This window comes from Lithobates pipiens, unplaced genomic scaffold, assembly GCF_037356315.1.
Source record: "Lithobates pipiens isolate NorthernLeopardFrog02 unplaced genomic scaffold, aLitPip1_a1.2 Scaffold_18, whole genome shotgun sequence".
Classification (NCBI taxonomy): domain Eukaryota; kingdom Metazoa; phylum Chordata; class Amphibia; order Anura; family Ranidae; genus Lithobates; species Lithobates pipiens.
Genome location: NW_027507758.1, coordinates 474,516,045 through 474,588,133, shown reverse-complemented (window position 1 = coordinate 474,588,133; position 72,089 = coordinate 474,516,045). Strand labels below are relative to the sequence as shown.

General features: G+C 44.1%; 1 protein-coding gene and 1 long non-coding RNA gene across 2 annotated transcripts; one reads left to right on the top strand and one right to left on the bottom strand.

Moving 5' to 3' along the window:
* Positions 1-21,769: 21,769 nt before the first annotated feature.
* On the top strand, positions 21,770-44,208 carry GPR35 (G protein-coupled receptor 35). The gene is made up of 4 exons (XM_077488341.1): positions 21,770-22,184; positions 28,674-28,735; positions 38,490-40,892; positions 41,574-44,208. Exons 1-3 carry the CDS (start codon positions 22,174-22,176, stop codon positions 39,431-39,433), a joined length of 1,017 nt encoding a protein of 338 aa, XP_077344467.1. The 5' UTR covers positions 21,770-22,173; the 3' UTR covers positions 39,434-40,892; positions 41,574-44,208.
* LOC143988636 (uncharacterized) lies at positions 43,896-45,627 on the bottom strand. The gene is made up of 2 exons (XR_013276889.1): positions 45,428-45,627; positions 43,896-43,988 (listed from the first exon to the last, which is right to left on the bottom strand). It is a non-coding gene; the product is annotated as an uncharacterized LOC143988636 (long non-coding RNA).
* Between the last annotated feature and the right edge of the window lie 26,462 nt (positions 45,628-72,089).

The window sequence follows — 72,089 nt, the reverse complement described above, 5'->3', positions numbered from 1 at the left end:
ACTGTACCCAAATGAAATTTTTATCATTTTTTTTCCCACAAATAGAGCTTTCTTTTGGTGGTATTTAATTACACTCGGAGTTTGATTTTTTGCTAAACAAACAAAAAAAGATGCAAAAAAATAAAAATAAATCATGTTTAATAGTTTGTTATAAAATTTTGCAAACAGGTCATTTTTCTCCTTCATTGAAGTGCGCTGATGAGGTGGCACTGATAGGCTGCACTGGTGGGCACTGATAGGCACAGATAAGGTAGTACAGATGGGCACAGATAAGATGGCACGGATGGGTGGCACGAATGGGTGGCATGGATGGGTGTCACTAAGGCACTGATAGGTACCACTGATAGATGGGACTGATGGGCACTGATGGGTGGCTCTGATAGGTGGCACTGCTGGGCACTGATGGGCGGCACTGATGGGCACTGGTAGATGACACTGATGGGCACGGATATGTGGCACTGGGGTGCAGCACCGTTGTTGAAGCAGATTGTGGGCACTGCTGGGTGGCACTGTGGGCACTGCTGGGTGGCACTGTGGGCACTGCTGGGTGGCACTGATGGGGGGCACTTATTTATTGATGAGGACTTATGTCCCGATCACGGCCACCGGTGATCGGCTCTTTTTTTTTCTCCTCGCACTGTCAGCGCGAGGAGGAATAATAGCCGATTACCGACTCCGTTGTATCACATGATCAGCTGTCATTGGCTGACAGCTGATCACGTGGTAAGGGGTCGGGATCGACGCCTTGCTCGGATCCGTGATCAGGAGAGTCTCATAGACACGCCGATCACAGAGCGCTCCCCGCGCGCCCCTCAGGGGGCGCGCAGGCCGCTCGTGCACGGGACGACGTCAATAGACGTCGTCCCGGCAAAGGAGGTCCGCGCTGTAGCCGTCATTTGGCTATAGCGCGGATCTCAACTGGTTAAAGTGACCTTCCACCCAAAAGTGGAACTTCTGATCATTTGTCTCCTCCCCCGGATGCCTGTCATTGACAAGTATCCTGTCCCTGCTTCCGGGAGCAGCGGCCGTTGAGGTCAACACCCGGCTACCTCCTCCTCCTTCCCATGCCACCGGGCTTATAGGAGAGAGGAGCGGAGCCTCACGCATGCGCAGCAGGGTTCCCGGTGCAAAGCCGTAAGGCTACACTGCTGGGTTCCCTTACCCACAATGGCGGTGGTAGCACCCGACAGCTGATGGAAACATCAGCTGCGGTGCCGACATCGCTGGACTCCAGGACAGGTAAGTGTCATTTTATTAACAGCAAGCAGCTTCAGTATGTGTAGCTGCTGGCTTTTAATTTTTTCAGTGGTGGGCGGACCTCCGCTTTAAAGCAGAGCTCCACCCAAAAGGTGAAACTCTGCTTGTCTGCCTCCTTCTCCCTCTGCTGCCACATTTGGCACGTTGTGGGGTGGAGCAGATACCTGGTTTTGACAGGTACCCACTCCCACTTCCAGCCGAGTTAGGCAAAAGTTTGGCACCCTCCTCCTTCCCCCACAGCTGGCCCAACGAGTAAGTGCAGCACGCATTACGTATGCGCAGTAGAGTATCGGATCTGAAGCCGCAAGGGTTCACTGCCGAGTTCTCTTAGTGGAGATGGCAACGGCAGCACCTGATAGCTGCTGACTTTTATTTTTTTCTGCAGAAGCATAGAGCTTCTCTTCTTTAACAGGGTGCTAGAACATTTCAGAATGAAGAAGTGAAGATCATTCTACAGGCATACCCCGCTTTTAAGTATGCAATGGGGTTTGTTTACTAAAGCTGGAAAGTGCAAAATCAAGCTCACTTCTGCATAGAAACCAATGAGCTTCTAACCCCAGCTTGTTCAATTAAGCTTTGGTAATAAGACCTGGAAGCTCATTGGTTTCTATGCAGAAGTGAGCCTGATTTTGCACTTTACAGCTTTAGTAAATAAATCCCATTGTGTACTTAAAAGTGGGGTATGCCTGTATACAGCTGACTCTTTTAGACAATACTAAGCCTCCTCTGTAGTGGTGATAGAGAACATAGATGTAGCACTGACCCCCGAAGGAGCTGCTGGTTTTATTTGGGCTTACCATTATCTCACCTGCTTGCTTTTCCGTCTTGGGGATCCCGTGGTAAATGGCCCAAAGAATGTTGAAATTGACACTGAATCCTCTTTTGGGTTAATTATTTAGAAAAAACAAAGTCTCTTAATGGAGGGTAGAGGGTTAGGGGTGAGTTCAGGCACTTAAATTGCAAGGTGAAAGTATTAAGAGAATCCAGAGAATAAAACTGTTCCACAACTGGATTCAACAACCCCCAGATAGACCTCTCTCACTAGGCCTAGCAGCCAGTGGGATGCTCGGTAAAGTCTCTGCCACAGACTTGTGAGATACACTTGAGCATTACTGAGGGATGTGGATAAATTTAAAGAACTGACATATGGTACCAGTTTCTCAGTCGATCCGGCGATACCGTATGAGTGTTGATCCAGGTTGCGTCCTTCAACTAAGCTTTCAGGCTCCTTCAGAGAAGCCAGCCTTGCGCACGGTCTTCTCCTGAAAGAGTCCTCCCCTGGGGTTCTTCAGTTGCTGGGCCTCTCCCTTCTGATGAGACAGCTCAGTAGGCCCCGAAATTCGCTCGGGCCTATCGCTTCAGTTGTGTCGCCTCGGGCCAGCCAGCTCCGAGACACAGGATGCATTGTTCCGCACCCCAGGCCAGGAGGGCCATGGGGCTGGGTCAGGAGGATTACCAGAACCAAACAGACAGTAATCCCCCGCCAATGTGGCGTCGGTATCTTAAATACCACCCCAGAATGCACAGCAGGAAAACACTCCCACTGGTCTGGTTCTGAGTGATAAGTGGCATTCAATGCATCCAGCTAGACTGTGTTTCTACTCTTGCCGGCGGTGACAGTGACACCTGTGGTCAAGGAGAACCCAGTACAACCCAGCTGGGCTGGTACTGAAACCAGAAATTTAGAGAAATAATCCCGAAGCCCAACTGTGGCTTCAGGCAACTTAACTTTACAAAAACAATAGCGCCTGCTCATCAGGAGCCAGCTCTACATGGAGAATGTTTTATGGGGCTTTCAGTGTTGCATTGTGAGCTCCCTACGGACAGGCACTCACTGGATTTCTTGTAGGAGCAACAAGTATTTTTTGCACTACTTATTAAACATACAGTATGTAACATTATGCTTGTACTGGTATACTTAGCAGACCAAAAAGGGCAAATAAGAGAGCTCACTGTTAGAGTTTACATACACTTTGGGGTTGATTTACTAAAACTGAAGCATGCAAAATCTGGTGCAGCTCTGCATAGAAGCCAATCAGCTTCCAGGTTTTTTTTTTTTTTTTTTTTTTTTTTTTTGCCAAAGCTTAACGGACTGAGAGGCAAATTAGTGTAGCGCCCCCATAAAGTGGCCGCACTGCTTCCGGTATGTGGGCGGGCAGAATTCCTGCAACTGGGGGGGGGGGGTGCCACTTCTAGTTTTGACTGTCCTATCATCCTGCACCAGAATCCTTCCTCACTGTGCTATATATTTTCTGCTGTACCATTGGCATGGTTATATCTTCTTAGTCCTCTCCATAAAATGATCAGAAATTTGTGCTTAAAGTAGAACTATAGGCAACATTTTTTTATTTTTTTCATTTTGGATAGAATAAGGGAGGGTTCTAGCCCCTGTCAGTTCATTTTTTACCATCCCTGTCCCATTGCAGAGAATTCCCTTCACTTCCTGCCCCATAGCCAAACAGGAAGTGAGGGGAAATCCATGCAAATTAAAGGGAATCCATCCCCCCCCCCAGGTCCTCAGAACTATTGTCCCCACTCAAAAATTTCAGGGTGGGTCTTAAACAGCAAGGGGAGTGACCTTGACAGGAAGGGGTGGGTCGTATTTAAATTAGGGGTGCATCAGTTTAGTCTTAGCCTAGGGCAGCACAAAACCTAAATACACTGCTGCCCACCTCACAACAAAATCACTGCTGACAGCTCAGTGTGGGATCGGAGCGGCCTCAGAAAAGGTAGGTATACCGATTTTCTTCTTTACAGTGGTAGATAGGTTAATCTTAGAACGTGGATACCTGTAGATTTACAGATTTTAGTGTAATGCCGTGTACACACGATCGGACTATCCGGTGGACTAGGTGCGGCGGACAAACCGCCGGACTTTTGAAATAAACGGACTTGCCCACACACTGAGGAAAGTCCATTCATTTTGAACACGGCTCCAGGTAGACAGGACTAGCGAAGGAAGTCAATGTCTCCGCCTTCGGCAGCGAGATTGAGACCTCGCTGGCCCCGTCACCTGGTATGGATTTAAAGGGAAAGCCCTACACCGAAAAAATTGCGTGGGGGTCCCCCCAAGGTCTATATCAGACCCTTATCCGAGCACGCAGCCCGGATGGTCAGGAAAGGGGGTGGGAATGAGCAAGCACCCCCCCTCCTGAGCTGTACCATGCCGCGTGCCCTCAACATGGGGGGGTGCCTTGGGGAAGGGGGGCCGTGCTGCCCCCCCACCCCAAAGCACCTAGTCCCCATGTTGATGAGGACAAGGGCCTCTTACCGACAACCCTGGCCATTGGTTGTCTGGGTCTGTGGGTAGGGGGCTTATTGGAATCCGGGAGCCCCCTTTAATAAGGGGGCCCTCAGATACCAGCCCCCCCACCCTAAGTGAATGAGTATGGGCTACATTGTACCCTTACCCATTCACCTGGTGAAAAAAGTGTAAATAAAACACAACACAAGGTTTTAAAATTATTTATTGCACAGCTCCGGTGGTCTTCCATCTTGGAGGGTCTTCTCGCTGGACTTCTCCGCTATATTTTGCTAGCTCTTTTACTGGCAGAGGAGCCCGGCTTTCTTCTTCTTCCTCGTCGCCGCCGCGGCCCGGGGGTCTTCTTTTTCCGACTTTGAGGGTCTTGTCCCCCTCTCCAGGGGTCTTGTCCCCCTCTTTGGTTCTTCTTGCTGGGCCTCCGCTTTCTTCTCTCAGCTCTTTTAGTAGCGGTGGCTCAGTCTTCTGTTGCCGCCGCCTCTTCTTCCGACTTCGGGGGTCTTGTCCCCCTCTTCGGTTCTTCTTGCCGGGCCTCCGCTTTCTTCTTCCAGCTCTTTTACTAGCGGTGACCCAGTCTTCTGTCGCCGCCTTCTCTTCTTCTTCATCGTCGGGGAAGAAGAAAAAAGCCGGGTTCCTCTGCTAGTAAAAGTGCTAGCAGAATAGCAGAGAAGTCTGGCAAGAAGACCCCCCAAGACGGAAGACCACCGGAGCTGTGCAATAAATAATTTTAAAACCTTGTGTTGTGTTTTATTTACACTTTTTTTTTTCACCAGGTGAATGGGTAGGGGTACAATGGGTGGGGGGCCGGTATCCGATAAGCCCCCGCCCGCAGACCCCAACAACCAACTGCCAGGGTTGTCGGGAAGAGGCCCTTGTCCTCACAAGGTGCTTTGGGGTGGGGGGGCTGCACCCCCCCATGTTGAGGGCACGCGGCCTGGTATGGCTCAGGAGGGGGGGCGCTCGCTCGTCCCCACCCTTTTTCCTGACCGCTCAGGCTGCGTTCTCGCATAAGGGTCTGATATGGACCTTGGGGGGACCCCACGCCGTTTTATCAGTGTAGGGCTTCCCCTTTAAGTCCATACCAGGTGACAGGGCCAGCGAGGTGTCAATCTCGCCAATGGAGGCGGTGACATTGACCTCCTGCGCTAGTCCCCTCTACCTGTAGGCGCGTTCAAAATGAACAGACTTTTCTTCATGTGCGGGCAAGTCCGTTCATTTCAAAAGTGCACACAGACGGCCAGATTGTCAGCCCACTGCTGAGTCCGGCAGACAATTTTGAGTCAATACTTCTTTCTAAGTCCGCTGGACTTTTGGGGAGAAAAAGTCCGCCGGAGCCCACACATGGGCGGATTGTTCGCCAGATAGTCCGATCATGTGTACGGGGCATTAGGGTGAACTTTGAATTGAACAAGCTGAAGTTAGAAGCTTATTGGCTACCATGCACAGCTGCAGCAGATTTTGCACTCTCCAGTTTTAGTAAATAAACCCCTTAGACCCCTTTTACACTGAAGGCAGTTTTCAAGAATTTTAGGGCTAGAAATAGTAAATGTAAAGCACCTGAAAACTGCCTCCCATGCTGCCTGAATGTAAAAGCTTGAGTACTTTCACACCGGGCCATGCACTTGCAGGAAGTTACAAAAAGTCTTGCAAGCAGTATCTTTCAGGGCGGTTTGGGAGCGCTGTATACAGCGCTCCTAAACTGTGCCTGCCCATTGGAATGCAGGGGAAGCGCTTCCAAAGAGCCTCGGAAGCACCACAACACGGGGGGGTTTAACCCTTTCTTCAGCCGCTAGTGTGGGTTAAATGTGGCCCGCTAGCGGCCGAAAAAAAAGCAACGCTTTACCGCTGACGCGGCCATGGCTACAGAGTGAAAGAAGCATTAAAGTGATATTAAAGTCAAGTTTTTTCATTTCGTTTTTTTTTATAACAAACATGTTATACTTACCTGCTCCGTACAGTAGTTTTGCACAGAGCAGCCCCGATCTTCTTCTTCTCTGGTCCCCCACTGGCGCTCCTGGCTCCACCCTCCTGTTAAGTGCTCCCATAGCAAACAGCTTGCTGTGGGGGCACCCAAGCAGGCTCGCTCCTGAACCACTGCTCTGCATGTCCATTCAGACAACATGGTGCCATGGCTCGGCCCCGTCCCCTCTCTCTTTCCAGTGGCTCACTGGCTGATTGGCCAATGGCTCCCACTGCTGTCTCAGCCAATGAAGAGGGAGAGTCCCTGTAGAGCCAAGTCTCTCGTGCAGAACGTTGGATCGCGATGGGGCTCAGGTAAGTCTTCAGGGGAGTGGGGGGCCTGCTGCACACAGAAGGGTTTTCACCTTCATGCATTCTTCATGAAGGTAAAAAAACCTTGAGCTTTTAGGACCACTTTAACTACTAAGCAGGTCGGCAGTGCTTCCAGTATCTGAATGTGTGTTTTTCAGGTCCCACTTGACTGTTAAGTATTATATTTATTGTGTTTCTTTAGTATCTGGCTGTTGCATAACTCCCACCATTTTGAGATGGGAACGAGGGACACCTACTAGCATGTATGTAGGCATAGGGCACGCCCCCTGCCACACCCCCTTAAAGGAGTATTAACCCCCCCAAAAAAGTTAACTAAATCCACAAGGGCTTATTTTTACCACTACTATTCCTTTATATTGGCTTTTAAAATGTACAAATGCAGCGATTTAGAAATGGGAGGAAAGGTTTAGCACTGGGAAACACTTTTTGAAAGATAACAAGTGCATTTTATATACAACTATATAGATCAGACCAAAATGAGGGACAAATGAGGGGGAAAGAGGGACAGAGGGACGTTGTTCCAAATCAGGGACAGTCCCTCCAAATCAGGAACAGTTGGGAGGTATGCTTATGTTCTGATACCAGTATATGATGCTGTGCATACAGTAACACGTTGCAGGTGTCTTTAACAGATTGTGCAATATATAACATTACAGTCACTACAGTATATGAAACATATGTTTCTCGGTTATCTGAAAACCTTCAGAGCAGCATACATGCTTCACATACCATTGCACTGATTTCTGACACGTTTCTAGTGATAGTAACATCATATCTTGAAAACTCTTTCTGTCAATAGTTACATAGTTATAGTGATATACATTACCATAAAGTATAACTAAAGCAAAACGTTAACTTTAGTTTTAGATATAGTAGAGAGGGAATACAACATCTGTGAGATTTTTATTAGTCTGTGGCCCCGTTGGAGAGATTCACCCTCTCTATCTGTCCTCTTTACAGTTATTAGCAAGAAGTAAAAGAAAATCCCAAATTTTGGGTTGTCACTAAAAAAAGGAATACAGGTGGAGTTCACTTATGGAGACACTAGTTTTGGTGACCCTGGTGACAACCAGTAAATCTCTAACTTTGCAGAGAATACCTCTCATTTTCTATTTTGACTGTAAAACAAGAGGTGAAGGGAAATCTACCCAATGGGGGCACGGATGGTAAAACATCTCACCCTCTCTTAGCCCTTGTACACACGGTCGGAGAATGTGTCCTATCGGACCGCGTTGTCGGATAATCCGACTGTGTGTGGTATGCATCGGACTGATTCCGTCGGAATATCCGTCGGACCCAATTTTCCAACTTGTTGGAAATATTTCCCGACCAACTGGGCCGATCGGACATACTCCGATCATGTGTAGAAAATTTTAATCAGACCAAGTGCCACGCATGCTCAAATCAAATTCCTACATCAAAGCTATTGGCTACTAGCCTGAATGTAGTCCCATCGTAACGAAATTACGTCATCACGTTCTGAAAGATCGGATTTTTCGACAACTTTGTCCGACCGTGTGTATGCAACAGTTTCGGACAAGATCCGACGGACAAGATCCAACGGACAAAATCCGACGGATTTGGTTGTCGAAATCTCCAACCGTGTGTACAGGGACTAACACTACCCAAAGTGAAAAAAAAAGTTATGCCTTTAGTTCTGCTTTAAATCTAAACAATATGCAAATATAAAAGACACACATTTTAGAACGCAGCACTGTAATCATTAACTACTTCAATACAGGGCACTTATACACCTTCCTGCCCAGGACAATTTTGAGCTTTCAGCGTTGTCGCATTTTGAATGAAAATTGCTACACTGTACCCAAACTAAATTTTTATCATTTTGTTCCCACAAATAGAGCTTTCTTTTGGTGGCATTTGATCACCTCTGGGATTTTTATTTTTTGCTGGTTTTGTTTCTGTTTATAAAATTTTGTAAATATGTTTTCTCTTTCACAGATGGGCACTGATAAGGTGGCACCAATGAGCTGGCACCGACGATGGGCACTGATATGCGGCACTGATATGCAGCACTGATGGGCATTGCCAGGCAGCACTGATGGGCACTCATGGGTGGCACAGGTGGGCACTGATGGGCACTGAAAGGTGACACTGATGGGCACTGAAAGGATGAAAAGATGGGTACTTATGGGTGGCACTGCTAGGCACTGATGGCCCTTGATACGTGGCACTGTTAGGCACTGATACACGGCACTGATATGAGGCACTGATGGGCATCCCTGGTGGCACTGGCAGTGGTAGACATTGTCAGTGGTCACCGATTAAGCATTGATTGGCAGCTGCCTGGGCACAGATGTGCATTTTCCTGGGGGTCTAGGGGGGTGCATACCTAGTGGTCCAGTGTGGTGGCATTCCTGGTGGTCCTGGGCAGCTTTATGGTGGTCCTGGGCGGGATCCAAGGGGGGGCTGCGCTGATAAACAATCAGCACAAACCCCCCCTGTAAGGAGAGCCACCAAGCGGCTCTCCTCTACTCACGTCTGTCAAATGTGAGTGAGGAAAAGCCAGTCATCGGCTCTTCCTATTTACAACGTGATCAGCCATGATTGGACATGGCTGATCACATGGTAAAGAGTCTCTGTCAGAGACTCTTTACCTAGATCGGTGTTGCGAGGTGTCAGACTGATACCCCGCAACAACGATCGTCACGATGCGCGCCCTCAGGGGCGCGCAATGGCTTAATATCCTGAGGATGTCATATGATGCCCAGTCAGGATATTGAAACCACTTTGCCGCCATCATTCTGCTATATGGCGGGCGGAAAGTGGTTAATACATGCAAAAAATGATTAAATGTAAGCAATGCAAGTACCTGGATTGTAACCAATTTCAGCTTCTTGTTGTCCCTGTAGAGCAGGGCTAGAGTTTGAGAGGCAGTTCAAGGAGCCAGTCAATTTATGTGCTGACTTGAGGCATACTGATAGAAGGAGAAAGCAGAGTGACAGAGAGATTAACTCATCATTGTGTTTGCTTTTTGCACTGTCCGGTCATAGGCTAAGGAGGGTCCAGGATGACCTGGGATCAAAGGAGGGGGTTTGAAAGATGCTGGCCATCAGACTGAGGACATTTAGCACATTTAGTGGCAAAAATAACTCTGCAGTGTATATATTTGGAATATATATACACTGAGCAAAATTATAAACGCAACACTTTTGTGTTTGCCCCTATTTTTCATGAGCTGTACTTAAAGATCTACAACTTTTTCTATGTACACAAAAGGCCTATTTCTCTCAAATATTGTTTACAAATCTGTCTAAATCTATGTTAGTGAGCACTTCTCCTTTGCCGAGATAATCCATCCACCTCACAGGTGTGGCATATCAAGATGCTGAATAGACAGCAAGATTATTGCAAAGGTGTGCCTTAGACTGGTAACAATAAAAGGACACTCTAAAATGTGCAGTTTTACTGTATTGAGGGGGGTCGGAAAACCAGTCAGTATCTGGTGTGAGCCACCATTTTCCTCACGCAGTGCAGCACATCTCCTTCGCATAGAGTTGATCAGGTTGTTGATTGTGGCCTGTGGAATGTTGGTCCATTCCTCTTCAATGGCTGTGCGAAGTTGCTGGATATTGGCAGGAACTGGAACACAATGTCGTATACGCCGATCCAGAGCATCCCAAACATGCTCAATGGGTGACATGTCTGGTGAGTATGCTGGCCATGCAAGAACTGGAATGTTTTCAGCTTCCAGGAATGCACCTGAGTTTGTTGTCCATAGCATACGCCTGCCCATACTATAACCCCACCGCCACCATGGGCCACTCAATCCACAACGTTGGCATCAGCAAACTAGGGCTGTGGAAATTAAAGATTAATTCCTCGATTAATTATTTTGATTAATCAAAATTCTTTTGATCGGTACTCACCTCTCCACCGGCTTTCGGGTCTTCGGGGAGTTCCGACGGAGATTCGGTGATGTCACAGGCATCGACGTCACTGGACTCCTCCCCCCTTCCCCAAGTGTCTCCATCTTCTAATGAAGGGAAGGGGGGAGGAGTCCAGTGACATTGAAGTTCTGATTGAACATCACGCGTACGAGGGAGGAGCTACGCATGGCATCACCCGCTGCTGCCCTATGGAACTAAACACGATTGTCGGCTTTACATGCTGTGTTGTTATCATCTTTATGTGAGTAGTTTGTGTTTGAACACAAAAATTTAATCTTATACTTAAGCGGTGAGCACTTAGATCTTTTCTTTCTACCCATGACCTGGCATCCTTGCTGAAATCTAAGAAGACGTGAGAGAAGTTTATGGTCCGTGTTCTTTTGATACCCGCTTGCATGACCACCTGTTTGCACAGGGGTCCATGCCATAAGGTGAGAGTGATTAGTTAGACCGGAGGTGGAGGGATTGTCACGCTACTGTGGAAAAAAAAATTACTTACGTCAGTGCTACAGTTTGAATTTGAAACGAATTTGTGTGAACTGTGAAGTTAAGTCATGGATTGTGGAAACTAACTAGTGTCGGGTGATTGTATATAGTGTATACCACATTTACCACTGACTAATGCAGAGTTGCAATGCAGGGAGATCAGCTAAAAGTAGTTGGATCTATATGTGCATTATAATTAATTGAAATTAGTCAATTAATCGATTAAAATCTATTAATTGAACATGAAAATTTTAATCAGTAAAAGCACTAGCAAACCACTCACCCACACAACGCCATACACACTGTCTGCCATCTGACCTGAACAGTGAAAACCAGGATTCATCCATGAAGAGAACACCTCTCCAAAGTGCCAGACACCATTAAATGTGAACATTTGCCCACTCAAGTCAGTTATGCCAATGAAATGCAGTCAGGCCTAGATCCCTATGAGGACGACGAGCATGGTGATGAGCTTCTGTGAGACGGTTTCTCACAGTTTGTGCAGAAATTCTTTGGTTATGCAAACCAACTGTTGCAGCAGCTTGTCCAGTTGGCTGTACTTAGATGATCTTGGAGGTGAAGATGCTGGATGTGGAGGTCCTGGGCTGGTGTGGTTACACACAGACATGTGCATTCGTTTTCATCCGAATTTCGGGTATTATCGTTATTGTTTTAACAAATGATAATGAACGTGCAGAATCTGAAAACCGAAAGATCCAACATAAACAAATGCTTTATTTTCACTTTCATTGTGACAACAGTTCGATATAGATAGGAGATTTGACATGACACTGACAATAGCACCTGTGTCCATCGAACCTGTGGTCTAATGTGCCTAACCTTAACTCTATTAGTCCAAGATTATTCTACATAGAGAGAAAATATTTGACATGAAGAAAAGATTCGGCATAGAGAGAAAAGATTCAACATTATAGGGACAATAGCAAAAAAGGTCGAATGTGCCTAACCTAACTCTATGAGTCCAAGATTATTCGACATAGATAGAAAAGATTTGACATGAAGATTTGACGAAGCAGGCACCGCAAGTGGACATTTATGGTCAAATGCTCCGCCCATAGGCTACAGAAGAATTCTAATGTTGACTAGTAATAATAATTAATAAATATAATTATTACTAGTGTCATACAACATTAGAATTCTACTATAGCTTGTAGGCGGAACATTCGACCGGAAATGTACGATTGCGGCGTCGTACAGTTTAGCTGCTCCGTTGAATCTTCTTAGAACATTCGACAGACAACATAAGCCTTCAATGACAAGTTCGACCTTAATTATTTCGGATTTTTGGACGAATGCATTTTTTAACTAAACAAAATAAATAAAAACCAATTTCGGGAGTAACTAAATAAATTTTTTGGACGAAAACTAAATTCCGAAACAAAATATTTCAATGTGCACATGTCTAGTTACACATGGTCTGTGGTTGTGAGGCCGGTTGGATGTACTGCCAAATTCTCTGAAATGCCTTTGGAGACAGCTGATGGTAGAGAAATGAACATTCAATTCAAGGCCACAGCTCTGGTGGACATTCCTGCCGTCAGCATGCCAATTGCACGCTCCCTCTAAACTTGCGACATCTGTGGCATTGTGCTGTGTGATAAAACTGCACATTTTAGAGTGGCCTTTTATTGTGGCCAGCCTAAGGCACACCTTTGCAATAATCATGCTGCATCTTGATATGTCACACCTGTGAGGTGGATGGATTATCTTGGCAAAGGAGAAGTGCTCACTAACATAGATTTATACAGATTTGTTAATATTTGAGAGAGATAGGCCTTTTGTGTACGTAGAAGAAGTCGTAGATCTTTAAGTTCAGCTCATGATAAATAGGGGCAAACATAAAAGTGTTGCATTTATAATTTTGCTCTGTGTGTGTGTGTGTGTGTGTGTGTGTGTGTGTGTGTGTATATATTATAATATATATATATATATATATTGTAACATTGGGGTGTTTAGCTCAATTGGTAGATGCATTTTTTAGTCCACATCAGGCAGGCGTTGATGGTTAAGGGCCTGGTAGCCCACGTTTATTATAAGAAAAACAAAATATTAGTCCATCCAGTAATCCCACGCAGGGGTCCAAGCTTAAATTAAATACAGAAAAATCCAAACGAAAATGCTAGCCCACCTGGCTACTCTTCAGCAGTAGTGCTGCTATAGGTACTTGCCCCTCAAACGAGCTGCTTGGATACACACAGCCTTAGGCTCCTTGGACGCACACAGCTTCAAGCCCTTTAACACACAGTTTTGGACTCCTTGGACGCACACAGCTTCAACCCTTCAACGCACACAGCTTCAAGCTACTCCACTCCACCATCCCTCACACTCTACTCCCAACAGCCCCTTCGTTATATGGGCTGTGTGCAGCTGGGCACACACCCTGCTCGTTATCACCAAGACCTGGACACAGGGTTGGAGATCCCTCTTTCCTCCAATTTCACAGGGACAGAGCCTCGCTCTGTCACAATATATATATATATATATATATATATATATATATATATATATATATATACACAGGGCAGGACTTGAGCTGGATTCACACTTATGCATTTTTTGTGCTTTTTGCATTTTACTGCAGTCCATTTAACATGGTTTCCTATGAAACACGTTCTTTAGTGCAAATCTGCAAAATGCAAAAAGCACAAAAAATGCATAGGTATGAAGCCAGCCTTAGGGTGGTGGGGGCCCCTGGGCTTGAGTCACTTTCGGGCCCTACCTTCTATAAATTACCATATTTATCGGTGTATAACACGTGCCGGCGTATAACATGCACCCCAAGTTTAGGAGGGAATTTTAAGGAAACATTTTTTAGAAGGGAAGTTTAAGGGAAAACTTACATTTCAATGCCCATTAATGCAGCCTTATCAGTGTCCATCTGCAGCCTTGCCCATCCATCTGCAGCCTTGTTCAGTGTCATTGCAGCCTTGTCAGTGTCATTTGTAGCCTTGTCCAGTGTAGCCTTGTCATTTGCAGCCTTGTCATTGCAGTCTTGAAGTTTAAAAATGGCGCCGCCAAGATACAGAGTCCTGTGTATCTTGGCAACTCTCGGGTCTTCTCGGCGGTGTAATGATATATTCGGTGACCCATCGCAGTTTGCTACGGAAGTGACGTTCTGTCGCTGCCATCTTGGTACATACTCGTCCACAATAAGGATACACTAAGAAGGGGTAAAGTTGACATGTTGTTACATCCACCGGAGTTTTGCATTTTACATGTATTTATAACAGTAAAGTCAGTTTATATAGTGAAACACAGGACTTAGAACTCCGTCTGACTACTTAGATCTTGAATTTTAAAAGCAGTGGCAACCCTGCTCATCTCACAGGTTTGCTAAACGTAAAGAAGTTTGCTGCTTTTAAAATTCAACATCTAAGTAGTCAGGCGGAGTTTCACTATATACTAACTTTAATGTTATAAATACGTCTAAAATGCGAAACTCCGGTGGGTTTAACGATATGTCTGCTTTACACCCTCTTATGCCGCGTACACACGATCAAACAATCCGGTGGAAAAGTCCAGCGGGCTCAAGTCCGCCGGACAATCCGCCCGTGTGTAGGCTCCGGTGGACTTTTTTTTATCCAAAAGTCTGGCGGACTAAGATTGGAGTTGTGCACACCAATCTGTCCGCCAGACTAGCATTTCGGTGGACAGTACGACCGTGTGTGTGCCAGTCCGCCGTACTTTTCAAATGGACGGACTTTTCCCGCCCGGAGAAAAGTCCACTCATTTTGAGCGCATCTCCAGGTAGCCAGGAACCAGCGAAGGAGGCGTCTCTGGCCCCGTCACCTGGTATGGACTTAAAGGGGAATCCCTACGCCGAAAAAATGGCGTTGGGGTCCCCCCCAGGTCCATATCAGACCCTTATCCGAGCACACTACCCGGCCGGCCAGGAAAGGGGGTGGGACGAGCGAGCGCCCCCCCCCCCCCCCGAGCCGTACCAGGCTGCGTGCCCTCAACATGGGGGGTGCCTTGGGGAAGGGGGGGCGTGCGCCCCCCCCACCCCAAAGCGCCTTTTCCCCATGTTGATGAGGACAAGGGCCTCTTCCCGACAACCCTGGGCGTTGGTTGTCGGGGTCTGTGGGCGGGGGCTTATCGGAATCCATGAGCCCCCTTTAATCAGAGAGCCCCCGGATCCCGGCCCCCCACCCAATGTCAATGAGTATGGGGTACAATGTACCCTTACCCATTCACCTGTGAAAAAAATGTAAAAAAAAAAAAACACAACACACAAGGGTTAAAATAGTTTATTGCACAGCTCCGGGGTCTTCTTCCGTCTTCGGGGGTCTTCTCGCCGGACTTCTCCGCTATCTTCTGCTAGCTCTTTTACCAGTGGAGGAGCCTGGCTTTCTTCTTCATTACCGCCGCCGTTCCGGGGGTCTTCTTCTGACTTCGGGAGTCTTGTCCCCCTCTTGGGGTCTTCTTGCCGGGCCCTCCGCTTTCTTCTTCCAGCTCTTTTACTAGCGGTGGCCCGGTCTTTCTGTCGCCGCCGCCACCTCTTCTTCTGACTTCGGGGGTCTTGTCCCCCTCTTCGGGGGTCTTGTACCCCTCTTCGGTTCCTCTTGCCAGGCCTCCGCTTTCTTCTTCCAGAGGATGCCTGGACTGTGACATCATAATGGGCGGGGACATCATCCTGTGATGTCCCTATATAAGTCTCCGCATGCCGCGTGTCCTGTCATAGTGACCAGAAACAGCGACGAAGCAACATCTCCAGAAGAGAAGAACAGAAGACGGCGACAGCAGACCGGGCCACCACTTGTAAAAGAGCTAGAAGAAGGCGCGGTGGCCCGGCAAGAAGAACCGAAAAGGGGGACAAGACCCCCGAAGTCAGAAGAAGAGGGCGGCGGCGAAGAAGAAAGCTGGGCTCCTCTGATAGTAAAAGAGCTAGCAGAAGATAGCGGAGGAGTCCGGCGAGAAGACCCCTGAAGATGGAAGAAGACCCCTGGAGCTGTGCAATAAACTATTTTAACCCTTGTGTGTTGTGTTTTTTTTTTTTTTTACATTTTTTTCATAGGTGAATGGGTAGGGGTACATTGTACCCCATACTCATTCACATAGGGTGGGGGGCCGGGATCCGGGGGCCCCCCTTCCCTAAGGCACCCCCCATGTCGAGGGCACGCAGCCTGGTACGGCTCAGGAGGGGGGGGGGGGGCGCTCGCTTGCCCCCACCCCCTTTCCTGGCCGGCCGGGTAGCATGCTCGGATAAGGGTCTGATATTGACCTGGGGGGACCCCTACGCCGTTTTTTCGGCGTAGGGATTCCCCTTTAAGTCCATACCAGGTGATGCCTCCTTCGCTGGTCCCGGCTACCTGGAGACGCGCTCAAAATGAGCGGACTTTTCTCCGGGCGGGAAAAGTCCATTCATTTCAAAAGTACGGCGGATAGTCCGGCGGACTTAGTCTGCCACAAAAGTACCGTGTGTGGGCAGGTAGCTCGTTCGGAAAATCCGCCAGATAGTCTGATACGTGTGTACACGGCATTAGTGTATCCTTACTGTGGAGGTGTGGGGGGTGTAGCAAAATGGTGGCGACGGAACGTCACTTCCGTAGCAAACTGCGATGGGTCGCCGAATATATCGTTAAGGTGGCTCTCAGGTCCTCTCGCAGTCCCGAGCGGAGCCGAGAGTAGCCAAGTATACTCGGCTCACAGTCACGCCCAGTCCCTGTGTTATGTCCATCATAGAGCGGGACTGGGCGTGAGTAGAGCGGAGCCCAGTACACTCGGCTATGTATCTTCGCGAGGCCCATGGGCTTGAGCCCAGTCAAGCCCAATGGTAAATCCGGCACTGCAGATATATATATATATATATATATATATATATATATATATATATATATATATATATATATAAATATAATGTATATGTATGTGTGTGTATAAATATATATAATTTCACCTTGGTTTTTTTTGTCTGCAGTTCTGCTTTAACCACTTGTTGACCGGCTCACGCAGATATACGTTGGAAAAGTGGCACGGGTGTGCAAAACTATGTACCCATACGTCGATGCGTCATCCGTGCCGCAGGATCGTGTCCACGGGGCCCGCGGACTCAATATCGCTGGTAGCCCGCGATTGTGGCACAGAGAGGCAGAACGGGGAGGCATTTCCCTCTTCTGCCTAGCAAAATGACAGGGATCTACTGCTCCCAGTGATCTCTGTCATGTTCTAGTGAGCCCCCCCCCCCCCCCCCTACAGTTAGAACATGCTGAGGGAACACAATTAACCCCTTGATCGCCCATTAATGTTTAATCCTCTCCCTGTCGGTGACATTTACACAGTAATCAATACATTTTTATAGCACTGATCGCTGTATAAATGCCAATGGTCCCAAAATAGTGTCAAAAGTGTCCGATCTGTCCACCGCAATGTCGCAGTCATGATAAAAATCACACATCACTGCCATTATTAATAAAAAAAAAAAAAATGCCATAAAGCTATGCTCTATTTTGTAGATGCGATAACTTTCGTGCAAACCAATCAATATACGCTTACTGCGATATTTTTTTTTTTTTTACCAAAAATATGTAGAAGAATACATATTGACCTAAATAAACTGAGGAAGAATTTTTTTTATATATATTTTTGAGGGTATTTATTATAGCAAAAAGTAAAAAATATTGCTTTTTTTTTAAAAATTGTCACTTTTTTGTTTATAGCGCAAAAAATAAACACAGGGGTGATCAAATACCACCAAAAGAAAGCTCTATTTTTGGAAAAAAAGGACGTAAATTTTGTTTGGGTACAATGTCACACGACTGCGCAATTGTCAGTTAAAGTGACGCAGTGCCGTATCGCAAAAAAAGGCCTGGTCAGAAAGGGGTTAAATCCTTCTGGGGAGGAAGTGGTTAATTGTAAGTCAATAGCGAGAATGTGTTTGAAAGCATGTAATGACAATATTTAAGGGGTACTTCCACTTTACTTGCTTCAAACTCTCCTTATAATAGCACAGAGGAGACACATTCTTCAATATTCCCTCATGAGTGGATTGGATAAATCTTAGATTACCATCTAAGTAACCATTTAGTTATAATATGTAAAGAAATAGGAAATAGAAATGAGACTTTGCATGAAACATTTCATTGTGGGTAGTGATAATATGTATGAATAAATGAACTAAATTGATATCATTAACTCCTAAGGGTAGTCCATGATTTTTAAAGCATAAATAAATTAAATATAATACAGATTTAATCATAGAAGAATGATATCATCTTTATAATAAAAATAATAAATTTGATGCAAACAAATCTAAGGACACGATTAATATAATTGTTACAAACAAATACAAAAATCAATACATTTGTAAATCATAAAACACATGATACAAATACAGACAAAGAAAAATAATGTTGTTGAAATTCATGATTAAAACAAGCTTGGCTGGGCGCCCTTAGTTTAAAACCCGACACGTTTCTTGACTTCCTGCCAGTTATCAGGGGTGAGATGTACGTACTTACTAAACAGTCAAAATAAAGTAACTATTAGGATATGAAACCGTCTAATAAAAAAGAAGAAATATCAGAGACAACTGCCTACTAAAAAGTACTTACAGAGTAACTCGTAACTTATGCCCAATTCTAGCAATGGGATTAAATGGTGGCCTGGAACAAACTGTCTCCCTGGGGTTGAAGCAGAGTGACACCCCCCCCCCCCCAAAAAAAAAAAATCAGAGAAAGGGCCAGGGGAGCCGAAAGCCATGGACCAACCCAGATAGTCACGCCACCTATCCAATAAATGTTGTGTGTGCACATATTGACCAAATCTGTAAAAAATAAATAAATATTGAAATAAAAAACAGCGACTATCAAAAATGACTTAAAGGTCAAAAAATATGCGTTTCAAAGTTAAAGGTTATATGAAAAAATGAGTAAAGTGTCTGTAAGATATGTGAGATTAAAGCTGTAAACACACCCACGGATGAACTTATTCATATAACCTTTATCTTTGAAACACATTTCATTTTTTGACCTTTCAGTGATTTTTGATATTCATTGTTTTTTATTTCAATATTTTTTACAGATTTGGTCAATATGTGCACACACAACATTTATTGGATAGGTGGCGTGACTATCTGGGTTGGTCCATGGTTTTCGGCTCCCCTGGCCCTTTCTCTATTTTTTATTTTTTATTTTTATTTTTTTTAATTGGGGACGGATACAAAAAATGGGAATTCTTCACAGCAGCATACCTCTCAACTTTTGCAGTTGAAAATGAGAGACACTTCATGGGGCAGCGACCTGCGGAATGCTACGTGCATCTTGGTGAAAAGTGGGTGTGGTTAAAAGGTGGGTGTCGTTAAATTATGATGGTCAGGATGGGAAATCTGGTACTCTCTGGTTTGCTTCATCTGCTACCCCTTTGAGCTGTAGGGGCAGCGTCTGGGGATGTAAATTTTCTGCGATGCTTTACTTCACCGCCGTGGCATGAATTATACCCCATGTCGAATGCAACTCATTCATGTGAATGGTGCTGCTCTGTACGTGCCCCACAACTGAGTGCATGGCATGCTAGTGTGGGGTTGAAGGGGCTGGATGGAGAAGAGGTGAGCTGGTTGCGCTGCAAGGGGATTGGAGCCCAGGATTGGGACAGGGGGATTAGTGGATCCCAGTGCCGGAACTCTTTCCAGTACTGAGCCCTGGGATTTAGCCTGGATCTGCAGGACGCCAAAGTTTTATTTAAATCTCTGGATGGTCCTGCCCACTTTACTTAGCTGCTTCCTGCCGTGTGTACACATATATGTGGCCTCACTGAAGCAGGTCTTTTCCAGTGAGGCTGCATATATGTGTACATGTGTTTGTGCTAGGAGCAAGCTGCACAGCACACTCCAAGCATAGGGACTGGGCTCCCACCAACAGCCCTTGGTCCCATACTAATGATCGGGAACTGGAAGGCCCAGTTCCTGATCACCTGATTACTGTGATAGCCTCTGATTGGCTATCACAGTGATCAGTCAATGTACAGCCCACCTCTGTGTTTTTTCTCCTCTTAAATGGAGATAAACATACATTTTATTTTTTTCTCCTGCTAGAGGAGAAAAATGTAAACAAAAACATTTGTTTATATAAAAAAAAAAATAATAGAAAAATTAAATAGGTAGATTATGGTTTATCTAAGTTAGTGGCAGGGTTAGAGTTAGTGCCAAGGTCAAGGCCAAGGGTCGAGTTTAAAGGTCAAGATCAGTGTATTTTAAGTAAGTCAATTTCTTTTTTTTAAATTAGTATCAATGTCACGTAGTATAAGTGTCAGTGGGAGTTATTTACTAAAACTGGTGCATGCAAATTCTAGGGCAGCTCTGCATAGAAACCAATCGGCTTCCAGTTTTATTGACAAAGCTTAATTGAACAAGCCGAAGTTAGAAGTGGATTGGCTACCATGCACATGTTTTAGTAAATCTCCCCTAGTATGTTTTAGGTAGGATTGAAAAAAGCAAAGCAAAACACATACTATTTTTTAGTGGCCCTACTATGTGTACAAACAACAAATAATTTGTTTATGTGTTATCGCTGCGGTCATCAGGAGCAAGAAAATTCATTTTTGGGTATTTCTTTGGTGGTAGGTTATGGTAATAGTAAGAAATGTACAACTAAATAAAAATGATATTTTCTATTTTGTGACAATTTTCCTGTGATAATAAAAATAAAATAGGAGCTTTCCATTACCGTTTACCAGCCAATGAAAGCCCACTTTCTCCTGAAAGAAACAGAGTATACCGTAATTCGCCTAAATACACTAAGTAGTTGCGGTGATACGCACAGTTTTACTAACACATATCAAAGTTGAAAAACTGTTTTCAGACTTTAGGATTTGTTTTACCCTCATCATAAAGAGGTTATTATTTTTTTTTTTTTTCATTTTGGCTATAGTAAGGGAGAGTTTAAATATCTCAGTTCGTTTTTTTTCGCAATCTGTTTCCCATTGGAGAGATTTGCCTTCAATACCTGTCTCATAGCCAGGTGAGAGGAAATCCCTTCAAAGTGAGGCAAACCAGAGGTGTCACCAGGGACACCAGAACTAGTGTCCCCTTTGATTGAAGATTTCCCCTTAGGGAAGGTAAATATCTCTAATAGAGGCACAGGCAGCAATACAATCTACAGGCATTCTAATCCTTCTCTATGCTATCCAAAAATGAAAAAAAAACAAAAAAATTGTCTTTAGTTACACTTTAAAAGAGAAGTGTTTTATTGCTGTGCATGTCCCCGGAGGAGAGATTACCCCACTTCCTGCCCTGGTGACCACGAGCAAGTAAGTGGAAACACAAACAGCAATGAAAACCTTACAGAGGTGTTATCCCTTCCCCACTCCAGCCAAAGCAAAACTAGGTTTGGCTACAGATCTGTTTTAACAGATTTTTTGGAACATTTGCAGATCAGCTGGACTGGCACGAACACAACCTCTTTAACGACTCATCTAAAAATATTGCTCAGCCTCCGAGAAAAATGTATAGACACACCCAGAGCTCCACATTACAGTCTAAAGTACAATCTCTGCTTTGAATACCCCTGTGGAAAGTTTCTTAGTATGTAAAGATTTAACTTAATGCATGTCTGTCCTTATGTAGAGTTATTATAGCAGGAACCACGGGAATGTCCCTTTTTATGCAATACGTAGAAGACGCATGATTTTCATGTGTTTCTGATTCATGCGTGTAAGAATAAAGGAAGTGTGTATAGAAGGGAAGAATTGGGCAATAGAGAGCAGCTTTCACTTTAGTGACACCTACACACAACTTGCAGTGTACAGGAGGTCTCTTCATGAGTAGTCAGTGGAAGGACTTACAAAGCTGTTTGGAGAGGGGGAAGCAGAAGGCTGGAGGAGGAATGTTGTGTATTAATCCTGTGTAATCATGAAGTCTCTGCGCTGGTTTCAATATTTTTTTTTCTAGGAAGAATCGAATTGCTCAGCTGTGTGTACAGAATCTTCCCCGACTGTTACTGAGTATACACAGAAGAAATGGAGCCAAGGTAAGTCGTTCAGCTTTTACGTCTTGGTGTTTGATTTACTAAAGCTGAATGTTCCTTCATCGGCTGCAAATCTTTGGAACGCTGTAAGATTTCTCCTTGATTGTATTGGCAAATAATGTCCTTTGCAATGTTTACCATTTTGTGCTCAAAGCTCATCCGGGACCATAAGCATGTCGATTTACGAAGGGGTCTATTTATCTGTAAGATTTAATCAGAAAAAATATGAGAATTTTGGGTGAAAGTTATGTGATATTTGGGTGAAAACAATGATAAATAGACCTCTAAATGCTGTGGCTGATCATTCCCAGCTCCAAGCTTCGACTTCAGGCACTAGTGGAACTTGTAAATTTTATGCTGCTTTTTTAACCACTTGCTTACTGGGCACTTAAACCCCCCTCCTGCCCAAACCAATTTTTAGCTTTCGGCTCTGACACATTTTGAATGACAATTGCGCGGTCATGCAACACTGTAACCAAATTCATTTTTTATCATTTTTTTCCCCCCAAATAGAGCTTTCTTTTTGTGGTATTTAATCACAGCTGGAGTTTTTATTTTTTGCTAAACAAACCAAAAAAATTGACAATTTAAAAATATTGATAGTTTCAAGAAGAGAAAAAATAGCCGATCACCGGCTGTGTTGACATCACATGATCAGCTGTCATTGGCTGACAGCTGATCACGTAGTAAGGGGTCAGGATCAACCCTTTACTTCGATATGTGATCCAGCGAGTCTCATAGACTCGCTGATCACAGAGCGTGCCGCGCGTCCTGGCAATGCAGGTCCGCATTGTAGCCGTCATTCGGCTATAGCGCGGATCCCTAGTGGTTAAAAAAAGGTATATATTTTTTAAAGGTGTAACTTTATTGTACACAAACAACAGGTACATACAAACATAAGTAATGATAGTGGAGCGAACAGTGCTCAATCATCAATATGTTGCATCTACAATATATCCAGTCAACATATATATATCAACGTAGATGTTCCAATTTTACATCCGTAGCTCGAGTGAGGAAAAATAAAACAAACATAACCCTGACATTAGGTTCAAGAAAAGGAAAAATAAGAAAGGATATGGTCTAAATTGACATCCCTATCCTATGAATCAAGTAGTAGGCAGCATTGTACGATCTGAGTTGACCCAGGAGTCACAGATTTTTATTAAACTTCCAGGGGCATCTACTGGCCTCATATGTCAATTTGTATAATGGAAGAAGTGCTTGGTTAATGCTTGGTTAATGATGGTAAGCCAGAAAGTTATAGTGGATGAGGACGGTGACTCCCCTTGTCTCATATGTCAATTTGTATAATGGAAGTGCTTGGTTAGTGATGGTAAGCCGGAAAGCTATATTGGGTGACTTCCAGTGGATAGTTATGGATTTCTTTGCATAAAAAAAAGACTGCGTAAACAAGTTTCTACACTTTTGGATGGATATTCATTGTCAATGTAGCCCAGTAGGCATCTCAAGGGGTTGCAGACATTGGATATTAGGGTGATTGAACTAATAAAAGCAGTGACTTCTGACCAAAATTTCCTATTCGGTGGACATTCCCACATCATATGGTAAAATGTGCCATCTTATGCTGGGTTTTTTTTATATTCTTTTGAAAATTTCAGGTTTATAAATGTGTCAATAGAATAAAAAAAAAATCGTCATCTCAGAATTAATGCCCAGAAGGACATTTTATTATGGTCCTTGATGCTAAACTATGGCCCACCTACACATAACATGGGCTCTGGGGTGCTTTAGCCATGCAGTATTCGAAAAATCAATGATGTTGGCGGACAACAATTAAAATTCATCATTAAAGCCGGCCATACATGTAACAAAATTTGGATGGTTCAGCGGGGACTGCCGAAATTTCTAGTTTACAAACTATTTATTAAAGTATATAAAATACATAATATATTTCTTGTTAAAAAAATACATAATATCATGACAATATACAAAAGAAGATATACAGTATGTCATAAGTACAGATTTAAATCATAAAACAAACAGCAATCTAGAAGCATACAGAGAATACTCAGAGCATCTAAATCGGTAAATACTGTATTGAGAGTCAGAAATGTGCCTAATGGCACTGATTCTTTAAAGTGGTTGTAAACCCTTACAAACCACTTTGACCTACAGGTAAGCCTAGATTAAGGCTTACCTGTATGTCCAAGAAATATGTCCTAAACCTATACGGTTTAGGAGATATTTACCCGAAGACAGCCACCGCTGTCTATGGCCCATGCGCCGTAGACAGCGGCGCGCAGGCACACTGGGTAGGCGGCAGATCACAGCGATATGCCACGAGTGTCGGCTCCCATGTGCATGTGCGGGAGTGACGTAATCGCGGCTCTGGCCAATCACAGCGCCGGAGCAGCGAGACCCGGAAGTCGCTCCAGGATACATGGCAGTGGCGAAGAGGAAGACGGAGGACCGCTTCAGGGGCTTCGTTCTCAGGTAAGTTATTTATAATGAGCTAGTATGCTATGCATACTAGCTCATTATGTCTTTGCCTTACAGGGCGTGTTTTTTATGTTTTATTTTTTTTGCCTTTACTTCCTCTTTAACCTATGATAATATAAGCAAGTACTGGGACTGGCCAAATGAATGGGGACAGTAGTTTGTACAGAGGTCGATCTACCAGCCAACTTCCGTACAACCAGCCTGTTGTATAAATACTGGTTGATCAGCACCGCAGGCTATAGCCAGCAGCACTGGTCAGCGTATTTTGACAACAGGGAAGACTCCCCGCAGTCAGAATACAATAGCTAAGCGGGACTGATTCCCTCATCCACCTCAAATGTGTGGCTGGGGGAACCAGGTCAGATGGTCAAATAAAAAACAAAATGAATTATCAAAAAAAAAAAAAGAATTATGTATGAGCTGCTTATGGATACTCAACCTGTGGCACTCCAGCTGCTGCAGTGCTACAAGTCCCATCATGCCTCTGCCTTTGAGAGTCATGCTTGTAACTGCTAGCCTTGCAGTGCTTCATGGGACTTGTAGTTCTGCAACAGCTGGAGGGCCACATTTTGAGCACCCATAATCAAATAGGTTAAAGATATTACAGTCTGGCTGTGCAATTTACAAAGTTGATGAATCGTACAATCAAAATATTAGATAAAAAAATGGGTTTAGCAAAATGTCTGACAGTTGCCTGTTTTTTACTATCTCTGAAAATATGAAACCAAATACTTAAGGCTGAAACTCAGAGCAGGAAACCACTAGTTTTTTCTTCACAAACCTTATTCTTTTAGGGCTCAGGCACACTGAGCTTACAAAAACACCACTTTCACAGGCATTGACTTTTTTTTTTTCTGCCTGCAAATACACTTTCTATGTAAGCCTGGGGTTGATTTACTAAAACTGGAGCGTGCAAAATCTAGTGCAGCTGTGAAACCAATCAGATGTGAAAACCAATCAGCTTCCAGTTTTTTTTCAAAGATAAAGTTGAATCTTGAGACTCGAACCCTTAATGGGCAGGCTAAATGTAACAAGTTGAACGATCGATCAACTTGCGAACAAGCAGCCTGCCGGATTCCCTTGCGATTATCGCTAGCGGTTGCTATAGCCACTAGCAATAATCACTGTCTTCTCCCGACGGGGACAGCTTCCCCCGCCAGCCTCCATTGGGAGCAAACAATTGCTCGGCAGGAGTGATTCCCCTGTCAGCACTGTCTGTGTTGATGAGGGAATCGTGCAAATTTATTTTCTGCAACCCGCCGTTGCAGGAAAGAAATTTGCACCGTGTAGCCTTAGGCCTCATGCACACTGGATGTTAAAATAACATTATAAAAACGCTAGTAGTTTTACAGTGAGTTTTTTGCAATAAAGTTTTTTTGCATTTATTAGCGGTTTTTACAGTTTTTTTAAAACATTTTTTCAATGGATCAAAAACATCAGAAAACATTGGTGAGCCACGTTTTTGGGCGTTTATCTGCGTTTTTTGAGGTTAGAGCATTTTTACAGCTGAAAACCTCCTCTCAGAACCCACTAGTTTTTGGGGCTTTTTTACAGTCAAAAAACACCCCAGCCAAAAACTGCTGATAACAGCCTATGTGTGCATGAAAACCTAGGAAAACATGATGGGGAGTTTATTGACTGTAGAAAAAAAACAATCTGAAGCCAAAAACACCTGCTGTAAAAATGTCCAAAAAAGTCCAGTGTGTATGAGGCCTATTGCCACGTACACACGGTCGGATTTTCTGACGGTAAATATTCGATGGGAGCTTGTTGTCGGAAATCCCAACCATGTGTAGTCATTTTCCATCGGAATTTCCGACACACACAAAATTTGAGATCTGGATCTCAAATTTTCCGACAACAAAATTAGTTGTTGGAAATTCTGCTCGTACGTACACAATTCCGATGCACAAAGTTCCATGCATGCTTGGAATCAAGCAAAAGAGCCGCACTGGCTATTGAACTTAAATTTTCTCGGTTTGTCATACGTCACCGCGTTCTTGACATTCCGAATTTCCGACAACATTGTGTGATCGTGTGTATGCAAGACAAGTTTGAGCCAACATTTGTCTGAAAAAAATCCCATGGATTTTGTTGTCAGAATGTGCGATCGTGTGTACGCGGCATTTTTTTTTAAGCTGCTTCTCTCCTTCCAGGAGAAAAGACGTTCAGAGGATCTGAGCAAACACTGAGTGTGCATTACGTCTAAAATGTTAAATTTATATGCTCATATACAGGGCTTTTTTTCGCAGAGAATAGGTGCAGGAACCCCCCCCCCCCCCCCTTCTGAGTTCTACCTTGTCTCTGCGACCTAGCCACCCTTCACTGACACTGTCCCCCTACCCACCTCCCAGTACTGCCCCAAGTATCATTTTGTGGTGCTAAATAATTTGCATGGAATTTGTTCTTGCCTAATAATCAGAAAAGCAGTAAAATAGATCCCCTGGAGCCAGCAACAATAGATGCCAATAGACCCCACCCCAGCAACAATAGATCCCTCACACAACAAATGAATCCCCCAGCACCAATGTGCCCCACCCCAGCAACAATTGACCCCCACCCCAAGAACAATTGACCCCATCCCAGCAACAATAGGTCCCCCAAGCAACAATAGAACCCACCCCAGCAACAAAAGTTCTGCTAGACAACAATAGACCTTGCCCCCACAAACACACAATGGACCACCAACAACAAAATACCACCCCCAGAACAAAAGATTCACGCCAGCAACACTGGGCCCCCAGCAGCAACAACAGATCTCCCAGTGACCAGCATCAATAGACCCTCCAGCAGCCTGTAACAATAGATCCCTACCAGCAACAGAAGACCCCCTGCAGCAACAATAGATCCCTCACGCAAAAACAGATACCCACCAGTGACAATAAATCTACTAGCAGCCAGCATCAATAGACCGTCCAGCACACCCCGGAACCCCTTGCTATTACATACATTCAGTGCTGGAGGAGCCGGAACTGCATTCTGGCTGAAAAAAAGCCCCGCTCATATATACTCATATACTATATACTCATTGTAATTCAAAAACTGACATGTGAGGGATTCTGCACTCACTTTTTTTTACCATACAGCAGACAATAAGCTAATGCACAGTTGAAATACAGATATAGAAACTGTTTTACTTGACTGTGGATTCATAATTCTACCCTGCTAATCTTGTAATCAGGAAACCCCTATCAGACAGACTGGTTTCACTTCCTATGGTCGGCTATACAGGAATTACAAAAAGATCATAGTAAGACAAATTCCAATGCTAGAAATAATAACTGGCTTAAAATGTGTTCTGGAACTACCGCCTAGAATTTTGCTTTAACTAATCGCCCATATATCCGATATCTGAGAACTGGACCATAAAATAATCGCTGTGCAAATGCTCGTGAGGTTTACAAGCGTAATAGTAGAGGGGGAGATTTACTAAAACTGGTGCACACATAATCTGGTACAGCTGTGCATAGTAACCATTCAGCTTCTGGGTTTTAGCCCTCGTTCACACTGAACGTGGCTTGGAAATCGTGCGACTTCTTCTAAACTTGCAAGATTTCAAAGCTGCATTTCAGTCCAACTTCAGGGGTGACATGAAAGACATCTGTGCCGGTTCATGCACAGATGTCTATTGAAGTCGCCCCAAAGTCACCAAAAATAGTGCAGGAATTACTTTTGGAAATCGGTGCAGCGCCGCAAAGTCGCCACCGCAACCTTTTGGGATGGTGCCATTGCTGGAAATAGGCTGCAATTTGACATGGGATTTGACCTGTCGAATCGCATGTCAAATTGCGCCGATGTGAACTGGGGGGCTTATTGTCAAAGCTTAATTGAACAAGCTGACATTAGAAGCTGATTTGTTACTATGCATAGCTGCACCAGATTCGGTGCGCTCCAGTTTTAGTAAATCCCCCCCACAATGTCAATCAGACCTCACAGAGTTCCCTTCAAGTGAGACATCAATCTTAGTAAATCAGAACCTCACTGACTTATACTGATTGAGACAATTTCTTTCATGCTCATGTTTTATAGAAACCGCTCTGTCACTCAGTTCATGGCTGTGACCTCTTCTATGGTGATCCCCGCAACCACTGGTAAGCACTCATATGTCTCTTTACTATATGATTTAAAGAAATGGTAATATTAGAATAAAAACAGCAGTAGACATGAATAGCAATAACTGAATCCCAGAAAAGTCATTGCATTTTATTTCTAGAATAACAGGTTTTAAGATTCACTTCTTTTTCAGTCACAAACATTATCAGAAGTCAATCGCTGGAATTCATAAAGACTGGTGCAGACAGATTTTGCAAAAGTCTCTCGTGCATTCTAAAAGTGGTGCAGAATGCACCAAATTCATGTACCTGTCCAGAACTTGTACTTAAAGTGGAGGGCCACCCTAAAAAAAAAATAGCATTAATATTCTTTAGAAAAAAAACATTTGAAATTTTTATTTTTTAATTTACCAGAAACCCCTGTTGCTAGGCAGTCTTCGTAATCTGCCTCTTCCTACTCCGCGGTGATCTTCTTCGCGTTGTATCTGGGGAAGGTGGCACGGTGTGTTCTGGGAACTGTGTGTGTCCCAGAACACTTGCACATGCGCAGTAGGAAACAGGCAGTGAAGCTGCAAGGCTCCACTGCCTGTTTCCCTTAGTGAGGATGGCGGCGCTGGGACACAATATGAGGGACGTATCGGCCTCGGGGGGGGGGGGGGGCGACATCGCGGGAGCCCTGGACAGGTAAGTGTCCTTATTAAAAGTCAGCAGCTACAGTGTTTGTAGCTGCTGACTTTTAGTAAAAAGGGATTTTTTCTGCTGGAACACCGCTTTAAATTTGGTGCATGCTGCAGCACTTTTAGGCTACATGCTCATAAACGGGCGTTTTTTTTTTTTAACAACCAATAAACTCCCCTATATGTTATCCTATGTGTCCATGCACACATGGACGTTTTTGGAGGTTCATCAGCAGTGGAGTTCATGGGCTATAAAATCGCATTCAGGAGTCGTTTTTCTGACCACAAAAAACGGCAAACCCTGATAAGCACTCAAAGACGTGGCTCACCAGTGTTTTTAACGTTTTTGATCCACTGAAAACAAAAAATTATTATAAAAAAAAAACGCAAAAAAAAAAGCTAAGATTGAAAAATGCTAAAAATGCTAATAAATGCTATTGCAAAAATGTTAAAAAATGTTGAAGGACTCACTGCAAAGCTACTGGGGTTTTTATAAAATTATTTTAACATCCAGTGTGCATGGAGCCTGAAAAACGTTAAACGCGCATAAATGTCGATAAATGCTCAAAAACGTGGCTCACCAGCGTTTTTTAACATGTTTGAGCCATTGAAAGAAAAAAAAATATATAAAAAAAGCCAAAAAAACGATAACTGCGGAAAAATGCTAAAAACGCTATTGCAAAAACTTTTAAAAACAATGAAAGACTCACTGCAAAGCTACTTATAACATTATTTTAACGTCCAGTGTTCATGTAGCCTAAGGCCTCATGCACACTGGACGTTTTTGGACATTTTTACAACTGCTGTTTTGGGCTTCAGATGTTTTTTTTTCTACAATCAATAAACTCCCCATCACGTTATCCCATGTGTCCATGCACACATAGGCTGTTATCAGCAGTTTTAGGCTGGGGGGCGATTTTTGGCTTTAAAAAATCCCCAAAACTAGTCGGTTCTGAGATGAGTTTTTCAGCTGTAATAATGCTCTAACGTCCAAAAACACTGATAAACAGATAAGCGCTCAGCACAACGTTTTTTTTATGTTTTTGATCCATTAAAAAAAATGCTAAAAAAAGCTAATTCTGAAAAACGCTATTGCAAAAATGTTAAGCGTTGAAAAACTAACTGCAAAGCTACTGCCGTTTTAATAGCGTTTTTTTTAAATACTTCAGCCCCGGGAGGATTTACTGGCCAATCCTTTTTTGCGATACGGCACTGCGTTGCTTTAATTGACAATTGTGTGGCCGGACATTAAACAAAATTGATGTCCTTTTTTTCCCACAAATAGAGCTTTCTTTTGGTGGTATTTGACTGCGGTTTTATTTTTTGCGCTATAAACCAAAAAGGAGCAACATTTTTGAAAAAACAAAACAATATTTTTTACTTTTTGCTATAATAAATATCCCCAAAAAAATATAAAAAAAACGAATTTATTCCTCATTTTAGGCCAATATGTATTTTTCTACATATTTTTGGTAAAAAAAAAATCGCATCAAGTGTATATTGATTGGTTTGCGCAAAAGTTATTACGTCTATAAAATAGGGGATAGATTAATGGCATTTTTATTATTCATTTATTTTTACTAGTAATGGCGGCGATCTTTTTTATCGTGGCTGCGACATGGACAGGTGGACAGATCGGACATTTTTGACACTATTTTGGGACCATTGTCATTTATACAGCGATCAGTGCTATAAAAATGCACTGATTACTGTGTAAATGTCACTAGCAGGGAAGGGGTTAAACACTAGGGGGCAATCAAGGGGGAGGGGCTCACTTGAACATGACAGAGATCACTGCTCCCGTTTATTGGGAGTAGTAGGTCTCTGTCATGTTGCTAGGCAGAACAAGGAAATGCCTTTTTTTACATAGGCATCACCCCGTTCTGCCTCTCCGTGCCACGATCGCGGACCACCAGCGAACATTGAGTCCGCGGCAGACTCTATATCCGCCGGTGGCCTACGATCGTGGTATGGAGAGGCAGAAAGGAGAGATGCCCGCTAGCCGCCGATGATAGAGTGACCTACGGGTACGTCATTTTGCGCACCCGGCCTCATGCACACTGGATGTTAACCATTTGCTGACTGGTTCACACGATATATGTCGGCACAGAGGCCTTAAAAAGCACACAAGGCACTTTCCCAAAATCTGTCTGCACCAGTTTCTGTACACCAAAGGAGAGTTGGTCTTTCATTATCTTCTGCTAAGATATTTTTTAGGCTAGGTTCCTACTATAGTGGTACATAATATTGTGATCCGTGTGCACTTCCCACACTGCATTCCAGTCTCATTGCCTTTGCGATCTGATGCAGGTGTCAATACAAAGTTAGCAACACCCCAACACGCAGTGGGTTTGCTTGCACTGGATCACATGGTACAAACTGACAGAGGGTTCAAAAAAGGGGCATGCATGTCTTTGGTGCAATGTGATTTAAAATGAATAGGCTCAAATCACACCGCATTGAATCTCATGGGAGTTGCATAGGAAGGGAAAAGGCAAGGGAATTCTTGTAGCCTGCTTGCTTCCAAAGCCGAATGGTTTAGTCTTACAATTTGATTACTGGATTATGAAATTTGAATATGATACAGCATTCCCCACACAGTTTGGGGACCACAGACCTCATTATTATCACAATCTCCATTTGCTATATTCTGGCTTAGGTCATGTTGAAAGGATTTGTTTTGGCCTCCCTGCCTTTGTGGCTTTGCAACACCACCTTGGTTTTCCTTTAGCAAAATGTCAAAGGCTCCTCTAAAAGCTTTGATGTAACCCAGAAGCAGGGCCGTCTTAATAGCATCATGGGCCCCTTTTAACTAATTAATGAATGAATGAATTAATTTAATTAAGGCACCTACTTTCAAGAATGAAAGTATAAATAGTTGATGGAATTAAACATATATTTATTAGTACTTTCAATGAAATCAATTTTTTTAAACATTTGGAAAATATGCCATAAATCAATGGCTAATCAATATAAAGGGCACAGTACAGGGTGGATCAGGAGGGCACAGACTAGGCTTTAGGAGGTTTCCAGAATGCTGCTTGGGACAGTCATTCCTGGACAGCTTAGAAAAAAACATGATTGTCCCAGCAAATTCAGGACAGTTGGCAAGTATGATGTAGTGAAAGATTATTATGGGGCCCCCATGCACCTAGGGGCACTTAAGCCCCTAAACACTTAAAGCGGAGGTCCACCCTAAAGTGGACCTTCTGCTCATTGGATTCCTCCCCCCCTCCGGCGCCACAATTGGCACCTTTCAGGGGGGAGGGGGGTGCAGGTACCTGTACAGTACAGGTATCTGCACCCACTTCCGGGATAGCTCTCTGCGGAAAGGGGCGTAGATTACGCCCCTTTCCGAAAGTCCCCCACTGCCTGCTGGGAAACGAACAGATCCCAGAGGCAGCGGGTCCATCCTTATTGCGCAGAGCGACTCGCGCATGCGCAGTAGGGAACCGGGAAATGAAGCCGAAAGGCTCCACTTCCTGATTCCCATACCCAAGATGGCGGCGGCAGCACCCGAGAGACGATCGAGAGATCGGCTTCGGGTGCCGACATCGCGGGCGCGCTGGACAGGTAAGTGTCACTATTTTAAAAGTCAGCAGCTGCAGTATTTGTAGCTGCTGGCTTTAAAAAAAAAAAAAAAAAAAAAAACATGGACTCCCGGCGGACTCCCGCTTTAAGCCTAGTACACATGGGCCGAAAGTCCGGCAGCATTGGCAGGTTCAATAGAAACCATTAGGCCCGTGTGTACTGCAGCCGGTCAGACAGAAGTCGGCTGGTTCCTGTTGATGGGGTATGACTGAAAAAGGTCTACCGACCGGCTCCCGATTAGCCAGAGTGTTCTGATGGGAGGGCCATCCCGCTGTCAGAACACAATAGAACAGCAGGGACGATCGCTGTACTGACATTGTATAGTTGGTACAGTGGCTCCCCTGGAGCTGTTAGGTTTTTTTTTGCTCAGCCCTGCTAGGTTGAACAAAAAAAACTATTAGTCTGTATTAGGCTTTAGGCTTAGTGTAGGAAGCAAAGTCGCCTATAAATAGATTTTGTGACCCAGAAGCATTGCTACCCCAACTGGACAGTGGGGAAAGTAAAAAAAACAAAAAACAAAAAAAAAACACTGCGCTGTCAAAATGTTAAGAAGCAGCTAACACCCAAAATGGATACCTTGTTCAAAACAGTGGAAAACAAAATACGTAAAGTGTAGCGCTAGAAAGGAAATATTGTGCATAGATCTATAGATAAATATCACACATACACAGAAAAATGTCATACCACTTCCGTATAACCGTGTACTTATATGTGTCCAAACATATATATAAATAAAAAAATAAATGTGAAAAGTTATAAATATGAAAAGTCCTTTTAAAGGAAGAAAATTCAAGTCCCACATGTGTAGTTGAATGTCAGATGAACCGTCCAATCCTAAAGATACAACATGCAGACATCCGTGTACCGATACCACCACCTTAGTAGATGCGGGCTTACCAGATCATTGTTACCCAAAAGAATATATATTCCAAGGGTCATGCACGCTTTTATGGTAACAGCCGGTAAATAGAACTCCCAAGTACTGGATTCCCAAACTCAAGGGGAAAATGTCTTCCAGACACAAATGGATATTAACAGGTTCTCTCCAATTACATGAAAGGCCAAACTCCAAATGGTAAACATATAGGATGGAAAGATAAGGCCATATAGCGTAATTCCGTATGTAAAATAAATTTATTAAAAGGGTAACAAACTTATATTTAAGTCGTTTTTCAAGCACTTTCAATATAAAAATGGCGGCAGTGGAGTCCTCCCGAGGAAAAGTGTGCATGACTCTTGGAATATATATTCTTTTGGGTAACAATCATCTGGTAAGCCCGCATCTACTAAGGTGGTGGTATCGGTACACGGGTGTCTGCATGTTGTATCTTTAAGATTAGACGGTTCATCTGACATTCAACTGCACATGTGGGACTTGAATTTTCTTCCTTTAAAAGGACTTTTCATATTTCTAACTTTTCACATTTATTATTTTTTAATTTATATATATGTTTGGACACATAAGTACACTGTTATAGGAAGTGGTATGACATTTTTTGCTGCTAATTAATGTAACACATGTGATATGAATCACATGAGTTTATGCAGTTTTGCACGTATGTGTGATATTTATCTATACACAATATTTCCTTTCTAGCACCACACTTACCACACGTAATTTTTTTTTTCCAGTGGGGAAAGTCACCCTAGACATCTGTAAGCACCTTAAAATGATCAGTTCTTCCTACCATTATAACCACTAGGATTTACTTTGGGTACAATGTACTAAATTTACTGTGGTGCATTGGCAAGAAGGAGCATGCGCCAGCTAAAAGAACCAGTGGAACCCATTACTGATGGGATTATTCCTTGTACAGTATAAAGCAACCAATGCAAAGGTAGGTAATTCTGAACGGCCTTCTTACCCGTTTTGGAGACTTTAGTGGACTGATCTGCCGGATAGCCTTGATGTTTTGTTGTTAACATGTGGTTATAGTCTATTTTATTCTTGATATATTCATGGACAGGAAAAAAAATAGCAAAAAGGTTTTTGCTGACTGTTTTCTAACTGGCATAATATAATGTTATAGCAAAGTTCTTTATGACTATGATTTTATGGTTTACCCTTGCCCTTTCGTGTTTGCCTTCTAGTTTCTGGAGCTACTTTAACATTTACCCTTTATATGTAAACCTGGGTGTCCTTAGTTTTAGGCATGTTTCAGAAAGACAAATCAATTTTGATTTTTTCAAATATTAACAGAGCATCTTTAGCTTTAAGAACGCAAAAAATTTTATTGTGAACTTCCTGGGACTGAGCCAGTGAAACTCCTCCAGAGTTGTTAGATGCACTCTGATGTCTCATAAAAGCTCACTAAGTCATATCTTATTAAATGAACCAGTAAAACAGATGTTAGCAGTTCTGCAAAGAAGGATTTGTTCACAGCATTTAGGATTAACTAGTTGCTAAATGTCTCTGAAGTTCAAATTACACAGAAATATCAAATATATAGTCTTAACTTCATACCAGGAAAACAAAAATGAAGGTAAATTGGCATTAATGTATTCAGCTGACGTTGGCAAACTGGGCAAGAAAATGTCAACTTGTGTACTGGCTGACAAGCTTAAAGTGGTTGTAAACGATGAAGGCATACCTCCCAACATTTTGAGATGGGAATGAGGGACACCTTCTAACAAATGTATGTAGGCATAGAACACGACCCCTGACACACACCCTTAAAGGAGAATTAACCAAAAAAAGGTTAATCAATTCCACAAGGACTTTTTTTTACCACTACTATTCCTTTATATTGGCTTTTAAATTTACAAATGTAGCAATTTAGAAATTGAATGAAAGGTTTAGCATTGGGAAACAATTTTGAAAGATAAAAAGTGCATTTCAGATACAACTATATGGATCAGACCAAAATAAGGACAAAAGAGGAACAGAGGGACATTGCTCCAAATCAGGGACAGTTCCTCCAAAATCAGGGACAGTTGGGAGCTATGGGTGGAGGTTCTTTGCATTCATGCATTGTATGCATTAAGTCTAATACACATGGGCCAAATGCCAGACAACATTGTCTGGTTCAATGGAAAACCAGCAGCCAACTGGAGTGTTGTGGCAGAACACAATAGCTCAGTGGGGGAGATCTCTGTACTAACGTTGGATAGTTAGTACAGCGACTCCGACCTGAGCTGTCCGTGAGTGTACTAGGCTTTAAGGTAAAAAAACCTTCAGTGTGCAGCTCCCCCCCCAATACTTACCTGAGCCGGATCACAATCCAGCGATGTGCACATCAGCAGAGGCTCTCCCAGGTCTCTCTCTACTCATTGGTTGAGACACAGCAGCAGGAGCCAATGGCAGTGGGAGCCACAGCCAGCTAGGAGGGAGTTGGGAGGCAGGACTGAGCCATGTTGTGCGTGTCCTAATATCACACAGAGCTGGCTTGAGAACGAGCAAGCACGAGTGCCCCCAGAGCAAGCAGCCAGTGGAGGGCGGAATGGGACTGCACTGTGCAAAACCATTGCACAGAGCAGGTAAGTATGATGCGTTTATTATTTTACAGGAAAAAAAATTATCCTTTAGAAATAAATCTATATTTAAGCTTTTTTTACCTGACCAAGACTTTGTAAATTAAGGTCACGTTATAATTTACACACTTTTGCCACAAAAAACAGCCAAACAGGGGCATGCTTATTTTCTGGTTCAACAATGCAGCTTCCTATGTCAGCTCTCCACCTACAGTACACCCTGCTTAATGTTTAGTAAATTAACATCATCACCTCTGTCCATTGAGCAGGGAGCTGATCCAGGAAATACTAACAGTAAAACTTGGTTCACACTGGAGCGTTTTGACATGCGATTTGACATGTCAAATCGGTGTCAGTGGCACCGTCCTAATTGGATGGCGCTGCACCGATTTCAAAAAGTCTTTTCTGTACTACTTTTTGTGATTTCAGGCTGTGGTTTACATTGACATCTATGCAGAAACTCACACAGATGTCTCTGAAATCGTGGCTGAAATCGGGACTGACATGCGGGAATGAAATCGTGCGAGGTCAGCTGAACTGACACGGCTTCATTCCCGCAGCTCAGTGTGAACCTGGGCCAAACCAGGAAACAGCAGAGTGATCCACCAAACTACCTGAGAATTGCAAATCCATTAGTAGGTTAAAAGGTAAATTCAGCCTATGTCTAGACCAGCCTTTTTCAAACAGGGTGCCTTCTGGGTTCTTCAATGGTGCCTTGGAAAAATGCTTAAAAATTACTTCAAATGACCCAAAAACTGTGCATCAGCCAGCAGATGGATCAAGATTGCTCTTTACAGGCATGCCCCACTTTTAAGTACACAATGGGGTTTATTTACTAAAGCTGGAAAGTGCAAAATCAGGCTCACTTCTGCATAGAAACCAATGAGCTTCTAACCCCAACTTGTTCAATTAAGCTTTGGTAATAAAACCTGGAAGCTCATTGGTTTCTATGCAGAATTGAGCCTGATTTTGCACTTTCCAGCTTTAGTAAATAAACCCCATTGTGTACTTAAAAGTGGGGTATGCTTGTATTACATAAAGCCAATGTTTTTTTTTTTTTGTGCAAATTACAACCTTGGGAATTGGGCAGAACTCTTGATGTCATTGATTGATAAGGAGAAAATCGGGCACATGCCTTGTTTGACCCCTCCCCGCTCTGTCGGCGCTGGGGTCACCTTACCTGTGTGGCAGAGAGGACATGAGGAATACTAGTCAGTACTAGTTAGTACCAGGGTGAAAAAGTGTATTTGCTTTGAAAGAATAAAGCTGGCCATACATCTCTATATTATCTGCAGATTTTATATGGTTAGATGGAAAAAGTGCAAGAGATTTCTCCATGTTCGCTAAACTGTGTGGATGGAGGAATCTCCCACTTTTTCCATCTAGCCATAGAAAATCTGCAGATCCAATCTATAGGTGTATGGCCAGCTTAAATCACCCCCAATGCTGGGTGTCCTACGTATGTGGATGCTGCTGTGGTATGTAAAACTATTTAGTTTAGTTTTATACATTTTAGAATAGGGTGCCTCGTCATCATTTTAAAGGGTGTCTTGACTGGAAAAAGCTGAGAAAGACTGGTCTATTAGACAGGGAAGAAGCAAAAGCAGACCGATGATCTCTTCCTTTTGCTCTCTTTGCTTGCCAGCATGTTTCCTGCCAGCAGAACCTAAACAGACTCCTGGCCCTCCTGATCTGCTATTCAGGGGGTTAAAGAAAATGGATACCATATCAGATTCAGATTTTTTTTTTTACTATATGCATTTAAAAGTACATTTAATGATTTTAATGAATTCATAACTGCATTATCTGGTGTATTGTTGTTTTTCCTTGGAGTTTAGCTTTATTTGTGAATTATAAAATATCTTTTTATTGTGTAGTATCGTGAAAGCAACCTCCTATTAACAGCTGACTTTTGTAGAATGTTGAAATCAGTGAGCTGCAAGTGTGATGATGTGTCACTATTCATTTTTGTCATGGTACTAAGTATTTAAAAAGATCCACCATGCAGGTTAAGTGTGTTTGTCTCACTTGTAACATGTTATGTTTTATTATAGAAAATGACACGAACTGCGTCAACATCATGAAGGAAAGAAACAATACCCTGGAACTTTTCTTGTTTATCTTTCTCATACCTGTGTTGGTTTTTGGTGTGATATTTAACTCCTTGGCAATCTGGGTTTTCTGCTTTAAGATGAAAAAGTGGACAGAGACAAGAGTCTATATGATGAACCTCCTTCTTAGCGACTGCTGTCTTCTTTTTACACTTCCCTTTCGCATCTATCTCACCCGGCACTCAATTAATCTGGGTCAAAAATTCTGCACTGCACTCCTGTCATTTTATTTCATGAACACATATATAGGCATTGCCACCGTCACCTTGATATCCGTGGACAGATATGTGGCCATAAAGTTTCCACTAAGAGCAAGATCTTTTCGTTCTGCCAAGAAGGCAGCCATAGCTTGTGCGATTGTCTGGCTCCTCTTCATTGCCACCCGTATCTACCTTGACATACTCGCAGCTCCACCAGTTAGAAACTCATCTCTGTGCTTCCGAAAAGCCAACAACAAACCGTTAAAGAGAACATTGTACTTTGCTATTCTGGGCTTTTGTGTTCCAATGCTTATATTAGTTTACTGTACCACACAAATTATTCTCACCTTGAAAAGGAAGGAGAAAATTAATGCTCAAGAGGAGAAAGACATTCAGAAAACCATTAACATAGTAACCACAAATATGGCAATTTTCTTGTTTTGTTTCATGCCCCTCGCCTTTGGAAATATAGTGCGATTTATTGTGGAATCCATGGAAATGAAATGCTCCGTGGTAAAAACTGTTAGTGACTTTGCGCTTTTTGCTCAGGGCCTGAGTGATCTGAACTGCTGCTTGGACAGTGTCTGCTATTACTTTGTGGCCAAAGAATTCTGGGAAAAAGTATCTTTATTTCCAAAGTCTAAAAAACATCTGATGCAGGACCAGACCCAGGAGTCCAGCATCTAAAACAGAAATCCTATACTGTGTTCTATGTTCAAATCACAGATTACTACTATCTTTGTTGTAAAAAGATATTTTCTTTATGGGACCAAGGCTGACATCATAAATTGTAGCGAAGTTTGGTTACAACATTCCTTACAATTTTATATTGGTATCATTTATCTCTGTGTTATGTACGTGCAGGCACTGCCTCTGTGTAAGAATACCAAGCCCTAGTATCTTACTAGCATGACCAGATAGGAGAGAACTACACAGAGGAAGTCAGACTCATAACTGAATGCAACAATACTATTTATTATGGAACACAATTTGGGGGGGGGAGGGGGCTACTAAAACTGGTGCACACAGAAGCTGGTGTAGCTGTGCACAGTAACCAATCAGCTTCTAACTTCAGCTTGTTCAATTAAAGGGGTTGTAAAGGCAGAAGATTCTTTATCTTAATGTATCCTATGCATTAAGATACAAAAAAACCTTCTGTGTGCAGCAGCCCCCCTAATACTTACCTGAGGCCCATCTAGATCCAGCGATATTGCAGGATTGTCTCAGCTGCCCAGAATTCCCCTCCTCATTGGCACGGTGCCATTGGCTCCCACTGATGTCAATCAAAATCAGTCAGCCAATGAGGAAAGAAAGGGGGTGGTCCCAGCTGTGGCTCCATGTCTGAATGAACACAGGGAGCAGTGACTCAGCTTGAGTGCCCCCATAGCAAGCTGCTTGCTGTGGAAGCAATCAACAGGTGGCGGAGCCAAAGCGGAACACAAGAAGAGGAGGATCTGGGATGCTCTGCACAAATCCACAGTATAGGACAGGTAAGTATAACATTTCTGTTATTTTTAACTAAAAAAAAAAAAAAAACAAGACTTTACAATCACTTTAAGCTTTGACAATAAAACCTAGAAGCTGATTAGTTACTATGCACAGCTGCACCAGATTTTGTGTGCAGAAGAACCACACGTGCAAGTTAGAAAATAGACTAAACTAAAAGTATAAAAGGTAAACAGGAAGGAATGGGAAAAATCAGTGAGCCAGGTAGAGCAGGGTCAGACAGCAATATAGGGTAACAGAAAGCATCAGGGCAGAAACCAGGTAAAAATGGTTACAGGAGCAGAAGAAGGTATAGAAAGTCCAGAATATTTTGTCTCCAGAGGTAGAGATGAGGGTAAATTATCCAATGGGAACAAATGATCTGGTGACAACTATACAAGAAACAAATTCCCTTCACTTTTCAGGAAAATTACTCTCATTTCCTGTTGAGTGTCCAGTTAAGGGAAATCTCTCCAGACATTAAAAAAAAAAAAAAAAGCGTTTTAACCATTCCCTTTCGGACTATACATGCATTTTAACCCCTAGGCGCTGACGGTACACACATATCAGTGGGTGGGCGATAGTGCCAAGCTGCCGCATTTTTACTTACCAATTTGCACACACAGCTGTGCTGAGAGCGCACTCCTGGCACTGAGGATGTGTTAACCTCCTCAGCGGTAATCCCGAGTCTGGCTCGGGTTGGGATTTTCATTACAATAGCGGTAACCCCGAGCCAGACTCGGGCTTGCACCGCTCGATGCAGGGGAGGACACAGGTAACGTTACTTACCTTGTCCCCTGGATCCAGCGATGTCCTCCGCGCTGTGTGATCGAGCCGTCCTGCGCTCGATTCACAGTGCCGAATGCCGCCGAGCTCCGTTCCCTGCGACGTTACGACACACGGGAGCGGAGAACGGCGGCAAATTCAAAAATGTAAAAAGACACAAAACACACACAGCACTGTAATCTTACAGATTACAGTGCTGTAGTAAAAAATACACACCCCCTTTGTCCCTAGTGGTTTGTGCAATGCCCTGCATGCACTTTTATATTATAAATACTGTTTTTTACTGCTTGTAATTGGGAGATTGTCCATAGCAACCAAAACATGTCCCTTTTTCATTTTTTTTTGGATTTGATTACATTATTGAATAATTTTTATTATTCTTTATTATATTATAAACTTTATCATACCCGGGATGTCCGCTAGACTCTGGTTTGAAGAGATTTCAGAGCGTTATTCCTAAGAATTACAGGACTACAAAATAAAAGCCAGATTTCCATGCAAAATAATTGTACCGCTTTCAGCACCTTATTCCAGACTGAATCATACCGCCAGGGAGGCTAATGGAACTCACGATCACTTCTTTCGATTGGGAGCTTTTCAATCATGTGATCGCGGTGAAAGCCAATCACGACGGTCACATGATCATGAACCCCGCTTCTCCACATGGGAGGCGATGGCGCAAATGGGTTAAGTAGAAAAGAACTAACATTACCCTTCCATTGTGCGGGTTTTGGGTAGTGTTCATATTACCTGTTGCAGCAGTGGTCAGTCACATAATGAATGCTGTAGCATAGTTAATTTGAGCCTTGAAGGGGTTTTAAAGCTTTAAATTCCAATGTGGCACAAGTATCATTTAATATTTTCCTCTGGGAAATGTTAATTTTCATGATTATATCAATAACATCCTTTTAAGATTTTGGGCTCTACTACAGTAGTGATCTCTAAAATGTAGAAAATGAATGGCTAAATCCAACATTGGTATTATTTTTACTTTATATTGCCTCTTAACAATAACAAATTTAGTGATATAGAGCTTGAACAAAAAGTTACGTGCAGTACAACACTTTTGGTAGTAAAATAGTACATTTTGTGTAGAGATGTACATATCAGACAATAAAGAAGGGCAAGTGAGGCTACATAAGGGACAGAGAATTTAGGTCACAAAGAGGGACAGTTTCTCCAAATGAAGGATAGTTGGAAGCTGTGGCTGTATATATTAATATGGCTGTAACTGTTGCTACAAAGCCTACAATATGGTAGAGGTGAATATTGGTCATGTTGAATACTCTTAAGCCCCGAAAAGAGGGGCCGAATGTCAGGCGACATTGGCCGGTTCAATAAAAAATGGCTAACATTCGGACCATGTGTATTTGGCAGCCGGTCTGACAGAAGCAGGCTTCTTTTGGACGAGCATGCTGGAAAACCAGTGGCCGACTGGCTCCCAGTCAGTGCTCTCAGCCAATGGCTGAGTGAGTAGAATGCACAATAGAACAGCAGGTGAGATCGCTGTAGTAACATTGGATGGTTAATACAGAGGCTCCGACTGAAGCCGTCAGTTTTTTTTCATTCACCCCGCTGGGTTGAACAAAAAAATCTATTAGTGTGTACCAGGCTTAAGTGTAGGCCTTTTTTTTTCAGAATGCATGTATGACGTCAGGTGGTATTGTCTTCTGGGATGCAAATTTTTGAAGGCCCAACGCAAGTTAACAATACATCTCTCATCTAGGAGTTCCCATGCATCTCAAGGTAGCACTTAAATAAATTATAATTATTTAAAGAAGAGTTATAATTGAATTATTTTTTCAAATATATAATACATGCAATAAAGATCATCTTTATGCAGATTGTATCAACGATATAAAAACTTTGTTTCTATGTATAGTGTATTGTTTATATGGAAAAGCAGTAATATTCGCATGTGAAGGGTCTGCTCCTAGTTCTGCTTTACAAAGGTTCTGCCAAGCTGATCATTTTACTCACTGCAAGTTTGCCAAACAGACATTCTGACTGGAAACAATATACCCTCCACAGCAGTCTCTAATGCTATGAAAAGTCCACAATGCTTATGGTAGCTAGAGACTTTGTAACCTTTGTATATGTGTTGCAGTGTTGCCAACCTACCAGATTGACATTTACTGACACAACACCCAAATTTTATTAGCACAGCCATGTTTCCGCTGGCATCTCCAAAAGTTACAAAATTACAGCTTCAAGTGCAAATTTCAGTATTTAGGCTAAAACAAGTACAATATGCAATTAGCAATATGATGTAAGGTAGATATATAATGGCAAAAATCATATTTCTTACATTATTTTCGATATAGTAAATAAGTAGCTCAGGGACAGGACTCAGGAGGGCAAGAAATCAGAATGGGCAGGCGCACACACGACATTGACTCACAGTGACACTGACAGCATTGCGCAGCACCACAGATGATGATGACACCTCACCAACATGACATGTCGACTACTGAGTCACAGTAATAATCTCTACCCACACCAGGTGGTCCCTTTAGTCCACTGAAGTCCAAATAGCACTGACAGTCCCACTTCCGGCTCGCCTAGCTCCAATCCCACAGTCCCGCACATGAGGCTCTGCCCACTCTGCTCAGGTTCCCTTGCACCATGAGGTCACACAACACGCTCAGGCACCGTCTGTGACACTGTAGCAGGCACTCTGGGTCTGGGCCTACTCAGCCATATTTTTTTAATGGCAACCTTTACCTGTTACTGGCATTTACTGGCAGGAGAAAAGTGCCCAGTTTTTACTGGCTGCCAGTAAAAATACTGACGGTTGGCAACACTGATGTGTTGGGTCATGTGATGGAGCTTGAAATATTTTCATGATCATAAAGAAAAAAATGTACTGCAAACAATATTGTGTTAATATTGTGATTTATTAATGTTGACATGCACTTTTGCAGATCCCTATGAACTGTGAATTCACAGGTTTTCTTTAGTTGTTTGGTGCCTGCAAAAAAAAAAAAAAAGTATAGTAACTTGTGTATTGATGAGAAGAACTGACTAACTACTTCATTGAGCAAGGCTGCAGAAAATCAGTGATGGGTGGTCTGTAAGACTGAGTTACAAATGTCATGTGCTATTGTACATATCTATGTATGTGCTGTTTACAAAGGGTAATAACATTTCATTTAAGGTATTTAGTGAAAAATAAAAACAAAATAAAAACATCTGATTCTTTTTTGTAAAGATGAAATACTTTTTCTTGGTAAATACTTTACTTGGTAAATACTTTAATAAGAAGTACAACCACACAGGAAAAGGTAACATTTCTGTGAAATGTGAAGCAGAAGTACAATGACATAAGAAGAGTAAGTTGAAAGTTTTGTTGAGGACAAGCAGGGTTTCACAAATATCAACACCGCTCTCGTATATATCGACATCCAGCCACAGCTCATCCACACACCTCAGATTTACCAAGTCACACAAACAGCAGTCCTCTCTTGTATATATCGACATCCAGCCACAGCTCATCCACACTCCTCAGATTTACCAAGTCACACAAACAGCAGTCCTCTCTTGTATATATCGACATCCAGCCACAGCTCATCCACACTCCTCAGATTTACCAAGTCACACAAACAGCAGTCCTCTCTTGTATATATCGACATCCAGCCACAGCTCATCCACACTCCTCAGATTTACCAAGTCACACAAACAGCAGTCCTCTCTTGTATATATTGACATTCAGCCACAGCTGAACTCTTTCACATGAACGACAGTTCCTGATAACCTATTGTTTTAAAAGGGGGATTTGGCATTGAAATACTGCACCGTAACTCTGAGCCAAGAGTTTCCCATTGACTTCAATAGGCGAGCCTGACAGATGTTGCCTTTCAAAATCGTTACGTCAAGTTAAACTGGCGAAGAAGGAAAGCATCATGACTGCGACATTTGTATGAAGACATTTGGCTGCTATGTTAGGTTTTAGGTGGGCAGTCGGAGGGTAGGAAAAATGTGGAACAACCACCTGTTTTTACTGCCTTCTTGCTGCTCATATGAAAGTGGCCTAATAAAATTCCCACAGTCGCAGATTGCCAGCATAGCATATCTCCAGTTTATTTAAAACAAAGTAAAAACACAAATGTCAGCACCAGAATGGCCGATGCATTTCATTGATTAACTTCAGAGACACTGTGCTGGTTGTTTAGCTAGCACAGTGTCTAGAGAGGCCCAAAACTTGCCTCTCCCTGCATCTGAAGACATGTTTCAGGTCCTGGTGCATAGTTTGAATTTATGCAGAATTTACTACTTCAATTCAATCAGTGAACCGGGATCAGAAATATGGGGCATCGAGAGATGATTATATAGAGCTTTTGAAAAACATATAGAGGAGCGCCAAGTCAGTTTAAAGAATTTATTTAATAAGCAGATAAAAGTCTCACTTACATAAAAGAATTGAGAGCTGTGCGAGTATACCGTCCGCTTTTTAGTCCCATTGTCAGGCAGGGCTATAGATGGAAATGTCAGCGATATCAACGGCGAGGCGCTGGACACAAAATCAGCTGTGTTTCACAATCCGTGGAGACCCAATCCAGCCAGTCGGGACAGCACGTGGGAACGCAGCAGCGCGTGACCTCAGAGGGAAACACCGAGGACACAACGCGTTTCTGAGCATGCGCCAAGTCACAAACAGACCTGCGCGCTCCTTTGTCAAATGTGGGTGTGCAGGGAAGCGCTGTGAACGGCATTTAAATAAAAGACTAAGCACACAATGAGCTTAACCCATTGTGTGCGTCGTTTGGCATTCCTAATAGTGGCGAGACAATAGATTCAAATATAAAAAGACATTTAAAAGGGTGAAATTAATAATACTAATAATGAATAATTAGAAGATCGGCATTAGAAAACTGGAAAATTAAAAAGTAAAAAATAAGAAATGAAAAATGATAAATGATAAACTGGAAAATGGGAAATAAAAAATAATAAGTAATAAAATAAATAATAAGAGAATGAATAAGTGAAAAAAAAATAATAATAATAGGAAAATAAAAAAATAATGAATGAAAAGTAATAAATCAAATTGAAGTACATGACAATACACTTACAAATACAAATAGTAATACTAATAAATATGAATCGTTGAATAGCTACATATGATTCTGGAGGAAAAAAATTATAAATATTCGCTAATTATCAACCATTAATTGTTAATTATTTAAATTAAATGAAATTAATTAAAACAGTGGTAATAAATACCACTGTAAATATTAGTTAATGACTAATAATTAAATAATAAATAAAAAAAAAATTAAAAATTAAAAAAATCACTCAATGCCTATAAACAGTTTTGACCACCCTCCTTCGCACAAAATGTGCAACCAGAATATACGCACATTAAGTCCATTACCCCCTAGATCTCGGTCTATGCGTCGGTCTAGAGATAGACACATGGATGGATGGAGTAATCACAAGAATAACCAATCAAATATTGCCCCCCCCCCCCCCCACGAGACATTTAGGCCACAAACCTACAACCCCTGATTCTGGTTCAGAGTCACGGATTGGGCCCACTGGGTGACAGGTCCTCTTATTGGGGGGGGGGGGTAATCAGTGTGTGTTGGTATACACTGAGCGGTAACGAGATGTTACTGCAATCTCCTCCTCACACAATTGTGTGTGAGGAGGAGGACCCAGAAACATCTCGTTACCGCGGTTGTTTACATTTTGTGACTGGCTGTGATTGGACACAGCCGGTCATGTGTTAAAGAGCCAATTTACTGCGATCAGGGTTGGGCTGTGTCAGGGTGACAGGTCGCATTCCCGATCGGCGCTCTGCACACGCCCTAGGTGCATGCACGAGCACTGTAATGGCATAGTACATGTGACCGGCTGTGATTGGACACGGCCGGTCACATGTATCTGGGGGGGTCGATAGGGAGGAAAATCCCACAGATCGGGGATGGGCTGTGTCTGAGGGACACAGCTCATCTGAGATCGCCACACCGCGGGCCCCCGGGGGCCTGCAGGAGCAGCGCAATACCGAGGCCGTCATATGACGTCCACCCAGGATGGGAGATCCCATCTGTAGCCATCATTTGACTATGGCTCGGTATTGAAGTGGTTAAGTCCAGAGGCGATTCAGTTCGCATTGTGCGCTATACAAGTATTTCATTCATTCATTACCCCCTAGATCTCGGTCTATGCGTCGGTCTAGAGATAGACACATGGATGGACGGAGTAATCACAAGAATAACCAATCAAAAATTACCCCCCCCACCACGAGACATTTAGGCCACAAACCTTTGACCCTGATTCTGGTTCAGAGTCACGGATTGGGCCCACTGTGGCCCCAAATGAATTAATTCCTCCAAATCCTATATCTCCCACCAAGGTAGATAATAGTAAAGCTGCTACTGAAAATAGAGAAAAATGTGTAACGATTACGTTACCCCCGATCTGCTTGTTGGCGATTTCGATAAAGGCGAGATCCCCTCTCATTCGACCGCATTATCCTTCTCTCCTTTTTTAGAGAAGGGCCCACACCAGAAACATAGAAGAAAAAGAAAACTCACAGACGAGGATGTAGAGGTGGATGGAGTAAACATAAACACCAATGCCAAACTACAGAAACTATAAAAATATTTAATCTCTCATCCCATGAGCTGATTCAGGAGGATATTTCTTTGCTGGGTAGAGGTTTGACCTTTTCTCCCACTGTGCAGCCCAATTCTTTTCAATTATTTAAAGACCTTAACAAATTCATTAGGAACCTTACTCTAAAAAGGCACTTTCATCTGCAAGCAACTAAAGAACAGAATTTAGAGCCAACCACATCTCATTCTAGCATAACCCCCATAGACTTGGATTTAGAGGATTATACCGATAGTCCCACCTATACGCTTAGTGTATATAACAAGGGACAAGATTCCAATGAAGATCTGATAGATCCTGATTAGGAATTCTACACACAACATCTTCAGACATCACCCCCTGTTTCATATACCAATTTAAAACCCAAATTTTCTTTTTTCCCCACCAAATCTAAGGGGCCATACGTAGAGTCCTTTTATAGAGTAGTCATGACTGACTTACAAAAATTATGCCAACAATCGGTGAAAAATCAGAAATATTGTATTAATAATCTAAAACCTAGAGAAAAAAAGTCCCTCAAATTATTTTTAGACAATCTCGATCTTGTTAATAAATCGGCAGACAAAGGGGGTGGTATTGTTATACAAGACAGAACACTTTATGTAGCAGAGGCCATGAGATTGCTTGATGATAAAAAAACTTATAGAACATTACCAAATGATCCTTTACCTTCCTCCTTCCTTTCGCTTGTAAGCAGAAGCCCTCATCCAAAAAGCCATCTCAAACCAAGTTCTTGATAAAAAAGAAGCCCTCTTTTTACAAAAAATTTTTTATAGCACGCCTTATTTCTATCACCTACCGAAGATCCATAAGGATGCATCTCATCCACCAGGCAGACCAATTGTAGCTTCCATGAATAGTGTTAGCAGTGACTTTTCTTTATATGTCGATTCTTTTCTGCAACCCCTGGCTCAAGACCTCCCATCTTATATACGAGACTCTATATATTTGTTGGAACTTTTATCTCCCTACACCTGGAATGAGAATTATTTATGGCTATCACTGGATGTAAATTCTCTTTATACCTCTATTCCACACGATGTAGGTTTACTAGCAGTACAACATTTCTTAACACTTGATTGTAACCTCAACACTAGACAAGCCTCATTCATTCTTGAGGCCACTGCCTTTTGTCTGACCCATAATTATTTCCAATTTGAGTCTCAATTCTACCTACAGATCCATGGTACAGCAATAGGCGCTAATTTTGCGCCGTCTTATGCCAACCTTACCATGGGTCTGTGGGAGAATAGATATATTCTCAACAACAATCCTTTTGCACAGCAAGTTGTTTTTTTCGGTCGATATATTGATGACATCGTCATTATCTGGGATGGTACTCTACCCCAGATAGACAAATTCGTCACCTACTGCAACAATAATGAACTAGGCCTATCGTTCTCTGCAGTATGGGACAAAAAGAGTTTGATCTAGAGTTAAATCATGAAGGGAATACCATTTTTGCTCGGAACTACATCAAACCCACTGCAGGTAACTCATATCTCCACTACGACAGTTGTCATCACCCCTTGTGGGTTAAGAACATCCCTAAGGGTCAGTTCTGCAGACTTAGAACTGTACGATAGACTGCAATTATATAACACAGAGTTTCCTGCTAAAATAGAAGTTTGCGGAGAAGGGTTATCCGTCTGATTTGGTTGAACAAGCCTATAAAGTTTATCTTTCTGGTAAAAAGCCAAAAACCGTCAAACCTCAAGAACAAGAAGAACAAACTGTATGTTTTGTCACTGGTTTTCACAAACAGTATAAGAAAATGGAAAATATCCTGAGAAAACATTGGGGTATCCTCAAATAGAATCCACATTTAATCTCTTCCTTAGGTAACAGACCCAAAATCACTTATAGAAGGGCACCCACCCTAAAAAATAAGATTGCACCCAGCAAGCTAAAACATAAACAGGAGACTAGTCCACTTTGCCTTATTCCACTTGTAGGCATGTATAGGTGTAATAAATCCCTATGCAAAACCTGTGAATTCGTCAGTCATGGTCAGAAGAATTTCTTTCATAAAGGCATTACATATCCAGTTACCCAATTTCATAATTGTTCCAGCAATTATGTCGTCTATGGCCTCACATGTACGTGTAGAATGTTGTATGTAGGCCGCACGATAAGTCCACTTAGACAGCGCTTTGGAAAACATTGATTGAACTAGGTTCTGATAAACATAGCGTGCCACGGCATTTTCTGGAATTTCATAATCGGTCTACTATGGGCCTTCAGGTCTGGGTCATTGAGTCCATATCGGTGGGATTGTCCAAGGCAGAGCGCTTCTCCAAGTTATGTGAGCGCAAAATGTATTGGATTTTCTCTTTGGAAACTCTTGCCCCGAATGGCCTCAATGAAGAAATTGAGATTCACACTATTCTTTAATCGCCCGAAAATGTAGTCCCTTCTTTTTATTTGGTCCTTCCCCCCTCCCCCTTCCATCTCTCATACATACCTTGTGTTTAATTGCCTTTAATAATCTTCTCTGAATTAATTTTATGTAGCTCTTTGGCCTTTCCAATAATAATTTTTTTATTTTTTATTTTTTTAAATTTTTTAAAATTATTTATTATTTAAAATGGAAGTAAACCCTTCCAAACAACTTTGACCTACAGGTAAGCCTAGATTAAGGCTTACCTGTAGGTCCAAGTAATATCTCCTAAACCTATATGGTTTAGGAGATATTTGCCCGAAAATGGGCACCGCTGTCTACGGCGCATGCGCCGTAGACAGCGGCGCGCATGCGCACTAAATGCGGCAAGTCCAAGAATGGATTTGCCAAATTTGTCGACTCCCGTGCGCATGCGCGGGAGTGACGTCATCGCGGCCTCGCCGTATGACAGCGGCGGATCTGCGAGGCGCGACTCCCGTGCGCATGCGCGGGAGTGACGTCATCGCGGCTTCGCCGCTGTCATTGGTCGGAGCTGCGAGACGCCACCAGCAAGATGGACGCGGCGGACTACAGGGATCAGCGGCGACTTCGCTGGCTCCTGTGTCAGGTAAGTGACACATAATGAGCTACTATGCGATGCATAGTAGTCCATTATGCTTTACCTTTGCAGGGAAAAAAAGAGGAAGTAAACCCATCAGGGTTTACTTCCTCTTTAATTATTAATCATTAATATTTACAGTGTTTTATTTATTACCACTGTTTTGTTATATCACAATGTACTTCAATTTGAAATTTTCCTGATCAATGTCATTATCCCCTATTCCCCTCCCTCTTTTCCTTAATTTTTTCTGATCTTTAATTTATATTTTATTATTTGTTATTATTATTATTATTTTTTATTTCTTATTTTTTATTTTCCATTTATTATTGTTTATTACTTTTCATTCATTATTTTTTTATTCATTTTTTCACTCATTCATTCTCTTATTTATTTTATTATTTCTTATTTTTTATTTCCCATTTTCCAGTTTATTATTTATCATTTTTCATTTCTTATTTTTTACTTTTTAATTTTCCAGTTTTCTAATGCCGATTTTCTAATCATTCATTATTAGTATTATTAATTTCACCCTTTTAAAGGTCTTTTTATATTTGAATCTATTGTGTCGCCACTATTAGGAATGCCAAATGACGCACACAATGGGTCTTTTATTTAAATGCCGTTCACAGCACTTTCCTGCACACCCACACTTGACAAAGGAGTGCACAGGTCTGTTTGTGACTTGGCACATGCTCAGAAACGCGTCGTCTCCTCGATGTTTCCCTCTGATGTCACACACTGCTGCGTTCCCACATGCTGTCCTGACTGGCTGGATTGCTTTTTCATGGATTGTGAAACACAGCTGATTTTGTGTCCAGCGCCTCGCCGTTGATATCGCTGACATTTCCATCTACAGCCCTGTCTGACAATGGGACTAAAAAGCGGACGGTATACTTGCACAGCTCTCAATTCTTTTATGTAAGTGAGACTTTTATCTGCTTATTAAATAAATGCTTTAAACTGACTTGGCGCTCCTCTATATGTTTTTCTTTCTGCACATTCACTCAAGAAGAGCTGCCGCCAGTAATATTGCAGAGACTATGGGTTTTCTATCTGCCACAACCAACAAGTGATTCCCTCTGGATTTATCATGCCATTTAAAGTACTTTTATATTTCTACTTTCAAAATATTTTATTTTATATTAAAGGCACTTACATACTTAAAACAGTACACAAACTAGCAGTAGCAGGGAGGGCCTGCTGTCACAATGTAAGTAAAAAAACATGAGACATTAGTGAAAAACAGACAATATCAAGAGTGTACAGTCGGCAAGCCCTTCCTTATCGAGGGGCTACATCAATAAGAGGTAAACGGAGGGTGTCTCCCCCGGGAGAGCCCACCAGGTAGGACTATTAGGGTAACTCCCAGGAGCCCCCATCCCGACACCCCTAATAGGGAACTTGCTGTGCCAGGATGAGGGAGTGTCCTCCCAGGCCCCTCCCTCGCAGAGGGGAAAAACAGTCGGGGGATCGTCTGCCGTGGGTACCGCAACATTAAATTGGACTGTATGGTGAACTTGTCAATTACAGCTCTGTTGAGCAAACCAAAATCTTAGAACGACTAGAAGGACAGAGAAGAGAAGAAAGGAGGAGAAGAGGAGAACAGAGGGGTCGGGGGAGGTAAGCTATGTCCTGAAAGGGTGGAAGGATATAGCGAGGGAATGTTTCACAATCAATGTAAGGATGGGTGCTTTAGGGGTGAGGTCTGGTTCCTAGGGGAGGGCCTGGGGGTACCCCCGGCAGCAGAGAGATTCCCATGTAACGGGCCCAAGGGTCCCACACCTTTCGGAATTTAGGTGTGGTGTCTGACAGAATACCTGATAGTTTTTCTTGGGACATTATCCACGATATCTTCCTCTTAACTGCGAGGAAGGAGGGTTTGGGTTGCTTCCATGCGGAGGCAATCGCAATTTTGGCTCCTAATAGAATAAAATAAGTTAGTTTCTGAATGTTACCAGACATCAAAGGAATCGGGGTATTGAGTAACGCAACCTCTGGAGTTCTCGAAACCCGGCAGCCTGTGACTAAGTAAATCAAGTTGAATATTTTAGTCCAGAACGAACGGAGTCTAGGGCATTCCCACCAGATGTGGATCATGGAGCCACGAAGTTGGCACCCCCTGAAACATAAGGGATTAGCCGTGGGATATATTCTGGCTAGCCTTACTGGAGTGAGGTACCACCTGGTTATCAATTTGATGCTAGCCTCCATTAGTGAGGTGTTCTGGATCCCCCGAAAGGATCTGGCTAAGGCCAGCTGCCAGGATTCGAGACTCCCAGAGGTCTGGAGATCAGATTCCCAAGCCGTCATATAGGGGGATTTACCCGTTGGGGAAGTGAGAGCCGTGTAGATCACTGAAATACCACCCCTCTGCTCCCCGACTCCACCACACCAGGCTTCATATTCAGTAAAGGGAGGAGGAAGGGGTTTGTTTTTCCAAAGTGAGTTCAGGTAGTGAGATATTTGGTGGAAGCGGAACCTCTCTGTGTTTGGTAGCTCTAAGTGTTCGATACAATAAGCTAGGGAAATCGGACCCCTGGAATTAAAAAAGTGACCTATCCGGTATAGTCCCTTGTCCAACCACCATCTGAAGGCCTCAATGTTCAGACCGGGGGGGAAGTCATGATTACGGAACATGTGAGCAAGGGGTCTTATAGTGGAGACTAGGGAAGGCTCTTTGCGAAGGCTGTCCCATAGGGCACAGGAGTGAGAAAGGGATGGGGACATGATGGGCGGCCTGGCTTTGGGCGGGCACCATAATAAAAAATCTAGTGTATAGGAGGGTACCGCACAGCGTTCTATGGACTGCCAGTCCGGTTTCTCAAATTTGGAGTAGATCGAGGAGAGTTGGGCTAGGCGAGCTGCAAGGTAGTATTTGTGGAGGTTAGGCAGACCCAGCCCCCCTCTGCGTCTATGCAGGAAGAGCGTGTTTTGCGGTAGACGGTATCCCTTATTACCCCAAATATATTTCAGTATTTTGCTTTGCAGAGAGCAAAGGTGGTCCTTCCGAACTGGTATTGGCAGGGCTCGAAAGTAGTAAAGGATTTTGGGGAGAAAGGTCATTTTTATGGAGTTAATCCGGCCAAGCCAGGATAATTCATGTTTAGACCATGAGGAGAGGTCGGTTTCCAGCTGTCTGTATAATTTGGGGTAATTGTGGGCATATAGCATCTCTATTTTAGGTGTGAGGGAGATACCCAAGTATTGGATGGCAGTGTCACTCCATTGGAATGGAAAGGATTGTTTGAGAGAGAGGACTTGGTGAGTGGGGAGAGAAACATTCAACGCCACAGACTTGGAGTAATTAACCCTCAAGCCTGAGACCTTGGCAAAGTCGTCCAATACCCGGGATAAGTTGGGTAGGGTTGTGAGGGGGGAAGTGAGGAACAACAGTATGTCGTCCGCGAAGAGTCCACATTTGTGCGTTTGACTACCGCATTGGACACCTCCAATGTCCATATTGTGGCGGACTGCGATCGCCAGTGTTTCAATGGCTATTGCAAATATGAGGGGGGATAGGGGGCACCCCTGTCTGGTCCCCCTGGTGATGGGAATTGGCTCAGAAAGGTATCCCTGCATTCGAATTTGGGCCCTCGGCTGGGAGTATAAGGCCTGTAATAAGCCAAGGAAGCGAGCCCCAAATCCCCACCTGTCAAAGAGCTGGAAGATGTACTGCCATGAGACCGAGTCGAAAGCCTTTTGAATATCTAAGGAAAGGAGGAAGCCAGATTGTCCGGATCCCCCTTCCCAATTAGACTGCAAAATGGAGATAATGTCGATCGCCCTCCGAATTTGGTCAGGTCCCTGTCTGCCGGGAATAAAACCAACTTGATCCTTGTGGACATAGCGTCCAATAAAGGAGGCTAACCTATTGGCCATAACTTTCGTAAGAATTTTGAGATCATTATTAATAAGGGAAATCGGTCTGTAGTTGCTGACATCTTCCAAGTTCTTGCCAGGTTTGGGGATGACCGTGATATACGCCGTGTTAAGGTGGGGATCCAGGGGGTCTCCATTTGCTTTATGGTTACCGAGATTGGCCAGGTGGGGAGCTAGTGTGTTGGCAAAGGCTTTATAGTAAGGGATCGAAAGGCCGTCGGGACCAGGGGCGGAGCTTTTTTTAAGAGTCTTAATGACTTCCAGTATCTCCTCTGTCTGGAAGGGGGCTTCCATAACTTGTTTGTGAACGTCCGATAAGGCCGGGATGGGCAGACCCTCCAAAAACTTTGGAAGGAGGTTATCTTTGGGGGGTGGGGAGCTACTGTAGAGAGAGGTGTAGAATTTCTGAAAGGCATTCAGAACTGTGACCGGATTAGACGTGGGCGGGAGTCCCGCGCTTCTGATCCGAGGGAGGGTGCTCAGCTTGGTTCTAGGGGAGAGTCTATTGGCCAGGAGAGTGCCTATTTTATCCGCCTGTGAGTAAAATTTGTGGCCAGCCCACCTAACTGATTTTTCAGCTTTCGTGGTGAGGGCGAGATTTAGTTCTAAGCGAGTCCTGTCTAGTATGGCCGTGGGGGTACGGAGGGGGTCCTTTTTGTGAAGAGCTCTGAGTTTAGAGTATTCCTCTTCTAGCTTCAGGATGGTTGATTGCCTTTCCCGTTTTATTTGAGAACCCAATTGCATGAATTTTCCCCTAATGTAAGCTTTGTGCGCCGCCCACAGGGTCTCGGGGGAGACATCAGGAGTCGCATTAATAGAAAAATATTCCTTCAATGCTTTGTCGAGATCTATAACTCGTGATGGCTCCGAAAGGAGGGATTCATTTAACCTCCAATGCCTAGGATGTCTCCCACTCGAGCCCCCCAGGGCCGTCACAATTACAAGAGAGTGATCTGAGATCACTGTGTCAGTGATGGAGGCTTTGAGCATCCTGGGAAGGAGCGAGGAGGGGACAAGTATGTGGTCTATGCGTGCATATGATTGGTGAGGCGCTGAGAAGTGAGTGTAGTCTCTCTTTGTGGGGTTTAATTCCCGCCAGACATCGGATAGCCCATGAGCGTGTAGCAATTTGGCAATCCGTAAGCTTGCCTTTGTGGGCCTGGTTAAGCGGGGACGTGAGGGGGAGGATTTATCAAGTCCTTGATCAAAGGCGACGTTAGAGTCTCCTCCGACAATAACCGTCCCCTCTAAAAGAGGTGCTAAGGTACGTAGCATGGATTCGAAAAATTTGGCCTGACCCGTGTTCGGGGCATAGTAGGAGACCAAGGAGTACAGTTGGTCCCCCACAGTGCCCTTTACAAGTAAAAATCTGCCCTCCGGATCCGCTTTTTCAAAACTCTTATTGAATTTGCATGTTTTGGCCATCAAAATGGCCACCCCCTTGGTCTTGGATTCCGCGTTGGCTAAGAAGAACTGAGGGAAGTGGGCATGTAGGTACTTGGGACTATACCGGATAGGAAAGTGGGTTTCCTGAAGCAGAATTATATCTAGTTTCAGGGATTTGTAGTAATCGAGGGCTTTTCTCCGTTTGATGGGGGAATTAAGACCCTGAATGTTGTGGGAGGCTATCTTAAGCCTAGCAGCCTGTGGATCAGCCATGGAGCAGAGGGGGAGCCCAGCATCTGAAAACGACCTCACTTACCCAATCTATAGCTGGGTTCTTGGTAAGGGCATTGAGATCGGTGGCCCGAGGATGTCTCCCAGGATGCCATGTCGACTGGGTTGGCTCAGCCCAACCTGAGGAGAAAAAAAATAGTGTCATGCAAACATTCAACGGGGGAAGCTTACCATCAAGGGGGAAGAGAAGGGGAGAAAGGGCAAGGAAAGAAAGGGTTCCTGAGAAGAGAAAGAGGAGATCAGGGCAGGAGACACCCCCCGAAATCCCAAGCAAACACAATGAAGACAACCGACCCATAAGGTCAGGAGTCCCGACCCTCAGACGCCTGGGAAAGGCCGAGGGAGGGAGAGTTACACATGTGGTCCCTCGCGGAACTGGGGACCCCTAGTCGGGTAACTACCCGAACTGTGAAAACAACTTTAAATAGCAATAACATAAAAGCTGCAATATACATAAAAAGGAACTTTTCTTTTGAGGCACGGCTAAACATAATGCCTAGAAGACACTGGGGCTAAGAAATGAACGCTGTTCTTAAGGCATAAGGAAGGATGGTACATCCAGGGGGGGTGCTGAGGAATGCAGCCCCCTGGGAAATCCTCAAAGCAACCTTAGGGCCCATTTCGAGGGTATGTAAACAAAAAAAAAAAAAATATATGCGGGGTTACGGGCAGTCCAGTAGATGGACAAAGTACTGCATAGCGTCCCGGATTATTGGAGGCAATGGGGATAAGGGTAGAACAAGGGTAGCACAAGTCCTAGGCAAGGGGAGGGCAAAAAGGGTTGGAGGGCCAAACTTTCCAAGTTTGGGGAGCAGTCCTCCGGCCCTCTCCAGGACCTCGGACGGTCAGTCACAAAATGGAGAGATTGATAATGGGACTGGAAGTTGCTCAGGTGGGTGCATTATCCTTGACCTTCTTGGCTCTTCCGGAGGTCCATAACGGGGATTGTGGGCTGTTAGGAGTGGGTCGTTTGTTAGATCCCTGGCTAGGGTTAGAAGTGTCCATGTCAGCTTCTTGAGAGATGATTTTCAGCTTGGTGAGGAGCTTTTCCCCCTCGGGAAAAGTGGAGAAGGCAAAAGACTTCCCTTTGTCCGTGAACCTGACCGCAAAAGGGAATGCCCATTTGTATTTTATGTCTTTGTGGGACATTGCAAGCAAGAGGGGTTTTAGAGCTCTTCGTCTCTGTATCGTGGAGGGGGAGAGGTCCGCAAAGATCTGAACCTGGTGTCCCTGGTAATTGACGTGTTGCAGGGATCTGGCTCTCTTCATGAATTCTTCTTTCACCGAGAAGTGATGTGGCTTGGCCAGAACATCTCGCGGGGTGCCATCCTTCCTAGGGGGGCCGAGGGTTCTATGGACCCGGTCAAGTTCAAGCTTGGTAGCTGGGATGTCTGGGATTAGCTGTTGAATGAGGTCTTGCACCGCCCTGGACACATCAGTTATTGATTCTGGAAGCCCGCGAATTCTGACGTTATATCTGCGTGACCTATTTTCGAGGTCATCTATACGGGCCATGGCTATGTCCAATTGCTCCTGTACTGAGTAGATGTGTCTGGAGTTTTGGATGGATCTGGCTATGGTATCCTCCATTTTATGTTCGATCGTTTCGATCCGGGAGCCTAGGTTAATAAAATCAGCTTTCAATTCCCCCGTGATTTGCAAGGCAGTTTGGGAGAGGCCCCTCTCTAATAATTCAGAGAATTTGCCAAACAGGGCATCCATGTGGGAGACTGGGTCTGTATGAGCAGCCTCGGGGGGGGCCATGGCGGTCTGGGTAACTCTGTAGGTCCCCGCTGGGGAGGGAGAGAACTCCTGGATGGTGCGTTCCAGCAGAGAGACCGTGGAGGCCGGGGACGGTGTGGCTTCCTTGGGGAGACCCCTGGGGTTGCCTGGGGTGGCGTGGAGAGGAGGAAAGTCTGTATCTGACCTGAAATCCACTGTGCCTGCGGATCTGTGATCCTGAGACAGGAGCTGTGCTGCGGTGGCCATCTTGGATTTCTCCCTCACGTCCAATGAAGCGAACAGCGGGCCGAGATTGCGTTTAGCCAGTCCACCGGTCATTCAGAAATGTGCCCCAACACTTCGGGATTCCGCCCCTATAGCTCGGGAAGCGGAAGGGTAGCCGTGCCGTGCGGTAGGGGTTCCGTTGTTCCGCGAGGCAGCGGAGCTTTAGATGATCGCGGCCATCTTGGAAGCCTCGCGCATGCGCACGTACTTTTATATTTCTATATATTTTTTATCTTTGAATGAACTCTTGTTATTAGACTGGTCTAATTAGGCATCTATGGTTTTAAAGCACCAGCACCTTGCATTGTTTAATATAGATCTTTTGAGCCAGGCTGGATACACCACTTTTCATTTCTACCTCTGCAGCTTTGTAGCATCCAGTATTCTAAAAACATTGAGCTAAAGGTACACTCCAAAGTCCTACTGTAGCTTAATAAACAAATGAATTCCTAGATAAAGTTCGTATTAAAAAATCTGCCTTTACTGCAATACTCTTTTTTAGTAGGTTCTAGATGAATGATGGACAATCCAGTTCCCATAAACCCAAAGTGTCATCAGGTTAACCTGGACTCACTGAAGAATACTGCCAAGAATGGCACTGTGTCATAGGGAAGTGCTGCTTGCTTTCGAAAGCATCCAGGAATATAACCTATGATATCATTAAAGACCAGACCAAAGACACCTGGGGGGTGTTCTAAGTGGACTTGGGTCAGTAAATAATAAGGAAGGAATTGAGGGAGCTCTAGCTGGTTCTTTGATTGATTGCTTTGGTACCACATAAGCAATTATACTCAAGAGAAATGATCAGAGATGGGGATAAGGAAAGACAAAGAGTCTTGTCAAGTCATCCTCTGTATTATGGAGCGCTGTACTACAACAGAACCCATAACATCACACACAAAATAAATTGATGAAGGTCCTCTTTAAAAGAAAACTATGTGGTGTTTAGAGATTTGGTTGATTGAAGCCTACAGACATCATCTATTTACAACTATCTATGTAGCGCCGGCTCCTGAAGAGCACGAGCTATGTGTTTTTCAAATTTAATATTACACCTGGACCGCAGTTTGGTTTGGGTTTAGGTACTCCAAATTTTTACCTCAGCATCAGTCTGACTAGACTACAGGGTGTTCTGCCTGCCCATGGGGGGGGGGGCACTTCTGGCAGGCATAGTAACACAGTCTGGTTGGGTACTTTAAGATTACTTTCTCTCAGAGCCAGCCCAGTGGGAGTGTTGCTCTTGCTGTGCTTTCTGGAAGAGGGTACTTAAGATGCGGATGTCACGTGTTTCAGGGTTCCTGTCCCGGAAGTATGTTCTGACTACATGGTCCTGGTCCTCCTGACCAGCCCCCAGGACGCCTATGGCCTGGGGTGCGGATCCACCCGACTCTATGTCTCGGGGCTGGCTAGCCTGAGGCAAGGAAGCTAAAGAAAGGATTCTGAGGTGGTCCGGTGCCGTCTCAGGTTGTGGAGAGGCCCAGCAACTTCGTAGTTATCCAGGGGAGGACTCTTCGGGAGAAGGCCATGCAAGGGTTGGCTTCTCAAAAAGAGCCTGGTAAAGCTGAAGGACCTAAGCGAATCCAATCTCACGGGTATCGCCGGACCGGCTGCAAGATTCTGGTACCACACGAGTGTTCTACAAGTTTTTCAAGTTTCCTTACGCGTGTTCTATAGCAAAGTCTGTGGCAGAGACGTATTCCTACATGTTCTATAACAAAGTCTGTGGCAGAGACTTGTTGCTGATTTAAGTCGTTGGCTGCTAGGCCTGGTGAGAGGACTATCCAACTAGGGTGAGGATCCAGCTGTGAATGGCTATTCTCTGGATTTTACTCAAAGTAAGAAAGTTCTTTATTAGTGACTTTGACACTAAGCCCTTGTACACACGGTCGGAGATTCCGACAACCAAATCCGTTGGATTTTGTCCGACGGATTTTTTCCGAAACTGTTGCATACACACGGTTGGACAAAGTTGTCGGAAAATCCGACGTGATGACATTATTTAATTACGACGGGACTATGTTCATGCTAGTAGCCAATAGCTTTGGTGTAGGAATTTGATCTGAGCATGCATGGCACTTTGTCCGATCGGAATTCTCTACACATGATTGGAGTATGTCCGATCGGAGCATTTTGTCGGAATATCCAACAAAACGGTCCAATCGGACACATTCCGTCGGAATCTCCGACCGTGTGTACAAGGGCTAAGAGTACCTGGACTTTTCACCTAAACACTGTGATCCTATACTGAGAGACTGTTCGTTAACTACGTTTTTTGCAAATAAAAATCCCTTTAAGCGTATCTGTCCTCAGTCTCTATAGTTTTTAGGCCATCTACCACGGGAAACCCCTAGACCAGGGGTAATGAATTAAAATTCAAGGAGGTCCAATCGCCAAAATTTTCTTTGAGCCAAGGTCCGAATCTCAAGTCTGTGCTATGACTCAGAAAATATTGTAGTAACTGTATATCTATCAAAAACATGAGAAATGTACAATTTCCTTAGCATTTCAACAATATTTATTGTCAAGTTAAATCTGGTGTCCCCATCACAGTGCCCCTTTACATCAGGTGTCCCCATTACAGTGCCCCTTTACATCAGGTGTCCCCATTACAGTGCCCCTTTACATCAGGTGTCCCCATTACAGTGCCCCTTTACATCAGGTGTCCCCATCACAGTGCCCCTTTACATCAGGTGTCCCCATTACAGTACCCCTTTACATCAGGTGTCCCCATCACAGTGCCCCTTTACATCAGGTGCCCCCATCCTAGTGCGTCTTTAAATCTGGTGTCCCCATCACAGTGCCCCTTTACATCAGGTGTCCCCATTACAGTGCCCCTTTACATCAGGTGTCCCCATTACAGTGCCCCCTGACATCAGGTGTCCCCATTACAGTGCCCCTTTACATCAGGTGTCCCCATCACAGTGCCCCTTTACATCAGGTGTCCCCATCACAGTGCCCCTTTACATCAGGTGTCCCCAACACAGTGCCCCTTTACATCAGGTGCCCCCATCCTAGTGCGTCTTTAAATCGGGTGCCCCATCACAGTGCCCCTTTACATCAGGTGCCCCCATCACAGTGCCCCTTTACATCAGGTGTCCCCATCACAGTGCGTCTTTAAATCAGGTGCCCCATCACAGTGCCCCTTTACATCAGGTGCCCCCATCACAGTGCCCCTTTACATCAGGCGCCCCCATCACAGTGCCCCTTTACATCAGGTGTCCCCATCACAGTGCCCCTTTACATCAGGTGTCCCCATCACAGTGCCCCTTTACATCAGGTGTCCCCATCACAGTGCCCCTTTACATCAGGTGTCCCCATCACAGTGCCCCTTTACATCAGGTACCCCCATCACAGTGCCCCTTTACATCAGGTGCCCCCATCACAGTGCCCCTTTACATCAGGCATTCCTGTCAGAGTGTCCCCTTACATCAGATGTCCCCATCAGAGTCCCCCTTAACATAAACTGTGCACATCAGGGTGCCCCTTAACATAAAATAAGGGTCATGCTGATGGGTACATTTTATATTAAAGGGCACTCTGATGGACACAACAAAACGCGCCCCTTTACTTAAAATTTGCCCATCAGAGTGCCCCTTTTAATATAAAATGTACCCATCAGTGTTGCTCTTAAAATAAAATATGCCCATTAGCGTGCCCCTTAACATGAAATAAGGGTCACACTGATGGCCGCATATTATGTTAGGAGGCTCTCTGATGGACAAATTTTATTTTAAGGGGCATGCTGATAGGTATATTATTAATATGCACAATGCTGGGCTTTTTTTGTAAGGAGCACATGGGTATATTTTTTATGTGCACACTGATGGGCATGTTTTGTTAAGGTGCCCCTTAACAAAATATGCCCATCGGTGTGCACAATAAAAATATACCTATCAGCGTGACCCTTAACATAAAATAAGGGTCACGCTGATGGGCACCTTTTATGTTAAGGGGTACTCCGATGGACAAATTATATTTTGCGGGGAACGCTGATGGGTATATTTTTAATGTACACATCGATGGGCATATTTTGTAGGGCACATTTTGTTGTGCCCATCAGCGTGCCCCTTAACAAAATATGCCCATTGATGTGTACATTAAAAATTTACCCATCAGTGTGCCCCGCAAAATAAAATTTGTCCATCGGAGTACCCCTTAACATAAAAGGTGCCCATCAGCGTGACCCTTATTTTATGTTAAGGGGCACGCTGATAGGTATATTTTTATTGTGCACACTGATGGGCATATTTTGTTAAGGGGCACCTTAACAAAACATGCCCATCAGTGTGCACATAAAAAATATACCCATGTGCTCCTTACAAAAAAAGCCCAGCATTGTGCATATTAATAATATACCTATCAGTGTGCCCCTTAAAATATGCCCAACAGTGTGCACAATAAAAACGAATGTATTATCCATAATGTGCCCACATACCTTTACTACAGGAGCGAGGGCACAACTGAAACTGCCTGGCAAGGAGAGCCAGGACCCGGGAATAGCTAACCGCGGGCAGCAGGGGGGCGGGGCGCGCATGTGACGTCACACCCCTACTGTCCGTGAGCGTGTCTCTCTTCAGCTTCGAGAGACGCGGCCAGGAGCAGGGGGCGGGCGCATGCGCGCAGCGTCACTGGTTGCTGGGGAAACCCGCGGTCCCAGCAAACCAGTGATCGCTTCAATTTAGTAGTATGCTGGCGGCACGGCGGTCCGGGCAGAGGCTCCGTTCGGTCCGGACTCGGACCGCGGGCCGCCATTTAATGACGGCTGCCCTAGACGCATACGAGGTGCAAAAGGTAACAGTAAGCTCAATAAAACCAGACGCTCCTTCGGGGGTCAGTGCTACATCTATATAATCCATAATTAAAAATTAGATTTCAGAACATATTATTTAAATTCCTTAACCTCATCATAAGCCGTTATCAGCCTATTTAGATAACATGCTTGTCCTATTAAATTCCACGCTATTTTAAAGGAATATATTTGTGTCCTTTTATTTATCTTTTGCAGAATTTCCTATGCATCCTGACTTGCTAACAAGCCATAAGCAACCCTAGGAACTGCAAAAGAAAATCAAATCTATGCACATAAAATATATTTTTGAACTGCACACTGCTGTCTTGCTGTAATGGAAATATATATCATAGCAATGACTTTTACAAATACTTATGTACAAGTTGAAGGAACTTACATGAAATACCTAAGATAAAGTTGTGAAGAAGATATTACGATATTCAGCACACTTTCTGTCATAATGTTAAGTGAGAAACTCTCTCATAGATACGTTTTTACTCTGAGAAAACATTGAATGAGGACAATTTGGAGCAAACAGGGAAGGGATTATCACGGTGCCACAAATAAATCGACAAGTACTTTTATAAAGAAAACTTTTATTCATACAAAATATACAAAATGTGATTTAAAAAGGGAGCCGTCAGTACAAAGTAGTCACAAATCAATAATGAAGCACATTTTGATGACCAGCTGATAAGATGGTAAGTAGCATTCCAACTTCTTCCCTACTAGTTTCGCCAACACATCAGGGGAGTAAAATAAAGTGATGATCAAAAATTGCTTTAGCGCTAAAGAGAGAAAAAACAATAATATAATTATTAAGGTGCATGCTACAGCGAGTGACCAGCTGTCCGGCTATAAAGGGTCCCAGCCCTGGCCACTCCTCCTAACCCCTCCCCCACAGATATCCCCAGGGAGGGTAACCCCCATCCTATCAACACTCAGCCAACATACCATATGCATCAAGCGAGGCAGGATAGATGCTCCCAGGTGCCAAAAAACAGCCAACAAACACAGCCCCTTGGTGATCACTGGTACCGAAATGTACAGATGGTGATCACTAGTACAGATGTGTGCAGATGTTGATCACCGGGACAGATGTGTGCAGATGTTGATCACTGGGACAGATGTGATTTACAATGTGGGGACACTATGCCTTTACTGTGTGGGGACACTGTGTTTTACTGTGTGGGGACACTTACTGTGGCCGGCCGGCAACACAGACCGGCTCTCCATCTCCTCACTGACAGGTTTCGTGTGAGGAGAAGCAGAGCAAATCAACTGACAGCTGGCTCTGTTTACATCACACGATGGCTGTGATTGGACACAGCCACCCATCATGTGATCAGGAGGGCCAGTCATAGAGCCCTCCTGCCGGGAGGTGATACACAGGCACATCGGAATTGAGCGGGCACACGGCCACATGATCGTGCTCCTTCTGAGGGACGTTCAGGAACGTACACTCAGAAGGACAAAATGTCATTTGTGTCAAATGTCAAAATGACATTTTTGTACAGTGGCCGGGTGGGAAGAATTTAAGTATGTTCACCTTATTCAAGAAGGAATTATAAATGCTTCATATTCATAATAATTGTCACATTAATTGTTAGTAGTATACACTTCTTTATACCAAGTAGACCAATGAAACCACTCTGACTGGGCAATGCAGAGGTGGCCTTTGCTTGAGGCAAACATGCATTCATAGACACTGTGCAAATGAGTGAGTGCTATAACTTCTGAGCAGGAAGGGCTAGATTTAGAGAGCCAGTTGCAGGTGATAACCAGTCTGGCCGATAGCAGAATATGTATAGCTATACATAATAACATGTGATAAAAAAATTCCCACTGCTTCAAAAAACAATCAGTTTTAAAGCGTGAGTTGTGCAGGCGCAGTAGGGAACCAGGAAGTGACTCATTTACTAATTTCCTTACCAAAGATGGCAGTGCAAAAGTTATAGCGTCTCCAAATGGGGATAGAATTATGGCTTTTTTTTTTACTAGTAATGGCAGCGATCTGCAATTTTTATCAGGATTAAGACATTGCGGCAGACAAACTAGACACTTTTGATACTTTTTTGTGACCATTATTGCTATAAATAGCCACTGTTTACTGTATAAATGTCACTGGCAGGGAAGAGGTTAACACTAGGGGGTGCTCAAGGGGTTAAATGGGATCCCTATGTGTGTTCTAACTGTGGGGGGAATGTGGCTGACTAGAGGAGGAGAGAGATTGTTGTTCCTACTTGGTAGGAACACACAATCTGTCTCCTCTCCCTGGAAAGAACTGGGATTTGTGTGTTTACACACACAGATCCTGGTTCTCGCTCTGTCAAGAGCGATCGCAGGTGCCCGGCAGTCATCGTGTTTGCCGAGTATGCACATCGGACCGGGGGATACTCTGCGGGTGTGTGCCTGCTACATCGTCTTAAAGAGTCGGCGTACAGCTACAACGGCTCATGCAGGAAGGCCAACCTGCCGCAGTATAACTGCAGTGGTTGGTTGGGAAGGGGTTAAACATATTCCAAATTCGGATATGGCGTGAAGTTGAAAGACAGACAAAAATGTGGCTGGAGCTCCTATAAATAAGTTAGAGAAAAGAAATGTGATAAAGCAGAACTCCAGGCAAATAGGGTTAAAAAAACAAACAAACACATTTAGTCCAGTTAAGGAAACAAACAAATGCATTTTTAAATACTGCTAATATTTACCATCATAAAATCTCCCATAACACTTGGCTCACTATCATGAAGGATGAGTGAGAATTAGTGATGGACGAACCTCCGACAGGACGTTTTCACGAACGTGAACCGCGAACATGGCCAAAAGTTTGCAAACCTTGCGGTTCGTGACGGACCCCATTGACTTTAATGGCAGGCGAACCTTAAAAACCTCCAGGTCATATTTTCAGCCACAAAATACTTACTAGCTGTGCACACATAGTCCCACAACATGGACACTGACATAACAAAAGTATTAAGTGAATCTGGGATCGACAATGACAAGCATTCTTTTTTTATCTGGGAAATTTTGACAATTCAGGAGAGCATGAAGGCCATGGAGGAGAGGCAAGGTCAGGGCAGGCTATGAAGGGGGTGCAGGAGATGATCAGTGCCACAGTCAGGGCAGCGCAGTCCTGTGCTAGTGTCCCAGTGTGGCAACCTGTGCTTGAGCCCCTCCCTCTGCCTGGCTCTTACCCCCACCTATGCAGGGCTCCACTGCGGTGGTCCGGAGGTGCCAGTCCAGTGCTGATCCTCAGCCATAGTGCTGGCACTGCCTGCTTATTGGCTTCTCCCCTACTATCTCAGGCCGCATACACACGCGGGGACTGTTCGCTCAACTTTGTCCGCTGAACAGTGTTTCGGCGGACAGTCCGCTTGTGTGTGGGCTTTCAGCGGACAGTTTCAGCGGACAGTCTGCTGAACAAAGTTTTTCGGAAATTCCGAAAAACTGTCCGCTGAAACTTTGTTTCAGCGAACAGTCCCCTCGTGTGTAGGCTTGTTCGTCAAACTAAGTTCCGCGCATGCTCAGAAAGGATTTACACGCCGAAGTTTGCATTGCAGTGTATAGGACGTCGTTTTCTAGTCCCGTCGTACGTGCCGTTCACGTCATCGCGCACGGTTTTAGCGGACTGTTCGTTCGTCGTGTGTGGGCAAGTCCGTCCATGCTAATTTTGAGCGGACTGTCCGCTGAAACTGTTTGACGGACAAAGTTGAGCGAACAGTCCCCGCGTGTGTACGCGGCCTCACTGTCTGAAACCAGCACCGCAATAGAGACTGAGCACTGACACCAGCACCATGATAGAGAGCACTGACACCAGCACCATGATAGAGAGCGTTGACAGCAGCACCGAGATAGAGAGCACTAACACCACACCAGCACCGAGATAGAGAGCACTAACACCACACCAGCACCGAGATAGAGAGAGAGCACTGACACCAGCACCATGATAGAGAGCACTGACACCAGCACCGTAATAGAGAGCACTGAAACCAGCACCGAGATAGAGAGCACTGACACCAGCACTGATACCAGCAACTCACTGGATCCAAAAATATGACACCGCTCAACCTCTTCAAACAGGAGGGTACGGGCATATAGTACGGTGTGCTTTTTTTGTACAAGGAAGTGAGCCAAAGGTAGAAAAAAGGTCTGTGTGCTAGATTATATAAATCGCTTATAGAGCTATGCATATACATGGTCTACTGGTCACATGTGTTGAATTCCTCCGAGATCCATGCCTCATTCATTTTTATAAATGTGAGGTAGTCAACAATGTCGTGATCTAGGCGAGTGCGCTTATCGGTCACGATCCCCCCTGCTGCGCTGAACGTCCTTTCGGACAGGAAACTGGACGAGGAGCAAGCCAACAGTTTCATTGCAAATTGGGCAAGCTCTGGCCAGAGGTCAAGCCTGCCCACCCAGTAATCCAGGGGTTCATCACTTCTCAGAGCGTCCACATCGGCCGTTAACCCGATGTAGTCGGACACCTGTCGGTCTAGGCGTTCCCTGATGCTGGATCCGGATGACGCCTGTCGATGGGTCGGCTGAAAGAATGATCTCATATCAGAAGTGACCAACACATCTTCAAATCGCCCTCTTCTTGCAGGCGCTGTTGGATTGATACCCGCAACTCTTTCTCTGGGAGTGGGAATTCCTCTGCCAGTGCATGCAAAACCAGAATGCAGCATTTCTCTAAGCAAGGCCTGGAAGTGCTCAATTCTGACAGCCCTCTGTGATGGTGGTAACATTTCCGACATTTTGTGTTTGCACCGGGGGTCTAAGTACGTTGCCACCCAGTACTGGCCCTTGACCTTTATGCTTTTTATACGGGGGTCCCTGTTAAAACACTGGAGCATGAAGGACCCCATTTGCAGTAAACTGGAAGCGGTGTGGTAGCCTGGCTACTGCTCATCATCCAGGATAATGTCGTCCTCCTCGTTCTCCTCTCCCCATCCACGGACAGCAACAGGGATCCCAGAAAGGTTTAAAGCATGCTCTTCTTGCTCCTCTTCATCCGCCCCGGCACCATCCTCCTCTGACTCCTCTTCAGACTCCTGCTGTTGACTTGTCTCAGATAGAGTAGCCCCCCCGGGAATTCATCCAGCATTGCGACTTCCTCATCTTCCTGCTCCTGCTCCTCCACGGCTTGATCAATTACACAACGCAATGCATGCTCCATAAAAAAGGCATAAGGTACGATGTCACTGATGGCGCCATGGCTGAGACTGACCAGTTTGGTGATCTCATCAAATGGCCGCAGAAGTCTGCATGCGTTGCACATGAGCAGCCACTGGTGCTGTGAAAAAAAACAAGCTGCCCAGAACCTGTTCTGCCAAACAATTCGTACAGGTTGTCGTTAACTGTACGTTTCTGCTGGAGCAGACTATCAAGCATATAGTAAGGTTGAGTTCCATCGCATCGTGCAATCGCAAATAAGACGTCTGACCGGCAGATTGTGTCGCCTCTGAATGTCAGCAAGGTGAGCCATGGGCGTGTAAGATCTTCTGAAATGGGCCGAGATTTTCCTTGCCTGCCGCAAGATGTCCTGGACCCCAGGGTATTTGACAATGAATCACCGCACGGCCAAGTTTAAGACGTGTGCCACGCATGGCACGTGTGTAATTTTGCCCTGTTTCAATGCGCTAAGCAGATTGGCGCCGTTGTCACACACCACTTTATCAAATTGAGCGGTGTTAGCCAATGATCTGCCTGTGAACTCAAAGCTGAAAGGAGTGCAGGGCCATTGTGGCTCTTGGCTTCCAGGCACAACAGACGCAGCACAGCATGGCAACGTCTCACCTGGCATGTCGAATAGGTTCTGGGGATCTTGGGCGGCGCAGGGGAAGAGACGCTAGCAGCGGAAAAGGAGGAGTCAGCCGAGGAGGAGAGGGAGGATGGAGTAGGAGGAGGAGAAGAAGAGCCAGGCCTGCATGCAATCCGTGGTGGTAAAACCAAATCTACACGGGTGCCATGGGTTACATGGCTGATGGCCGTCGGAAGGTTCACCCAGTGGGCAGTAAAAGTTATATACCTTCCCTGCCCGTGTTTACTAGACCACGTTCTGTGGTCAGAGGTATCTTGGCACTGACACTGTGTGCCAGAGATACATTCACTTGCCACTGAACATGGCCATATAGCTCTGGGATGCCCTTCTGTGAGAAATACTTCCTTCCTGGGACCTTCCATTGTGGTGCCTGCCTTTTTCCAGAAAAACATGAGGATGGCATGATGGAAGGTAGAGTGGAGTGGAGGTAGAGAGAGGAGAAGGAGAAGTAGAAGACAAGGCTGGATGGTGAGAGCCTGGAGTGTGGCTTTGTGGGTTCCGTTGCTCCCACTGGGCTCGGTGATGGCAGCTCACGTGCCTTCCTAAGACGGTCGCCCCAAGGTGAGTGTTGGGCTTGCCGCAACTTATGCATTGACTGCAAAGGCTGCAGATGGCAACACTATTGTCAGCAGCGGACACGTTAAAAAAGCCCACACTGCGGAGCCATGTGCCGACGTCCTGGGAGCGCCAGATGTAACCGTACATGGTTGATGCCTCGCTCCTGATACATTAGCAGTTTGGTTTGTCCCTCCTGTGCAATGTAAGTTCCATCTGCTTCTCCTCCCTATCTGCTGGTCCATATCTCCCTCTGAACTCCCCTCCTCTTTCTCTCTTGTGGGCACCCACGTGACATCACTAGACACGTCATCATCGACGTCACCTTCCCCACCACTATAATTAGAGATCTCGGAGTAGGCAGCAACACCGGGGACCAATCTTCTCCTTGGGCTGATCTGGGCACTGTCGTCAGACTGCTGAGTGGTGGTTGTTGCTACCTCCTCTTCCTGATCAAATGCCAAGAGTGGCTGCACATCGGCAACGTCTTGTGATCGATTGGAAAATAATTCCTGTGAATCAATCGGTGGGTATATGGTGGTGGTGTTGGTGGTAGTGTCTTTGGGGGTGCACACAGCAGAGAGTGAAGAAGAGGTTGCAGATCGAGAGGATGAGAAGGGTGCAGAAGAGTATGGCTGAGTGAGCCTTCTGCATTTTGCCACTTTGGCTCAAGCCTGTTGCTCCTGCCCTACCCCTACCACCCCTGCGGAAGGGCCTGCCTCTTTCTCTGCCTGTCATTTTTTAAATGACCCTGTGACAAAAGTCTCTAGAGAAGTGCAGTATATGTGGAAGAAGGTATATAACACCCCGATTCAATCTGTCATTTTGGGGGGCCACTGGTCTATCACACCAGTTATAATACTTTTTTCTAATTGTGTTTGTTACTCTTTGTAGTATCGTTGCAGAACCGCTCAGCAGTCACAATGCTGCACAGTGAAAATGCACTATACTATGCTTTCTATATTTGAAAGTATTTTATACGTGTATTATACCCTTATATACTGCACACCAGAGTACACCTATACCAGTCCTTAAAAGGGCCTTTGTGGACCTAATAGTAGCTAGCTAGTAGCTAGTGAATTGCAGACCGTCCCTGCTCCAAAAACCAAACTGTCCCTTCCATTCACTGTGAAACGACAGCTGCAGAATCGGTCAGCAGCACTGAATGCAGTGCACTATAATATGCTTTCTATGTTTGAAAGAAAGTATATTATAGGTGTATTACAACCCTATATACTGTACACATATACCAGTCCTTAAAAGGACCTTTGTGGATCTAGTAGTAGCTAGCTAGTAGCTAGTGAATTGCAGACTGTCCCTGCTCCAAACACCAAACTGTCCCTCCCTACACTGAGAAACGACAGCTGCAGAATCGGTCAGCAGCACAGCAGTGCAGTCTAATATGCTTTCTATATTTGAAAGAAAGTATATTATACGTGTATTACAACCCTATATACTGTACACCTATACCAGTCCTTAAAAGGACCTTTGTGGACCTAGTAGCTAGTGAATTGCAGACTGTCCCTGCTCCAAACACCAAACTGTCCCTCCCTACACTGAGAAAAGACAGCTGCAGAATTGGTCAGCACTCAGCAGCACAGCAGTGAACCATAATATACTTTCTATATTTAAAAGAAAGTATACTATAAGTGTATTACAACCCTATATAATGTACACCTATACCAGTCCTGAAAAGGACTTTTGTGGACCTAATAGTAATAGCTAGTGATTAGACTGACTGTCCCTGCTCCACACAGCGTCCTTTCCCTACACTGACAAAAGACAGAATGTAAAATGGCTGCCAGATCAGGTCTATTTATAAAGTGGGGGTATATCCATGTGCTGAAATGTCTAAATTGGCTGTCCTGTACCCCATGATGGATGTGTCATGGGTCAAAGTTCTTCACAATGTAAATGCATATGTTCACCGCAAACAGCGCCAGAAGTCCACTGGTTTGGCGAATCGCGAACAAGCAAAATTCACCGCAAACCAACCGCGGGGCGAACTGCAAGGCCATCTCTAGTGAGAATGCCAGCATAAGGAATTTGGGCTTTACTGCACTGCACATTGCTATTATGCTAACATGTTTCAGGCACTGTGACCTGGGGGTGGGATGGGTGTAAGTGTCAAGGAGTACCTAATAATGTGGTGATGTACAGTCCTCAGTGCACTTTTCAGGTGACATCGGAAGGTGCAGAGTTAGAGGCCCCGATATTGATGCTACCCCCTCTGGCTATTTAGGCATGGCAGGCTGTGTAAAAAAATCCTACTACCAAATATCTTGGCAGTTAAAACATCAATTATGTGCATTTCAGCTCCTTATTTAGACATTTTACTGGAGTTCTGCTTCAAATAACTGGTTAATCTACAGATGAATATTGACACATTACAACACAAAAACAACGCAGAGAAAAAGCACAAAGCTTAGCTTTGTGGGATCCAATATGGGACATAGGCAACTGTTTCAGCAGAAAAAGGAACACAAATTCTGTGATGTTTCCTGAGTACAAACTTTATGATTTGGGGCAAAATGTACAAAATACAAAAGAAAAATACTAAACTTAAATGGTCAGTAGCCATTGTCTAGCATCCAAGCAAGCATGTTTATTTAAGATATGATTGTGACATCATGTGATGGAATGTACTACAAAAGCTCAAGTGCTCTCACTGCCTGATATGCAGAATAAGGGAATAGTCAATGAATTTTACAGGGACACCATTGT

Bases quoted from the DNA above. Each gene is read 5' to 3' on its own strand.
- GPR35 (XM_077488341.1), top strand. The intron at 28,736-38,489 runs GTAAGCACTCAT...GTTTTATTATAG, and splicing joins GGTGATCCCCGCAACCACTG to AAAATGACACGAACTGCGTC.